The 71,336-nt window shown below is 35.8% G+C and overlaps 7 protein-coding genes across 7 annotated transcripts; 4 read left to right on the plus strand and 3 right to left on the minus strand.

Annotated features, from left to right (window-relative positions):
* Window positions 1-711: 711 nt before the first annotated feature.
* Window positions 712-9,178, minus strand: ASG2 (transducin family protein / WD-40 repeat family protein). Its single transcript, XM_086652243.1, has 20 exons — window positions 8,555-9,178; window positions 7,417-7,485; window positions 6,720-6,797; window positions 6,104-6,238; window positions 5,896-6,003; window positions 5,350-5,478; window positions 4,822-4,937; window positions 4,624-4,741; window positions 4,394-4,499; window positions 3,902-4,047; window positions 3,646-3,813; window positions 3,449-3,559; window positions 3,171-3,282; window positions 2,634-2,977; window positions 2,067-2,157; window positions 1,839-1,934; window positions 1,675-1,745; window positions 1,466-1,590; window positions 1,184-1,266; window positions 712-1,046 (listed from the first exon to the last, which is right to left on the minus strand). The coding sequence occupies exons 1-19, from the start codon at window positions 8,642-8,644 to the stop codon at window positions 1,185-1,187; spliced, it is 2,295 nt and encodes a 764-aa protein (XP_086508369.1). The 5' UTR covers window positions 8,645-9,178; the 3' UTR covers window positions 712-1,046; window position 1,184.
* A 7,696-nt stretch (window positions 9,179-16,874) lies between these two features.
* On the plus strand, window positions 16,875-20,564 carry LOC147565743 (root phototropism protein 3-like). The gene is made up of 4 exons (XM_086652244.1): window positions 16,875-17,384; window positions 17,554-17,623; window positions 17,803-19,026; window positions 19,711-20,564. Exons 1-4 carry the CDS (start codon window positions 17,272-17,274, stop codon window positions 20,254-20,256), a joined length of 1,953 nt encoding a protein of 650 aa, XP_086508370.1. The 5' UTR covers window positions 16,875-17,271; the 3' UTR covers window positions 20,257-20,564.
* A 1,181-nt stretch (window positions 20,565-21,745) lies between these two features.
* On the minus strand, window positions 21,746-25,575 carry LOC147565744 (transcription factor bHLH145-like). The gene is made up of 4 exons (XM_086652245.1): window positions 25,218-25,575; window positions 24,385-24,977; window positions 24,023-24,188; window positions 21,746-23,926 (listed from the first exon to the last, which is right to left on the minus strand). Exon 4 carries the CDS (start codon window positions 23,906-23,908, stop codon window positions 22,844-22,846), a length of 1,065 nt encoding a protein of 354 aa, XP_086508371.1. The 5' UTR covers window positions 23,909-23,926; window positions 24,023-24,188; window positions 24,385-24,977; window positions 25,218-25,575; the 3' UTR covers window positions 21,746-22,843.
* Window positions 25,576-41,883: 16,308 nt separating this feature from the next.
* Window positions 41,884-45,609, plus strand: LOC147565745 (uncharacterized). The gene is made up of 2 exons (XM_086652485.1): window positions 41,884-43,507; window positions 44,039-45,609. The coding sequence occupies exons 1-2, from the start codon at window positions 41,884-41,886 to the stop codon at window positions 45,607-45,609; spliced, it is 3,195 nt and encodes a 1,064-aa protein (XP_086508611.1).
* A 2,020-nt stretch (window positions 45,610-47,629) lies between these two features.
* LOC147565746 (cytochrome b561 and DOMON domain-containing protein At5g47530-like) lies at window positions 47,630-49,710 on the plus strand. The gene is made up of 3 exons (XM_086667997.1): window positions 47,630-48,471; window positions 48,948-49,202; window positions 49,280-49,710. The coding sequence occupies exons 1-3, from the start codon at window positions 47,842-47,844 to the stop codon at window positions 49,598-49,600; spliced, it is 1,206 nt and encodes a 401-aa protein (XP_086524123.1). The 5' UTR covers window positions 47,630-47,841; the 3' UTR covers window positions 49,601-49,710.
* Window positions 49,711-50,669: 959 nt separating this feature from the next.
* On the minus strand, window positions 50,670-51,788 carry LOC147565747 (uncharacterized). Its single transcript, XM_086652497.1, has 2 exons — window positions 51,344-51,788; window positions 50,670-51,169 (listed from the first exon to the last, which is right to left on the minus strand). The coding sequence occupies exons 1-2, from the start codon at window positions 51,786-51,788 to the stop codon at window positions 50,670-50,672; spliced, it is 945 nt and encodes a 314-aa protein (XP_086508623.1).
* Window positions 51,789-55,751: 3,963 nt separating this feature from the next.
* Window positions 55,752-60,329, plus strand: PFK5 (phosphofructokinase 5). Its single transcript, XM_086652226.1, has 12 exons — window positions 55,752-56,314; window positions 56,412-56,502; window positions 56,686-56,759; window positions 56,876-56,987; window positions 57,105-57,200; window positions 57,602-57,703; window positions 57,818-57,892; window positions 58,202-58,342; window positions 58,476-58,697; window positions 58,812-58,892; window positions 59,664-59,792; window positions 59,905-60,329. Exons 1-12 carry the CDS (start codon window positions 55,998-56,000, stop codon window positions 60,070-60,072), a joined length of 1,608 nt encoding a protein of 535 aa, XP_086508352.1. The 5' UTR covers window positions 55,752-55,997; the 3' UTR covers window positions 60,073-60,329.
* Window positions 60,330-71,336: the final 11,007 nt, after the last annotated feature.

Raw genomic sequence — 71,336 nt, forward strand, 5'->3', positions numbered from 1 at the left:
GGAATCCATTAGTTGTGGTAGAGTGTTCCACGGGTTGAGTCCGATCTTGGAATCCATTAATTGTGGTAGAGTGTTCCACGGGTTGGATCCGACTAAAACCGTTCCCGACACAGATTCATTTTTGGTCCTCTGGTCCCAAACGACTATGCCAACCTGTTCAGTGAGTGTTTGGTTGTGGTCGAACCCTTGGGATCTAATCATGACACAAACGGTTTATTAAGTAATTGGTATAATTCAATGAGCTTTAAGTGCCTGGTTACTGTATGCACTAATATCGGTCGCCTATAGAAGTACTCTTTAGTTAGGGAGAGGACAGAGAACCCCATTACTTGTGGAGTGTGGCCAAATATCTGAGGGCCTGGTCGTGCCAAGTGGATCCATGGTATGGATTTTGCACGCCAAGTGGGTCCATGGCACGGCGTAAACTTTTCATCCACACCGCGAGTGGTTCTTGAAAGTTTGTGGCGGGAACCTGTATACTAGTCCTAGGGGCACGACCTATTGAAGAGATTAGGAGGTTTTTCTGAGATGTAGTTCGCCTATATTATGGAGATCAGACACAGTATTTTTTCACATAATGTAAGCAAGAGACTGGTTTCAATAACATACATCCTCCAAGAGTTTCCAACATGATTTTTAACCACCCAAGTCCATGGACCAAAATCAAGAGGGCTAGGGTTTATGATTTGCAAGAGTACATTTCCCTTCTAATTTCATTCAAGGGGTTTCAAACTAAATGGTATTAAGCTTCAAGATACTCACCCTTATATAACAGTAATTTAACAACCCCCATGGTAGCAATGAACAGTCTCATCAACTCCACAAGATAATTTTCAGAAAACCAACTCTCCACTATACAGTCTTCCCTCTTATCCAATCTCAAGACTTGTTGCAATCATTCAAAAGAACCCCGTCATCTAACATTGTTTACCTCACCCTAAACTTAATTTATAGAGCCCTAATCCATCGGCCACGCCAAATTTCATCACCACCTCTAAACACCAATGTTCCTCTTTCCTTCGCAATCTTGGATCGTAGGTTTTTAACTTTGACGAGAAAGAAAAGGAGATGATCAATATACCGTTAAAGTTAAACACACTTAAACCAAGTTTAGGAATGAATATGTTATATGACAAGATAGCTAACTTCTCAACGGAGAGAGATTTCAAGAGTAGTGTGGTACCTTAGGTTTGAGCACACTCGAACGGGTGCATGTTTCCTTCATTAGCAAATTCATGTCTAAAACGCTCTAGAAGCTCGAACGGCCTGTAGACGAGCAATAGAGAGGTGAAAAGTTACTACAGTACCAAAAGTAATACAGCTTGGGCAAAGGCGAACAAACAAACTTCATAATGATAAATGAGAGTTTGAGTAGTCCTGCTTACTGCAGATATTTTTAGGGTTTTTAGAAGTTAGTTTGGAATGGATGTACACAGTTCATAACAAGGATGGAAAGGAATCTTACAGGACAGCAGGGTTTCGAGACAACTTGTGTTGATTGTTCTCCATGACACTCAACACGTCTGCACTTTCTGGTCCCAGTGCTCCTCCAGCTACAAGTGATGGAACTTTAGCCTCTGGAGTCCATATCTAAAACCAAATATAATTTTTAGAAATGAAACATGTCAATGTTTACCACAAACAATCATGTCGAGAACTATTCGATATACCCACCTTGATCGTGTTATCGATCCCGCTGGTTGCAACGGTGCAATCGGATGGATGGCATTGGACACAGTTCACAACTAGGATGGAAAGGAAAAAAAGTAAAACCACATGTCTAAATGTGTAATAGATAATAATAAACTGAAAGTAGGTTAATGGACTCCGGAGTTCACCTGCTTCATCCCCTGCAAGCACTTTTATTAGTCTTCCAGTTCGTTTCTCCCAAATGAACCATCTTCCGTCATCACTTCCACTAGCAACATATTCTCCTGTAAGAGGGATCAATCAAGTACCAAATGAGAAATGTGAAGTTCCAACAGCCTATTTAATGGAAACTAATTACTTGTTCCATGTATCACGATAAACATAAAGCAACAGAACAAAATTCGGATTCCATGTACCTCTTTGACCAAGGAAGCTGGCCTGCTTTATGTCAGTCCCTACATTGCAGTGCCCAACATACCTTCGTTTCATATCGACAGCTGCTTCAGACTGAGATATATAAAAACATCCCATAATTGTTAAATAGGAAATAGATGACGAAAAGGAAACAAACACTAAAGGTCTGGTCAAAAATCAAAACCGAAGAACCGTAAGCAAGACCAGGCATATATCTACAAAAGTAACATTAGAATTCAAGCAATTTTTTCAACAGAAATCGTCATGGTTCATGTTGTTGCGAAAATGGAAAAACTAAAACACTAGAAATTTTAAAATACGCAACTACTTAGTGAAGCAAATAATAGGTTATGATTTTATTATGTATTAAATATTAATATGTAAACTTCATTCAGCCAATACCGTAAACAAATGTAGGTTGAGTCAGGTAAATCAAGTTCAAAAGGCTTTCTGACACGTTGGTAAAAGTAAAAATGAATCATTATAAGAAGGAATTTCAGGAGTATTACTCCGCAAAGAGTTGAAGTTCTTAAGGCTGGGAAGAAGAACAATTAATATAGAAAACTAACCTGACAAGCTGTGCTATCATTTAGCGACGAGGAAGATGAGGTAGACCCACATGAGCCATTTGTACAACTAGTTACTCTAGCTGAATCACCTCTCCGGTGAAATCTTAAATTTATACGAGGACCTGAGTCAACTGAATGACCTTCATCACCTGAAATTGACTCATCGAATTCTAGTTCCATTTCACCTTCATAGTCAGAGTCATCTCTTTCAGATCTCGGAGCATCTAATGATGCAGCACTGTTCACATCAGACCGGTATAGTATGTCACTCAATGATCGTACTCTTCCAGGTCGTCCTTCAGACTGTGATTGTCCATCATTACCCTTGTTGCTCTTTTCAGCTTCTGCTATCAAGCAAAACAAGAAGGTGTTGCAACTAAACCAGTATAAATGATAAAACTAAAAGTAAAGTTAGAATGATACTGATTCAAACAAGACTTTCCAAGAAAGAAACATAGTGAGCTAGGATAATAAGAATATATCGTTGGTTTTAAATATTGAGGAAGTTCAGGAAATTATAATAGTCCTGCCATGTACCTTCAGCAAGAAACTCTTTTATAAGTTCAACCTTCCCTGCTATGCTAGAGTTTGATGGCGCCAAAATCTGTGCCGCCATAGCATACTCCAGGGCATCTTTATGCTTTCCTAACTGCAGAATAAATTGACAATTGGGGTTTATGACAAGAGAATAAGGAAAGAACATTATTAACTTTTTAAAAGATAGTGAACACATTGTCAAAAAGAACACCAGCAATTTCTTGGGATCCTGAAGATAGTGAACACATTGTCAAAAAGATAGTTAATTTGCAAATTACCTGCGAGAGAGCGTCTGACATGTAGAAATGTGCCTTAAATGACGATGAATAAATATTTCGAGCCTTATTGCAATCTCTTATAGCCATGTGAACGTCATTTTTCCATTTCCTCTGAAAAAATGAAGTAAACTCAGATTAGGGTTACTAAAAGGTGCACGTAAATGAGGTTCACAAAGTAATCACAACAGTCAAGGGACCTTAAGAAACAAAGCTGCACGAATACATAATCCTTCATGCCTCAAATGAGGGTCTATATCAAGAACATTTCCGTCCAGCGCTTCATTACATGCTTCAATTCCATAATAGTAATTTGTCCCCTCTAAGGATATTTCTGCAGCTTGAATCAACTCCTTGCACTTGCTAATCTGCAATAACTAATTTGTATGAGTGAAAATGTTCTTGAGAAATCTTTCAAGCAAAACATGTATAACCCATCATAGCAAAAGTACCAACCGTGGCAGCAGCATGCCTACACCTTCCTCTATCATTCGATACGACCTCTTCTGTTGGTGGTTCCCTCTCTTCTCTATTGACAATAGGAACCAAACTTAGTTGTTTTTTAACATCTTCTGCTGTATACTTTGTAATACTATCACCACCTGAAAGATGAAGCAATAAGATTCATTTATATTTAACTAGTCACTTCCATTTTCAAGCAACTACACTGTATTCAGGTATCAAACATCGCCTCTGTCAAATTGCTGACAATATTCTCATCAATGAACCGTATCACCGCAATTTCACAGGGACAAAATTGATTAGCAAGAGCCTAGATATCTGATAACAATTTGCTTTCTTTTGAATATAACACGTAAAAAGGTAAAGTTAATTATCCCTGGTTTTGCATGTATGATACAGGGCAGCTTCAACTACAATAAAGACGGAGACACAAATAAAATTGATAGTCAAGTGCATAACATTTGTAGTTCCAAGGGCAGAAAGTACCATGATTTACATCCATAAGATAGACATGCTCTCCGCTATAACTAAGGAGAACCTCTTCACCGTTTGGACTAAAGGTTACATGAGTCAGGTGTAAACCTGGAGTTTCCTGCAAAACAGAAAGAAACAGCTAGTGCTTGAGCGATGACTACTAATGACTTAACATTCGGAACCCTAAAAGGCTGTAACAATTTTTTTTTCTGTGACAACATAATTCAGTAGTTTATACTAACATGATCAGAGAGATGCATCGGACAGAAATAATTGACACAAGGTGGTGGCTTCGTCTTCCTCTGACAAGAACTCCGCGGTGGAAGCATCCTTCTATCATATAAACGTGCAAAAGCATCACTGCATAAATTCAAATAACATGTAATCAGTTGACAAGGTAAGTAGTTGATTGGCATTTTATCATGTAACAGGAGGCGTACCTGCCGCCAACAAGAAGTAAATGAGGGCGTGTAGTACTGATATCAAAAGATTTCAAGGGAAGACATTGTCTAGGAGGCTCAGTTAGTGACTTTTTTGCTCCACACCGCAAATCAAGCTGTCATAGCAAAAATGCAAATTAAATGTAAAGATCCATAAACTTAGGGAAGAACCCGAACAACACATACAAGCACTGAAAAGTTGTCAATGTAATCATTATTAATCATTTGCACAGCAAAGAATCTAGGATGAGACATAGGAAATATATGAATGAGTCTTCTAGTTAATAGACCGATGATAGATGACCGCCTACAACCACAAAGTACAAGATAAGCCTCTATGTATTTACAACAATCCATGAACCAGCAATCAGATAAATTTGAAATACATACCCATCACCCAGTATATCACATCATATATCCATTTAATAGGTAAGTAGCAGATACAACCCAATATCAACTAAAAAGATTGTATAAATTGATAACATTCCAGCACGTCAAAATAAAGATGAGTTCAAGATCGCCACTCACTAGAACGTTACGACATTCTTGGTGAGAAGATCCAACTGGAGGACAAGAAGCACCCTCTCTGAAGTCATGTTGTCGCAAAGTTCCATCTTCACTCGCACTCCACACTACATTAGGATTCCCAACTTCCACCTGCATCATGAAACAATAATTACTGAAAATGTGAAAATTGTACAATGTATGTAGATATTAGAGAATTACATTTTCTTTCTAATGTTTTATGTGACAGAGCTACAAGTCCCAACTCCCACGTTGCTTAGGAATAAACTACGCTATATAAGGAAGCATCACGTTTTACAGCTTTCTAAGTGATTGAGGCCTAAATAGGCCCGCTGGAAGACAAAGGTAACCTAGGATCGGCGTACAACAAAATCAAACCTTATACCATGTCAAACTAGTTTGAGTGGGTCTTGATAATGCCTAAGTCAGGGACAATATGGGTGACATTAGGACGGGTATTACATAAAAAACACGCATGTCACAAAAAGAAAATACATTGGGTGCTCATATTTTCACCAGGAATGGACATTTACTAAAATGAGATCTTACTGCTAATTTTTTCACCCTCCTTGAGTGACACTGAAATACTGCTGAAGGTTCAATTGCACTTTGTTCATGTCTGCTCGTACTTGATCGAGATAAATTGAATAGGCGAACCTGCAAGAAATTGGTAAGTGTATTCAACTACAGTTCTCCAAGTAAATAGAAGAAGGCCTGTTGGACACAGTAATAAAAAGCAATCTAATGAAATACTAACTTCCGCGTCTCCAGCTCCGGACACAACGAGTTCATCAGAAGTCTCAGGAACAAACTTTGTACAAAATATGTTTGCCGTATGTCCAGTATCTATACTATGCAAAAGCTTCCTACTTGAGTAACTCCATATGTTAATCTGCAAAACCATTCGACAAGTTGAAATAAAACTTGTGCGTAGGTACTCATCAGCATGGAGAGGATTGTTTCACCCAGACATTATAAGGTCAATAAGAAAAGACAAATCAAGCACTCCGGGTTTGATCAAAGGAAGCAAAAGGGAATTAGATACATATCTCTACGAATAATATAACGACAAGAAACGACAGATCATCAAGAAACATTAAGGTTGAGTAGCAAGCATTATGACAGAGCTAAGCCTAATAATCACTTATCAAGTTAAAGCTATGAGTGGGTTACCATGCTTTTTCAAATATTCTTGGTGACATTTCTTTGATAAAATGTTTTCAAGAATATACTTCTAGTTCAAAAACTGACAACCATTCAAGGACAAGTTGAATCTCATCCATGATCCATCATTATAGTCGGGTTTGAAATTTAAGAAGAGAAAAAGGTAGGACTGGATGAAAAGGAGAAATAAAGAGATAAAGAAGCTTTACATGAGTATCATCAGATCCTGATACCAGGAGCGAGCCATTTGCGTTCCACGCCACGGCATTCACACATCCTTGATGACCCTATAGAAAACATCACACCTTAGATATCGTATTAATTAACGAACATTTCCACTCGAATGATGGTCGCTATGCATCCAACATGAGAAAATTTACAAGGTGCATAAAATACAGCTTGAGAGCGCTCCTATAAGTGGAATGGCAGTTAGACCAAGACATAAAAGAACCATGGACATTAGATATTGAAGGAATCTAATATATCAATAAGAAAGGCTCGGTTTATTCTAAACTCACAGATCTGCTTGTCATGAAAATTCTGACAGTGACGAAAGCTAAAGGTTTGGTGTTCAAGTGGTTTCTCTTTTCCCTTTTTCTTCATTAAGAAGCTCTTTCAGGAGTTATCCTCACTTACTATCATAAATTCGTATATATGGGATCCCAGATTAGTTTTATCATTGATACAGAGTAATAACAGGTTATTTGTCACTTCAACTAGCTTTCATGAAGAAAATAAAAAATGAGTAAGACTGGTTGAAGAGTTGCGCTAGGTGATAAACTACCTCCTGCACAGCACAATCCCTAACCAATGCATCGCTTCGATTTCTTAGTCTTTTATGCAAAAAAAGGACAATAGGTACTAGAACATTAGGAATGCAGTATTAGGTTTTAGAATCACATAAACCTCCAATTGTTGTTCCAAGGAGAGCCGTCGTATCAAAGAGGAGTGCATTTGCAATCTTTGATTAATATCCTAATAAAAAAGAAAACAAAATACCCTTAGTTCTCGTTATTACACTTGAGAAAAACATTAAATATAGTAAAACATTGATCGATAAAAGCAATGTAATAAGGTTGAATATTAGCAAGCACGGTATAAATAAGACATCATGAGCTTGATGTCTCATAGAACTGATGCGAACAGTTTGGCACCTATTCCACCTTTAAAAACAATTGAGAATATGGATGAAGCAGATACGTAATTAGTAAAAGAAACTAAGAAACCAATTCTCCATGGCAATATGTTTAAAAATATAATGTTGTCTCTATCCTAGTTGTTTCTAATAAATATATCATGGGAAAGTTGGATAAAACCCCTTCTGCCAATTCTTTTGTTACTTCATCTCCCTATATCAGGTTCGCACCAGTTCACTAATATTGCGTAAGATATGGACATGGTTTGAAAGGGAGGGCAAGCCTACAAACGTGTACACATGTCTTTTTAACCAAGACCAACAATTTCTTTTTTGAAAAGGCAATATATGTATCTGCGTCTCGAACCCGAGACCTAGAGGGTAAAAACCAACTTGGTAACCACTCCAGCCAAGGGTTGTTGTTGACTATCAAGACATTGCATACAAGATGTTGTAAGATTCTAATTTCTATCCATCCTTCCTTCATCCTTGCAAGAAAATCAAGCAAGCATGCAGTAATTTGACAAAGTACTTGACAAAATGGCACACATAATTTCAACAATGTGAATTTTAAATCTTCAAATAACACCAAGACTTAATATTTATCTATCTAAGATTTTTTTTCATCTTTAATGTTTAGCTCAACTAATACCCATGCTTAATCACTCCATACTAATTATGAAATTTCAAACATACTGAAAAATCCTGATTACTTCCACTCTAGAAGAAACAAAAAAAAAAAAAAAAAAAATTCATATATCTAAGTACAAGACAATACAAGTGATTACACAAATAAGATCAACAAGTAAAAAACTCAATTTGTTATGAGAAGAAAACCTAGAATTGAATTGAACTTGAATATTAAAATTGAAATTATGGGTTTTGATATGGGAAAAAAATAGAATTTACATGATGAATGTCGATGTTTCTGCCGTCCAGTAAATTTGTGATGTTTCCATCGGAAAAATTCGTCATCAGCGTAGAAGGAGCTTGAGACATGTAGAGGAGACGATGAAATAAACCCTAATTTTGTTTCCGTATGATGATTTAACTGTAATAAGTAAGTTTTCGAGAGAGAGAGAGAGAAAGAGAGAGGATTTCTTTCTCTTTGTGTTTTCTGGAATAAACGGAGACGGTGGTATTTTTGGAATTAAAAGACACGATTCGTGTTATCTCAACGTTTCTACACCTTCACATAGATGCATACGAAATTACGAATTTCTATTTCCGTGGAATTGTGTTTTCCCTCGTGGAAATCAATTTCTTCCCACGACATTTTGTTGCCCAATTACTTGATGTTGTTGACATAAACTTGAAAACTGTTGAGATTCTATTAGAGGTGGAATCCACAATTATTGAATTTGGGTTATCAAATGTATAAATAATAAGCTGAGTTTAGGCTCTTTAACATATTTTTGGGTTGTAGGCCTCTTTAATTAGTAGTTTAACTTAGGTGGTTTATCGTGAGTATCACATCCTGGTTATGTATCAATGTAATGACAAATGTAGATCGTGGTTATTTCAGAAAAAAAATTCTTCCCACACTTTCAATTTAATTTGTTTATAAAGTAGAATTTGGTCGTGGTCGTGATGAAACACCACAATTTTCCAGATTAGAAAATTTTCATAAATATTTTATGTTTTATCTAATTTTTCAGGATAATAATCAAACACATCTTTTTCTTTTTCTTCATCTCCTCCCACCACCAAGGAGCGTGGGTGAGGGGTGCATCTGGTGCAGACGCACCAGAACCCCTTTACCGAATCCATGCTTCAAGTATTGCGAATGAAAGAATTTCTACAGTATATGTTGTTCTAACAATGACATGGTATACAACTTTCTTGGTTCAACATTTTTCTTAGGCATAAGAAGTCCCTATTTTGAATCCCATCACAACCTAAATGTGTCTGTTAATTAAGTTATTGAGCAGTGGCCTTGATAGGCCCCCGTGCTATTTAAAGTTCTATTCGTTTCAACTTCTACAAGCCTCACTTTCGACAAAAAAAAATAAAAAATCTTCTACAAGCCTCCCATAAACAACACAAAAAGCCTGCTTAAAAAAAATAAAATAAAAGACCTACTTATAGATTTTCTAATGACAAATGTGACGACAAATGACTTCAAGGCCTTTATAGACATTCTAAAGGCCACTTTAGTCTTCAATTTCTAATTTTTTATAGTCTTCTCTCTCTCATGGAGTACGTAATAAGCTTTCATGTCTTCTCTCCCATATATATATATATATGTATTATTTTATGTTTTTCTGATAAATTTCTATTTGATGCATCAGATTTTTTATGTCACATGATTGTATAAGAATATTTGTTTTAATTTACATAATTGCAATTTTCAGGTGGTGAGTTAATTTGCGTTCTTAAACTTATATAATTACATTCAGCATAGGTTAAGTATTTTTAACAGAGTTAGTTATGTAATCACTGTAGACATTAGTACTTTGTCGTTTACATAAACATATATCAATGATATTTGATAAAAAAAATGATTTGTTAGACAAATTATTTAAATATTCAATTCTTAGATCATATGAACTATTTTTTAGAACTCACATCATCATAAGAAGGCGCGCAGATGAAATTTTACACCCTCCCAAAATTTCGGCGAAGCCACCGCAACCACCACCTTCACTATTATTTAACTCTGTCTCACTCCTTTCTCTACTAAATCTCTTTTTCTTCTTCTTTTTCCCCTTCAATGAAAGGAAGGATTCTCAACGAAACAATGAGGATAGAGAGAGGAAATGAAAGATAGATTAAGATTTAGTAAAGAGGTGGGAGAGATTTAGCATAAAGAAGAAAGAAAGGGGAAAGACATTTAAGAAAGATAGTGAAACGAGAGAAAAATATTTGGAAAAAAATAGCGGATGGAGAAGAAATTGTAGCTGCAGGCATGATGAAAACAAAAGAGAAACAAAACAATTTCACTCCAAATTTTATACTCGAAATTTTTTTCTTCTTATGCAGCTGCCTATAAAATATGGCCAAATGTAAAAGAGTTAATTCCTATTTGGCCCCCTACTTTGTGCTTCTTTTATGGTCTCTTATTTTTCATAAATTCAAATATGGTCCCCCTTTTTTGTTGTAAATGTCATAAGTACCCTTCCTGCATATATTTTTTCAAAATAAAATTGTTTCCAAAAAAGAAATTTCACCTCACTTACACCCCACATCTCTCTCCAACTCACCACTCTCTCTCTCTCTAACTCACTCCTCTCTCTTTCTCCAACTCACCTTTATTTTCTCCGACGAAGGTCGGCGACCGGGAAATTTTCCAGCCGGCAACCTAAACATTAAAAAAAACTTTGTTCTCTCTCTTTCTAAACACTCCGGCGAAGGAAAACCCTTCGCTGGAGTGAGTTTTTTGATAATTCGAGTTTTGAGCTCTAAAGTGTCAATTCTAGTAAAATGCCGAGAAGATGGCATTTTGAAATTCTAAGTTCTAATACCTCAAAATCATCAAAACCAGACTTCTTTTCAAATCCAATCAGAACCCACTTAGAGCAAACCAACACAATTTCAACCTGAACCACAAAACCCTAGTTTCAGAAAATTGATCTCGATACGGGTCTTGCCTAAAAAAATCAGCCAAATCAATAACTTAAATCTTCATTTTCTTAGCTAAATATCTGAAACAAATTAACAAAATCAAGATAAAATTTCAGCTGAAATGAACTAATTCAACCAACAAATAAGAGAAAATTAAAACAAACTGGAAATAAAAGAAGATTAACAGACATCATTAGCTACAAAAAAAGTTTCATCTAAACATTGATTGAACAAATTAGAAGTAAGATATGAATAATTTAGAGTAAATTCCTATATGGCCCCCTACTTTGTGACCAGCTTCCTTTATGGCCCCTTTTTTTTCGTAAATTCAAATATGGCCCCCTATTTTCAGGTAAATGTCATTACTACCCTTCTTAATTCTAAATTTAAAACATTAAAAAAAAATTATTTCCACCTCACCCCTCTTTCTCTCCACCTCATCTCTCCCTACACCTCACCCCTCTCTCTCTCCAATTCACCTCTCTCTCTCTCCAACTCACCTCTCTCTATCTCCAACTCACCTCTCTTTCTCTCCAACTCACCCTTCTCTCTCTCCAACTCACCCCTTTCTTCTCCGACAAGGTGGCCGGCCGAAAAATTTTCCGGACGGCCACCTTCAAACCTAAAAAAAAAAATTCTCTTTCCTCTCTCTCTAAATTTTTTTTTTTAAAATCTCTCCACTCTCTCTCTCTCTAAAACGCGAAGGGTTTCCCATCTAATACTACAAGTAAACTAGATGAGGAGAGATTTCTCCCAAATCGAAATTTTATAAGTCAAATTACATATTTTATTTCTCCCAAATCGAAGAACAATGTTGAAATTGAGAGCTTTCCGTCCAACCAACGACAAGATCGTGAAGATTCAGCTTCATCCAACGCATCCATGGCTTGTCACAGCTGATGCATCAGATCACGTCTCTGTTTGGAATTGGGAGCATCGCCAGGTTCATTCATTATTTTCTCTTTATCTCTCTCTCTCTCTCTCTCTCTCTCTCTAGATCTATGAACATCACAACACTTCTTTTTTAGGTTTAATCATCGATTTGTATTTTAGGTTATCTATGAGCTAAAAGCAGGTTGAGTTGATGAGAGGCGTTTGGTTGGAGCGAAATTGGAGAAGCTTGCAGAGGGAGAATCAGGTTTAATTTCCTCAGATTATTGTTTTCCTTCTTTTTGTTTATCTGAAACCCTAAATGGCTCGATTTGTTCATATTAAAGTTTAGTTTCTTAAGTTCTGTACAGTAGTGGTCGAATTTGTCATTCTGATAGTGATTGAGCCATTGAGGAGGAAGCACAATTCTAGTAGATAAATTGATGAATGAAGGCAATATTGCCCTCAATGGAGATTATGACCTAGTTTACTTGTAGTATTCGTGAACAAATCCTCCGGCGAAGGGAAACCCTTTGCCGGAGTTTTAGAGAGAGAGAGAGAGAGTGGAGAGATTTAAAAAAAAAAAAAATTTAGAGAGAGAGAGGAGAGAGAATTTTTTTTTTTTTTAGGTTTGAAGGTGGCCGGCCGGAAAATTTTCCGGCCAGCCACCTTGCCGGAGAAGAAAGGGGTGAGTTGGAGAGAGAGAAGTGAGTTGGAGAGAAAGAGAGGTGAGTTGGAGAGAGAGAGAGGTGAATTGGAGAGAGAGAGAGAGGGGTGAGGTGTAGGGAAAGATGAGGTGGAGAGAAAGAGGGGTGAGGTGGAAATAATTTTTTTTTATTGTTTTAAATTTAGAATTAAGAAGGGTAGTAATGACATTTACTTGAAAATAGGGGGCCATATTTGAATTTACGAAAAAAAGGGGGTCATAAAGGAAGCTGGTCACAAAGTAGGGGGCCATATAGGAATTAACTCAATAATTTACAGAAAATCTAGACCATTAAATTTTGATTCTAAAAAAAACTCGAAATCGTGCGACTAAACCAAATAAAACCCAAGTCAAACAGTATATATAAATCAAATAACTGAATTGAGAAAAGAAATAGAAAAGAGTCTGACCTAATTTGATCGAGAAGTATACTATTTGATCTTCTTCGTCGTCTCTGATCGATTTGGTTTTTTTTAGAGAGAGAAAGTGGATTGGGCTTCTTTTCTTATGTCGTTGGAACCTTCTTCTGGTTTTTCTATTTCGGGTTAAAACGTGCCTTCTTCGTCTTGATCATCATCTTTCTTTATGAGAGGTTGAGCCATTGTTGTTATTAGTTGCAGAGATCTGAGTTTGAGTTGGGTAGGAAGAGTTTTTCTCTCTATAAATTTCTCTCTTTTCTTGGGAGTTAAAAGAAGTAGAAATAGTGGCACTGTCCACGGATGGGGTTTGAGACTTTGAGCTTAACTTGAAAAATTTCTTCACAAACAGATCGACTCCGGCGAAGGGAAACCCCTTTGCCGGAGTGTTTAGAGAGAGAGAGATGAGAGTTTTTTTATGTTTAGGTCGCCGGCTGGAAAATTTTCCGGGCGACGACCTTCGTCGGAGAAGATAAAGGTGAGTTTGAGAGAGATAGAGAGAGAGAGAGAGAGAGAGGTGAGTTGGAGAGATATGTGAGGTGGAGAGAGATGTGAGGTGTAAGTGAGGTGGAATTTCTTTTTTGGAGATAATTTTATTTTGAAAAAATATAGTATATAGGATGGGTACTTATGACATTTACACCAAAAAAAGGGATCATATTTGAATTTATAAAAAAATAGGGGCCCATAAAGGAAGTTGGTCACAAAATAGGGGCCAAATAGGAATTAACTCAATGTAAAAGTATTATAAACTTAACAAACATGGTAGATCTAATATGATTACAAAATAACTATTTAGGTCAAAAATATAATTAAAAAAAACTAGTGGCAAGAATGAGAGATGAGGTCTTCCGATGAGAAACTCCAACCAAAATTTGAGAAGAAAATAAGGTATGTGCGTGTTTGTGAATATCAAGTGTGTATGAATAGTCTAAGATGTATCGTAATAATGTTTTACGTTATTAATGTTAGTATGCTCCTTTCAAACAAAAAAAATGTGTATGAATAGTAAAAAATGTGTTTTGGTCTTGTGTGGATAGAACCTGTGTAAAAATTTCCCTTAGTATTATCCACAAGAAATTGGGTTCTAGACAGGGGCTGCCTTTAAATTTAAACAACCTTCTTGAGTGTTTTTTGATTGGACTGGATCACCCAAATGTCATGGGTTTTTATGTTTTAGGAAGTTATATAGGCATGGCTAATTTTACAATCCCAACCTTTACAGGCCGAAGGGGATGTCGTCAGCTGTGAGGTCACTCTCTTTATAGTTTGACTAATTAGAGCATCTCTAATGCAACACTCAACAAAAACTCAATTAATCTGATGTGTCAAGTATGAGTTGAGTTTCTCTTTCCTAGGTTGCACTATTGAGATACTCAATTCAAAATTCATCTCCAATGCAATACTAAAAAGAACTCAACAATTGAGTTTTCTTTTGAGTATCTCAATATTTATTGTTGCCACATCATATTGAGACTCTAGTTGAGTGTTGCATTGGAGAGTGTTTTTTGTCAAAAACTCGAGTAGTCCTATGTGTCAAATTGAATTTTGTAAGTTGAGTGTTGCATTGGAGATGCTCTTAGAACTGGGCACATCACTCTTCAATTAGTGATTGGCCCAAATTTTCTAAGTCGTTTAATATTTTTTTTCATATTAATTGTTAGTGGCCACCATTATTGCCACAGTGGCGCACAAACCACAATCGACACCATCTCATCAAGAACTCTGTCTTAAATATCTCTCCGACAACCACCATTTCTTCTGATCGCCTCTCTATAATCAAATTATAGAGGGTTTCAATCGAGCCATCTCTCTTAGAAAAGAATAAAGTTTTGGGGACAATTTATTGGATTGGATGTGATGATATAATAAACAACTAATAGCAATTAATTATACTGATAGAAGTCTCCAAGATTGCATTTGGAATGGGAGTGGGTATTATATATAGTAACTTGTGATGCTCCCCTTCCACATATGGAACAATCAAACAAATCGTATGCCGGCCGAAAAGGAGCAATCAATCTCATAAATTCCTCATTGATTACTTTTTTATCTTGTGGTTCATATAAGATAGCCAACGTCGTCCCACTCTCTGCCACCCATTCACCAACTATAGGTATTACTCAGATAAACTATAGGTATTACTCAAATAAACTTAAGTCCCGCCTAGAATAAAATAAATTACAAAAAGTTGTGTATATCGTATTAAGTAGAACATTCATACTCTGCAAATATTCTTGAGGACCCGGACTATATTTATATATATTGTCTAGAATGAACTTTAGATTCCTTCAACCACAACGTACAGATCACCAATTATAAATAGATAGGAAATCATTGAAATGAAATATCGTTCGGTAGATTCTAGGATATTTCTATATCATACGAATAGTCTCTCTACAGTTTGTCCCATTTGAACATACAGTGGCCCAATTGTTTCTTATGCTCACCGATCATTGCACCGTGTATTTTCACACTTTCGCCCGTTGGACAAATTATCATGAACATATAGGCCCTCTATTTGGTGGAAGCATTGGGGGATGGTGACAACTCTAGAACTGTTTGATTTTAATCACTATCTCTGTCAAGGGGGCGCAGGCCAATATATGTGGGTGTGCCACTCATATAAAACGTCCTTTCATAAAAAATCAATTTTAATTGGGTGATAACGTGTGTCTCTCTATCGTGAAAATTATCATTCAAAATTCACTAACTCTAAAGTTCAAAGCCTCTCAATTCAATTCAAAACTAAATTAGAATTATATGATAGTTTTTACTTTGTAAATATAGAAAGTTGTATTATTTTCAAATCATTTTTGCTTCAAGTGGAGATCATGATAAAAATGAGAAATGAACCTGGATGTGACTTCCTATATGAGAGAGTCATGTCCAAATCAAATTTAAGTCGAACAGGAAGACTATGTAACAGTAGGCCCACATGAACTAATATGAACCAAATACAATGTAAAAGCCTATAAGATTAAAAGCAAGGTTGTCACAGTCCATTAGTTGGAAGTAAATTTAACATCAATTTTTTCATATCACTTGTCAAAAAAAAATGTAAACAAATTACACATGGGTCGTCCCTTATTAATGTTAGTAGTGATATTCTATCATAGATTTTTCATATTTAAATTCTGATCACGTAAACCTGGTCAGAGTTCTCTCGACTTTCATTTTGGAAAAACATCATTTTTATATTTATATTATATTTCATTATTTCTTCACTATCGTTGCACTATGTTTACAGTCCGTTTATAATCAGTAAGTAAAAATCCACTTCATCCATTATGTGAACTAAGAAAGGTACCAAAATGGTTGGCTTTCTTGGAAAACAAGAAAAAATTTCAGAGCACGAAATTTTAAAAGAAAATTGTGTTTTTGGCAAACTTCTTCCATGTCAACAAAAGCTTATTCTTCTCTCTCGTCTCCTCCCATCTCCGACCAATGTGGGATTATCGCAACAATCTTTGCCTCACAAGTTATTATGCCAAGACTTGTTACACCTGACCTCAAGAGGTAAAATTTCTCCCACACTTATAAATTCATCCCACACCCCTTCCAAAACCAATGTGGATTATCCCAACAAAGAAGAGTGGAAGATTTTGGAAACAAAATTAAACGTTTGCCGGCAACGACAGTTTGTCAACGACCATTACCTGCGCAGAGAATAATGGTGGTGAGAGTTTGGGAAAGAAAAAAGAAACAAAATAAAATTCCACTTTAAATTTTATACCTGGAAATTTTTCTTAACTCTCCAAGAGGGTGGCTCCAAACTAATTATCTATTTTAAGTGGATTAATACCAAATTTAGGACAATTATGAAAAGGAAAAAAAAAACAGTAAAGAACATATGAAGTAATCTATAAGAACAGTAGTACCAAGCCCATCACTGACCAGCCTGTGAATTCTTTCTGTTAAGTGACTTACTGCCAAGAAAAGCCCGACAAGCTTAAGATAAAATCCCAACAATCTCACATGGGTTTTTAATTCCCACTTCTTCTTCTTCTCCATCATCATCACTTCTGTTCATTTTGCTGTTCTTCTTCTTTTTTTCTGTGGTTTCAAGAATGTGGGAATCAGAAAGTGAGTCAGTTCCTGGAAGAGATTATGATAATGAAATCATCAATTCTAACAAACATGGAGTTAAGAATGATGGGTTTGAAAGAAAAGATCATTCATGGTAACAATTTTTTTTCCTTTTCATCTTTTACTTTCTTCGAAAACTAATTTTTTTTAGTAGTTCATGAATCAATTGTAGAATTGGGTAATTTTGATACTAAAGTAATCAAATACAAGTTAATTATTATATTTGGGGTGTTTCTAATTTCTATCTTTTGCACATAAATTAGGTTTGTTGCTTGTGATATTCCTAGTGATTTTCTTGTTCAAGTTGAGGGTTTTAGTTTCCATCTCCATAAGGTACTCTCTCTCTCCCCACTTGAATCAATTTTAGAATTGTTTATCTTACACACCCACACACTAGATTTTCATTTCTTGAGCTTTGATGTAGTTAATGGAGTAAAGTTGAGATTATACTAGTAATTGTTTGATGAGTTTACTGAAATAAGTTTTGTGTTATATATGGGAATTTCTTAAAGTACCCATTGCTTTCAAGGAGTGCAAAGATGAACAGAATCATATATGAATCAAGAGAAGGAGAGATAAACAAGATAGAATTGAATGATATTCCAGGTGGGTCTGATGCATTTGAGCTTGCCGCAAAATTTTGTTACGGGATACCCGTCGATTTAAAAGCTACAAATGTATCTAGTTTGAGATGTGCAGCAGAGTATCTTGAGATGACAGAGGATTTAGAAGAAGGAAATCTCATATTCAAAACCGAAGCTTTTCTTAGTTATGTAGTTTTATCATCATGGAGAGACTCAATTCTAGTATTAAAAAGTTGTGAAAATCTCTCCCCATGGGCCGAAAATCTTCAAATTGTTCGTAGATGTAGCGAGTCAATAGCTTGGAAAGCTTGCGCAAATCCAAAAGGGATTAAATGGGCTTATACCGGAAAAACAAGTAAAGTTTCGAGTCCAAAATGGAATGAAATTAAGGAGTTATCAAGCCCGAGTAGATACCCACAAGTTCCTTCGGATTGGTGGTTTGAAGATGTAATAATCTTAAGGATTGATCACTTTGTTAGAGTCATTACGGCAATCAAAGTAAAGGGTATGAGATTTGAACTTCTTGGAGCTGCAATTATGCAATATGCAGCTAAATGGCTTCCAGGTTTGATGAAAGAGGTACCCGAAGAAGATACTAGTCATACTAGAGATGGTAATTCGAGTTGGAGAAGTGGACTTCATATGGTAATTTCAGGAACCAAAGATGAACTTCAAACTATCGAAATCAAAGAACAAAGAATGATTATTGAAAGTCTTATAAGTATACTTCCTCCACAAAGAGACAGTGTTTCCTGCAGTTTTCTTTTAAAGCTTCTAAGAATGGCAACCATGTTGAAAGTTGCATCCGCATTGATCACAGAACTCGAAAAACGAGTCGGAATGCAACTTGAACAAGCTAATTTGGTTGATTTACTTATCCCTTCTTATAATAAAAGTGAAACTTTATATGATGTTGATCTTGTTCAGAGACTTTTAGAACATTTTCTTGTTCAAGAACTTACTGAACTTTCAAGTCCATCGGCAACTAATGCTAAAACCAGAGTGGCGAGACTTGTCGATAGTTATCTTACCGAAGTTTCAAGAGATAGAAATCTCTCACTTACTAAGTTTCAAGTAATTGCCGAGGCCTTGCCTGAATCTGCGAGAACTTGTGACGATGGACTCTATCGAGCAGTGGATTCGTATCTTAAGGTAATTCTAAACATACAAATATCTCTCATATGTCATATTTTAAAGTTTGTTTGTTTATGATTATATAAGAAGATAAGTTTAGTGCACGGATGCTGATTGATTGTCATAATGGTGTTTAATGTAGAGTCATTGTCATATAAGTCACGAAAAAATGAATCAAATTGGCTCAAAATCAATTGAAAAATCTGATAATGGAATTGAAATCTCTATGAGTTTCTATATTTCACCAAAAACTTGTTCACATTGACAGATACATGTCATTGGGTGGTCTACAATCAAATACTGTGAACATCTTTTCGACACAGAAAGAAAGATGCATGTATTTGAATGTCGTAAATTCTGATTCTAGTTAAAGGGCTATAGGTTGGTTTCGTGCTGAAACTCTTTCGTCTCTGACTCTGTGATAAACTCTATATGCCTGTTGGTTGTGTTTATCAAAGAAAATTTACTTGTAGATCATAAACATAACTTGCTTCCTTTAAATTTGCTTAACTTGATAAAATGTGGTCTAGAAAAGCCGACACTGTCCAAATACCCGACGTGGCAATACCTATTAGCTGACGTAGTATCTACAGAGAATCTTTGAGATCAAGTGGTTGACGAAAGTAGTCCTTATAGACTAGTCTACACTTGTTCTTTGTTTGTAAGATAATCCTCTTATTTTTGTTTTTGTTACAAAATTAGGCTCATCCGACGTTATCAGAGCATGAAAGAAAACGAATTTGCAGAGTGATGGATTGTCAAAAACTCTCGATTGATGCCTGTATGCATGCTGCTCAAAACGAACGGCTTCCACTGAGAATAGTAGTACAAGTTCTCTTCTCAGAACAGATCAAAATAAGCAATGCCATAGCCCATAATGCATTAAAAGAAACGAATGAGTCGACATATCAACCAATGGTATCATCTCGAAAAGCTTTACTTGAAGGAACTCCACAATCTTTTCAAGAAGGATGGTCAACGGCGAAAAAGGACATTAATGCCCTTAAGTTTGAACTAGAAAGTGTAAAAGCTAAGTATCTTGAACTCCAAAATGACATGGAGAGTTTGCAGAGACAATTCGAGAAGATGACAAAACAAAAGCAACCATCTTCAGGATGGACTAGTGGGTGGAAGAAATTAGGTAGCAAACTCTCTAAGATGACAACAGAAAACCATGAAATCTCTAATGCTACCAATGTAGATGAACCCATGAGAAAGCCTAGAAGGTGGAGAAACTCGATTTCTTGAAGAAATTTGATCATCTTTTTGGAGTATTTGGAAATTGAAATCTCATCAATTTTTATCTCTCAGGGTTACTAATAATAGTTTGAATTGGTTTTTCATTTAAAAATGTATTAACCGATTCTGCCTTCTTTCCTGTTTGACACTATAATGTGTGTCCGTTGTTGTTCTTTGTTGTGTTTGTTTTCTTGATTTAGAGAGGGATTCAACTATAGAGAACATTTTATAGATTATTTTTTGTTATCTAGACGATATCTTAGTGGATAGCTCTTGTTCGTAAAATAAGAGCAACATTGTGATTTTTTATCGGTAAACTAGGATGATTATAGGGTTTAAACGTGCTTTATAGGTACACTATCAAGACTTCATCATTGCAGCATGTCCAGAAGCACCAAAGTACTTAATCATCCGAGCCTGCACTGAAGTACAGAAGTAGTAAATTTATTTATCAGATTTCAGACTGTTTGTTTTTTCTTTAAAATGATTATCAGAGTGAACGAATGTTATTCGATGTGATATATGCAATAAATTTACATCGACAAGTAATGACATAGATACATCGTCATAACAAAGCAATATAAACGAGATAATGGCAGATAAAGCGTCGGTGACAGGCAAAAGTAGTCCACGGTTTAAATGAACTTCTAAGGAGTAATGGCTGTTGCTGCTGAATTCAAACTTGTCTATTAGAACTCATGATAAAAGAGAAAATCAATAATGGCTGCTCACAAGACTCAACTTTCACAAGACTCAACTTTGTTGAAAACCTAAAAAGGGGATTCACAGTACTTTATGGTCCCACCTCCCCTTCAAGTAAAAGTCTGGTTTTGGAACAAAGAATTCTTCTTTTGATATATACTGGGTCCATGTGAAACTCTTCTCGTACAATTCATGGTGGCGTTTTCTTATCATTGTCTTTTTGTTGATTGACATAGAACACGTGGGCATGTTAATAGGATTGAAGGAAAAAAGTTTACGACCTCGAGTCCACCCAAAGGGTCTGGGACTGATTAGGCAAGCGCCTCATCTTCTGTCGAGCTCGCCCGGAATCAGATTGGTGATGTTATTCATATTTTGTAAAGAACATGTCTGACTACTATTGTGTAAACATCCCAGCAGACTACCAAAATAGTGAGCCTTAGGTACTTGAACATGCGAGAGCACGAAAGTGTCCGGAATCAGACTGGTAATGTTATTCATACATTGTAAAGACCATGTCCGACTACTATTTTGTAAAGACCTACCTAAACATGCAAGGGCACGAAATTCTCACCCCTATCGTTGGGCCTCCATCATATGTTAATATCAAACTCAAAACTAATTGACAGTGACTAAAAACACTGCAGATATCGTGTTCTTGGTCATATTTGATTCAGCATATATCCTCCAATCGTCACCTATTTTTTGTTCTAGGACCGTTTTCCTTCATTTTTGTATGTTTCTTATATTTATCATCTTTCTATAGCATTTTCTTATAGAAAAAAAAGACATGATAGATAGAAAGGACATGATCATAATAACTACTAAGAGAGACTAATTGGATTACAAACATAAGAGTTTATCATACAAGCCACAAAAAGGAGAAAACAAAAGCAAATTAACCCCATTCCACACACATGCTTACAAAAGTTGAACTTAGCTTTATACCATGAGGTAATTGATTCCATCTCAATCTAATTTCAGAAGAGTCTCCATCATATATAATATATAGAGAGAGAGAAAGAGGAGCATCTAGCTCATTTTCTCTCTCTACTCCTGATAATTCCATGTGTCATCTTCCAATAATGCACTAAAGAAAACAAAGTTGGTAGGTCCACTCTTCTCTTGTGAAGTTCATTTCAACCCAAAGTGTGGAAGATGAGACCAAGAAGGAAACAACAAACAACTACAAGATGAGACAATAGAACATGAGTTGGGTAGTGGGGCCCAACAAATTGGCCCACCCAAAAAAAGAAAAACTGTATTAAAATCACGCGTGCAGTTATAATTGGGCCTTATAGTTGGATTAAGGCCCACCAATCTTATAGATGGAGACTTGACTGGTGGGATCTTAAATTCAGAGACAGACATCACCCACGCCTTCTTTTACTCTCAAGTAAATGGTGACTTTCTCTCTCTCTAAAAAGCAACAAAAAGATGAGATCTTTTGGTCAACAAACATCACCACCACCACCACCATTACCACTACCCATTTCTATTTTTTTTTTTTCATCTCTCTCTCTCTCTTCTTGTAGCAGTAGTTTCTCAATTTCTTTTCTTCTACCCAATCATTCCATCACTCTCTAACCCTCTTCCACTTTATTTTACTACTATTTGTTGAAGAGAGAGAAAGAGAAGACTCCAAATGAAAGCTACACATATCTAACTCAAAATTATTGAGACCCAACAAAAGGCTTACTTTTTCTCTCCTATTTCCTTCTTCGCTTTTTTATGAAAGCAATTCCCAACCAAACTTATCCACAGTTGTTTACAGAAAAACAACCTCCAAATTCACAACCCAATTTGATTTACTTTAACTACTGAATTACAGTTACCATACTACTAGCTTCCAAAGATCCCTTTTTTTTACTGGTTAAGAAGCATAAAAAAGCTTCTAGTTTTGAGCTTTCATGGATCTTAGATAATGGATAGCTTCATCAAGAACAAATATTGCATCCTTACCTTTCCCACCCCCTGGGATTATACTTTGAAGTATTCTCACTGCTAATCTTATTTTCTCTTTCTTTAATCTTTTGTTGGATTGCAATGAATCAGATTCTTCTTCTACTGTTCTGCCTTTTACACAGCTTGATTCTGCATCATCTTCGAGTTTTCGAGCAGAATTGAGTTTCATAGAACTTGCAGTGTCCTTTAGAGAGTTCTTTTCATCTTCCTCTAACAATCTCTTTCTCTTAGATCTGCCTATAGAACTAGCAACTTCTTCTGCAATTCCTTCAGTTTGTTGTTGTTGTTTTGTGTGGTGTACTGTGAATTCACATGGTGAGTGGCCAGTGCTAATTTCGTCATCGTCTTCATCATCATCGTCATCGAACTCACTATCACCTTCAGAGTATAATAACGCATCAAGTTCTTCGGTGTCTTCGTGCATTTCACTTTCAGTCTCACCAGTTTCTTGATTCTCATCTAACCCACTAGAGATAACATTCTCAGATCCATAAATCATGTCTCTTTTACTTGCTTGATCTTCTACACATGAACCATTCATTGTGTCAAATGGTTTTTGGTTCTCAGAGATCAATCTTTGAATCGAGTAGTCATTCATCGAACCCAATATCATGTTCGATTGGTTCTTAATCTGATCATATGCAAACAACCCATTCTGAACTGGACCAGATACTGAATTGAGTAGGCTATCACCAGAGAGTTTCTTCTCGTTATGAACGAGATCCCGATTAGTAGCTAATGCTTGCCGATTTCTGGATAAGCTACAACTCCATCCATTCAGTTCATTTTCTAGGCCTGTCTTCAGATAAGGTGACTCAGACACCACAAGCCTCGGCAGTGAACCACTCGCAGAAACCATACAAGCATAAGGGTTCGTATAACCCGCTAAAATACTTGGCTGCCTAAGATAAGGCATTGGGTTTGGCCTGTCTAAGTTGGGTTTTCGCCAAGGTGGCTCCTGCTGGTGAAACCAAGACTCACAATCTTTTCCCATAGAATCAAGAGGAATCACCTAAAATACAAAGACCATATGAGAAAAGAGTTCAAACTAAACCCTAATGGGAAAAAAATCAGTAATATAATAAAAAAAGATCTCATAAAAACATACCAGAATGATGGTTGATCAATGTATCAGATACAGTTGATTACTTGTTGCTTCTCTCACAAACAAAGAAAAAAGAAATACTAACTCCAGCTTAATTTGAACAAACTAAGAAAACGAGCAATCTACGATTCTACGTTACGGGTTTAAGCAAATGTCGAAAATACTCCGCCTGAAAACAAGAAAATGGAAAAACATTCTAAGCTTCACCTCATTATCAATCAGTAGTATCAAGTTAGACGAATATCGAATAAATTCTCCATTAGACTAAACATATAAGAACTTTAAGTAAACTAGTATATCAATTCTAGCTAAATTGCAAATATATACAAATTGATGAAAGAAATGAAATAGAGAGTTAAACAAACCTGGCAATCTTGCAAAGGTTGAAAGCATGCTATAACTCTAACTATAATGGTAGCATTTCCTGCAATTCCGTTCTCATGTTTTAATGCCCGGAATTTTGTTTGACTAGCTGCTTGGCTTACCATAACTTCCCTAAATCTTACCCCCAAATACCAACCAAGATAAACCCTAAAACCAAAAACGAAGATATAGACTAGAAGAGATTGATCTTAAACAAACCCAAAAGAACAAAGGTTGATAAAAGGTAAAAGGAGATTAAAATAGGTAGTGGGTTGTTCTAGTTTTCAGATTCTTAATAAGATCTAAGATTCAGCTAATTCTACGGATGATGAAAGGAATAAAAACAAAGAGTATGGATCCCATGGGAATACTTTGAATAAGAAGAAGAAAGGGAAAGATTAGGGCTTTTTAGAAACAAATTTGATTAGTGAATCAGATAGGAAGAATGAGAGATTTACAGAATAACTCTACAATATAAGTTCAAGGAGACAACTTTACGGAAAACCTCAATAGAAAGACTAAACCACCGCATACTGTTCTTCTTCTTCTTCTTCTTTGTAAAGTAATAAGCTTTTTTCCCCCCAAATTCAAGTTCCTGCAACAAATTTCCCAAATCATTTTCTCGTTAGTTTCAGTTATGAATGCAATTGATCTACTTAAATAAAGAGAAAAAAAATCGTTTTTTGTTTCAATGCAAAATCAAACCCTAATGCACAAGCAAAAAATCTGAGAAGAATAAGAAAAATAATGAAAGAAATCTAATTCTGAACAAATAAGAACTCAAAATTGAAGCAAAAAAAAAAAACGAGAAGAATTGAGAGATCTGATGACTTACGGTGAGAAGTTAATTGGGTAAAAGGTTTCCGGTTAAGAGTTCTGAGATTTTCTTATAGTTTCAGTCGAGAGAAATGAGAAATCGAATAAACAGAGATCAGAGCTAGAGAGAGAAAGTAGAGAGAGAGAGATTGAACGGGAGTAAAGTGTGAACAACAGAGAGCGGAAAGAGAGTATATAAAGACTTGAATGACGCAATTACCCTTCTCTGATGGAGTATTTACGGAAGGGGGCTGCTACTTGCTCAAAGGATTTCGTTCGGGATACACGCAGGACAGGAGAATTACTTGTGTGAGACAAATGGTCCATGGAAAATTTGACCTAGGAAATGCCTGATTTCAAGTCTCACCTTAATAGACAACCTTGAGATCTGATCGACCGTTTGACTTTACTTTTTTTTTTTTTTTTTTTGTTAAACTATATCATATAACTTAAACCAAAATGTTATTACAGTATCTATTAGCTAAGATACGTGGGACATTACTCCACACTTTATTCTTTCCTTTTTTCCTGGCCCATCTAGCCAGTAGGTCTGCAAGAGAATTTAACTCTCGTCTGGTGTGCGTGAATCTGATCATCTGGAATTCCTTCTTTAATTCTCTGATTTTCTTTAAATGGGTTTGAGATTGCCATTGAACCACTTGATTTTTGTCTATCAGATGCTGGATCAGGTTTTTGTTGTCGCTTTCTATTATGATGGAAGTAAGTTTTGCTTCTTTTGCCCATTCGATGCCAAGTAAGATAGCCATAGCTTCAACTTCTTCACTATTTCTTGATCTGTGAGATTTAACCTGTGCTCCAATGAATTTAGATTTATCGTTGTGTGCAATTAAGCTAATTCCCATATTGGATATTATGTTAGTAAAAGATGCATCAACATTGATCTTAATAAAATTCTGTTGAGGCGGTTTCCATTTATCATCATTTGTTGGAATCTGTTTACTTTTAATATTTCTTCCCAATTTAATCTCGGGTTTCGGATAGTTTACTATCATTTTAATTATACTATTCAGGTCAGTTATTTCATGTTGAAAACAGTGATCACATCTGACTTTCCATAACACCCAAAGAACAGTGGTGAAATGGATATTATCTGGAGTATAACAAAGCAGTTTATTCGCTTCCCACGAGAAAATCCAGTCCGAGATGGATAAGATGTTCTCCGAGATTATGTTAAAATATAACCAAATGTTTTTGGCAAGGGTACAATGTAATAGAGCATGCTCAATAGATTCCGTGAGATTACAAGTAGGGCAGGAAATATTATTATCAATGTATTTGCCGATTCTGCTTTCCACCGGTAAAGCATTATTGCAAACCTTCCAGATAAAATTCTTGATTCTAGGGATCGTTGGAAGATTCCATATGAATTTCCAGTTGTGTGTGCTAGGATTAACATTAATGGAGCTTCTATTTAAGTGCTGATACATAGAGGCTACAGTGAATCTGCCCGTCCTGGTAAGCTTCCACTTAAGTGTGTCTCTATCCTCACTATTGATCGGAATAGTCTTTATAAGTTCTTGCGTATGTGAATCAAAATTCTCCCTGAGCCTATCCTCGTTCCAATTGTTATTGGTAATCAGTTGAGCCACTTTGGTGAGGGTGGAGTTAGGAACATTATCAACTGTTGTATCCAAATCTGGAATCCATTTGTCCGACCAAATGTTCACCTCTTTACCTGAATTAACCTCCCATATAGTAAGATCGTTAATGATATTGTATTGCTTCCTTATAGTCTTCCAGTTCCATGAGTGGTGATTCTTTGCCGGACCCGGAACATCAGTATTGGGAAAGTATTTCGCTTTGATCAGCTTGGCCCAAGCAGCTTCCGGTTCCGTCTTAAGACGCCACGCCATTTTAGTGATAAGGGTTGCATTATCCAGCTCCGGGAGATGGATACCTAAGCCTCCCTGACTCTTAGGAAGGCAAATATAAGACCATGCTTTTGTGCATATGCCTTTAGACTTACCCCACCAGAAATTCTGTTGGACGGACTTTATGCTTTTAATAATTCCTTTCGGAATTGCAAAGCATTGCATCTGATATCGGGGTACGGCTGCGGTATGGCCGAAATGACCACAGTGCGACCAGCTTGAGAGAGAAAAGAGTGACTCCACTTGTTCAGTTTGCTCTTAATTTGTTCAAGAATGTCATTGAACACTTTAGTCTTCTGGGCCCCTAAGTATTTCTCAGAAGTAGAAGCTTGTCTGACCTTAAGTGTCCTCATAATGATTCTCTTGAACTTTGGGTGAGAGTTCTTTGAGTAAAAGATGTTAGATTTAGCATAGTTAATCATCTGACCGGAAGTATCACTGAAATCTTTCAGAATATCCTTAAGATTGTGAATGTTTTCTATGGAATTCTGACCGAAGATGATACAGTCGTCGGCGAAGAGAAGGTGAGAAATCTCCATATCCAAATGAGCGGTGGGGAAACCTTTGAAGCTATGATGGCCGTTATGCGTCGTTAATCTCCTACTAAGGCCCTCCATGGCTATAGTGAAAAGGAACGGCGATAGCGGATCTCCTTGTCTAATTCCTCTAGTGGGATAGAAAGTCTGCCCTGGCCTCCCATTGATGAGGACAGACATCGAGGAGGTGGAGATGCATGTGTGAATAAGCTTGATCCAATGCTCATCATAACCTAAGCTTTTCATGATGTCCACCAAGAATTTCCATTCCACCCTGTCAAAGGCTTTAGACATGTCGAGCTTAAGCCCAAAGTAGCCCTGCCCACCTTTCATCTTCTTAAAAGAGTGAATAATCTCTTGGCCCATAATGATGTTATCCGCAATCTGCCTACCAGGCACAAAAGCCGCTTGAAACGGGGAAATGATAGGGTTTAGGGTGGCTTTAAGTCTCTCTGCCAGCAACTTGGTGATAACTTTATAAGTGGTATTAAGAAGACTAATTGGCCGATAATCTGCGGGGGTTTGCGGGGTCGAAGTTTTCGGAATAAGGCAGATGTTGGTGTGGTTGATCCCAGGAGGAAGATAGCCTGACAGAAAGAAATTATGGACCAGATCGTAGATATCCTCTCTAATGGTATCCCAGTTCGACTGAAAGAAGAAAGGGGGGTACCCATCTGGGCCAGGGGCAGCCTCCTTCTTCAGACTATTAACAGCCCAATCTATCTCTTCTAGACTAGGAGTGCTGATTAGATCCTGGTTCTGGTCCGGATTAATGGTATGCTGAAACATGACTTGGGTAGAGGGATTTTCCTTAGGATTGATAGTGGTGTTAATGTTAAGGAGATGGGTAGTGAAAATATCTTGAATTTCCTTTATGTCCTCTATCCACTCTCCATTATTATCTTTGATAGCATTGATCTTATTATTTCTGTTGCGTTGAATAGCTTGAGAGTGGAAGAATTTCGTGTTTTTATCCCCTAAGTTAAGAAAGTTGTTTCTCGATTTTTCCTTCCAGAGACTCTCTTGTTGATTATAAAGATCTTCCAGCTCTGCATTAAGCTTGTTGTAGATATCTCTACTCTTAGTGTTCTGCAGATCTTTGATGATCCGATTAATGTTGTTCTCTATGTTGCCAAAAACATTCCTGTTCCGTTTGACTTTACTTAAATATAAAAGTTGAGATTTCATTGTAATGTTAGACATTTTGGTGAATTATTATGCCAAGATATGTAACACCACTTATTATCGTTGCCCATCGCCACCTACTGCTAACATCTTTTTGATTTATTTGACTTCATTAAGTTTTAAGGGAAGCTTAAGTTTTTAGATGTAAAAGTACGGACTATGTATGTTTAGTTTTTATTTTCTACTGTCTCCTTCTGTACCACCACCTATTATCGCTGCATGTCGTCGCCACCTACCGCTAACATATATATATATATCTCTTTTCCATCACTCTCTCTTTTCCATTCGAGAGGCTTCACACCCTCGACGGTGGGGTTGTTGTGGCTCCTCGGTTGCCAATATACATTAGACAAATAGAGAGGAGTGTGCAGAGAATTATATATGAGTTGGAGATGGAGAGAGAAAGAAACTGCAATTGTCGAAGGTGATAGTAGTGACCAGAAGCTATGATAGTGGACAGTTTTGTGTCGTAGAATAATATAAACATGACGTAGCAACATGGGAATTGGCTATTGCAGTCAAGATATGAGACAAAATAAGCATAAAATTCGGTAACCTCTTGAAAAAGTGTCATGTTTATTTTATTTTGTGTAGTTGTGACTTTTTTTTTCGTGGAAAGTTATTTTATTTTGTGTAGTTGTGACTTATATGTTAAATAATCTATAATTATCAATCAAGTCATTACAAATACTTCTCATTCCAATAGTACTCATAATTAGGGGTGGGAATCGGGCGGGTTTGGGCTCACGATTTTCGGGCACGTGCGGGTTCAGGCGGGTTCGGGCTCACGATTTTCGGGCACGGGTGGGATAGCAAGCAACCTGATCGGGATATCGGGCGGGTTCGGACGGGTAAATATGAGCATGTGGGAGCCCGCGGCCCGATTATGCCCCAGTGCCCGTTCGGGCTCTAACGGGTTCGGGCGGGTCGGGTTTCGGGTTCCTTTTATATTAAACTAAATTAAAAATAATATACATAAAAAAACATAATTAAAAATATCAAAAATTAAACTAAATTTCATCTATTATATTTGGTGGTTATGGAGTGGTGGTGTTACTGTTATAGGTGTAGTGGTGGTGGTATATGGTGGATCGGTTGTTCGGGAGTGGTGGTCGTCGGCGGTGAGTGACTGTCAGTGTGAGTGAGGCGGTTTTAGTTTAGGTTTAGGGAGAGTGGTATTTTGAGAGGGTATATATAGGTTAGATATTTTGATCCAGCGGTTGATGATTCTCAGCCGTTGGATCATAAAGGGATTAAAGAAATGTGTCTCGGGTAGCGGTCGCGGGTATCTGGCGCGGGTATTGGTTGCGGCGATCGGTCGCGGGTTTAAGTCGCGGGTGGGTAAGAGTTTCAGGCGGTCGGGCTTGAATTTCGGTCGGGGGGATCGAGCTTGAATTTCGGGCGGTGTGTATGGGCCGGACCTCGGGTAAGACCCCCGACCCGATGTCCGCCCACGCCTGCCCGAAATTTCGGACCGGGTAAACCCGCGTCGGATCTCCTTCGGTCTCCGGGTCGCTTTGGATCGGGCGGTTAGGGCCGGATTTCGGATTCTCGGGTCGTTTTCCCGACGCTACTCCTAACGAAGACCAATAAAACTCATTTTCTCTCAAAAACAATTAAATATTCCAGGGTTCAGTTCTTGTTCTTCTCCTTCTTCTTTCATATTTTGAATCAATTTAAATTTGATTTGATTTAGAGAGAGAAATATATTTGATGTTTATGCAGGAAGCTTCTTCTATGTGATTTCATATTAATGGACCAAACTGAAACCAACAAACTTAATGAACAAAGCTTCGAAATACTCAAGCTCATCTCATCTTCAATTCTTCATCATCTACCAGTGCAACACGACTACACGAGAGAAAATCGCTGCAACTCCAATGTATCATTTCACCAACAAAAAGACAAGTGATTCAATAAACTAAAAGATATGTGTAAGTTAATGATTCTATAAATCGAATTTGTGAAATTTTGCAAAACTTACTTGCATTTAGAAACTTTGTAAAGTCAGTTTGCAAGATGTACATGCAAATGTGTATTGACGATCTTGTTACAAAGCTAATGAAAATCTTTTGATAACTATACAAATTTTAATGAAATTCGATATCTAATAAAATTTTAAAATATATTATATAAATATATAAAATTTAAATAGGAAACAAAAAAAAAATTGTTAAACAAAAATTTATTTTGTTGATCTTTAAAAATTATTTTATTAATTTTTATTCTGGGTGACTTGGTGGACATGAGAACGAACAAATCTTCTTCTGAGGACATCAATCATGCGAGTATCTTCCTTCTAACAAATGCCCATGTATCTACTCTAAATTACGCATATGCTCTTCTTCACATCTTCTATCATCCCCTAGATCGACTCGTTTATTGAGCTGCTTCCTGAATAAGCTATTCGAGTTAACATTTCATAGTAACATGTATAAAGGCTAAACTACCCAACTGAATAAAACTAGTTTCCTAATTTTCTTCACAAATTTTTAAAATATATAAAAAAATTTATTAGATATCAAATTTTGATAAGATTTGTAGATTAAAAAAATATATTTCATTATTTTCCTAACAAGATCTATTTTAGTCTCAAACAATTCAGGAAAACGTTATTTTTTTTTCTTCAAAAATCTTCAAAATTGAGGTTGCAAAATTTTCAAGTTGAGTTTACAAATGACCAAACTCAACTTATCGATCTTACAAGCTCGATTTGCGTTGCATGATGGTCTTATAAAACCGCCCCGTAAATCTGAAGCAAAAATAAAACAATTGATAGTTTTTCTTTTAATAATACGATGAACTTGCTTCTTTTCCTTCTTTTTCATGACCTTACGTAAACGACAGTAAAAACAAATCGAAGTCTTCATCCATAATAAAACAAACAAAGTCATCATCCATAGTCAAACATTGAAAACAAATCAAAGTAAAAAAATTTAAATCCTAGTATCTTTTCATCCATATTTAAAATTTGTTCAGATTTACAAACTTCAATACGATAATCAAGTTAGAGAGAGTCGAGGAGATAAGAGAAGCTTCATTCTCCTACATGTTGATGAAGCTTTGTCTTCTTCTTCGCTTCTAAAATAGATTTGATCTAAGTTCGTCGTCTTGTGAGTACGAGGAGAAGAAGATCATTATTTGGAGAGAGGATAAGGCCTCATTTGGGTACACACATAGCTTATATTATGAACTTTTCTATAAGCCCATAAATAAAAGCGCTTTTTAAAAATCTGTCTGAGTCGTTTGGTACGCTACATAAAAAGTGTTTTTATATCTTAAAAAGCTAGGTATGACATTTGGTTAAAAAAAAAATTTAATCTACGTATTGTAGTTATCAAACAATATGCTTATATCATTATATTAATAAAAAATTTATAAACATTAAATACTAAAATAAAATAATAGATTTTTTTTTAATTTTCATAAACACATAAAAATCAAAATTTGAACCTAATGCAGTGGTGATAGTGCTCAATGGTGGTGGACGTGTTATGGTGGTGTTCAATGGTGGCGGAGTTATGGTAGTGATGGTGGTTGTAGAATGGAGGGGGTGTTGGTGGTTGGGGGGTAAAGTTGCAACAACAGTAGTGAAATGGGGTTGGTGGAGGTGGTATAGTGTGGTGGTGGAGTGGTCGATTTGTGGTGATGGTGGTGAAGTGGTTGTGGTAGTGGTGGAGTTACACCGAAGGTGAAGCTATGTCGGAGGTTGTGGAGTTGCGGGGGAGATGGTGAAGCGTTCGGTGATAGTGGTAGAGTGGTGACGAAGGTGGTGGAGTGGTTGTAAAAAAAAATTGATGGTTGTAGAATAGTTGTGATGGTGGTGGAGTTGCGGCGAAAGTGGTGGAGTGGTAGTGATGGAGTTGCGCCGGAGGTGGTATGAAAGTGGTGGAATGGTGGCATAGGTGGTGGGGTGATGGTCAGAGGTGGTGGAGTGATTGTGGTGGTAGAGGTGGTGGGGTGGTTGTGATGGTGGTGGATGTTTATTGATGGTGACAAAAAAAAATATTTTATTTTATTTTCATAGCTAGCTTTTAATAAGCAACTATAAAAAAGCCACAAAATTGTGGCTTCTGCTTTTTAGAGAAAATGGGCTTTTCTAGCTTAAAATAAGCTACAGCTTTTTTGAACCAAACGCGTAAAGTTTTCAATAAGCGCTTAAAATATGCTAAAAGCTGGCTTTTAACTTTTTTTAAGCGGAACCAAACGAGGCCTAAGAAGATTTTCGACCTCATATTGTCTATTTCTCTCAATTCTAGAAAGTCGAGAGGGGAATAGAAGATGAAGAAGAGAGGAATCCTGGATTTCTTGATAGGGAAAATTAATTTTAATGGCTAAAGGTATTTCTGACATGAAAATAGTACAAAATGACATGAATGGTAAGTGGAAATATTATTCCACACAAGTCAGAATCGCGCGTAATAACACGCAACACATTTAGTTATTTCACAAAGCCACAAGCTTGTTTGCTTATTAAGTCAATATTTGACCCACATAATCTATATAATAAAACAATAGAGGAAAACGCTGACTGGGACAAACATCTTGTTTTAATAAAGAACTAGGTTTCCGCCGCGTCCTACGGACGCGACATATTCCTCTTGGCTTCGCCGGTAAATCACATTTTTTGTGAAGGAAGAACATATAAAAAATCACTAACATGAATGATTTGATAAAAAAAATTGGGAGATTTCTTTTCTTGAAATTCTTTTTTTTTTTTAATAAAATTTCTTGGTTGTCGAAAGAGAGAAGGCATGGTGTAGAGAAAGAATTTGGAGAGGAAATGAGGGAATTTCAATTTTCGATCAGCTTCCTTTATGGCCCCCTATTTTTCATAAATTCAAATATGGCCCCATTTTTTGGTGTAAATGTCGTAAGTACCCTTCCTATATATATTTTTTTAAAATAAAGTTAATTATAACCCATAAAAGTCCACCCAACTTCTCTCTCCACCTCACATCTCTCTCCACCTCACATCTCTCTCCACCTCACATCTCTCTCCACCTCACATCTCTTTCTCTCTCCAACTCACCTCTCTCTCTCTCCCCAACTCACCCTTGTCTTCTCCAGCGAAGGTCGCCGGCCATAAAATTTTCCGACCGGCGACCAAAACAATAAAGAAAAAACTTTCATCTTTATCTCTCTCTAAACACTCCGGCTAAGGGATTTCTCTTCGCCGGAGTCAGTCTGTTCAAGAATTGGGAAACACAATTCTTTTCCTCAGAATTCTCTCAAGTAGAAATAGAGAACGAAATAACTAGAAGTATTTGTTAGAAATCCCCTCTTCTAGAGGAATCATCTATAAAGCGAGTATAAATGATTTACTACGTTTTTTTTACAATCTAAATGTAAAATTATACCTAGTTATGTATAGAAATAGGCATCATATAATTATAGTAGAGATAGTTAAATTTGAGGTTCATAATTACACTTCCAATCTGAACAATATTGCCCTATTTTGAATCATTATTAACTAATTAAACATCTTTATATAATTAAATGTAGACAAAATCATTTAACTTAAAACGAGGAATTATAAATGTATTTATCACGTGGTTAAGGGAAGCTAATTCTATCTATAATCATATCGTCTGCTCAAGATTATATTTTGACAAATACAATATAAATAGTTTACTGTAAGTGCAAATGTGTGTAATATTATATAATAATTAATATAAAGAGAAGTAACTTTGTTGGCACTAATCTATTTTTAATAGTAAATTCTAATAAGGAGACAGACTAATTAAATATATGAAATTAAAGATAAATAATTAATTTTGATATAATGGGTATTATGTTAATAAAATAAATCGTGACACCATAACCTGTGAGAGATCTTGTGATCAGAAAGAAAATCCAATATCCTAATAGTTTATTCATTATATATATATATATATATATATATATTGCCCAAAAAAAAATACTTATAATAAAAGCTTAATTAATATAGTGTAAGATCACCCCTTCTTGTTTAGGGTAAAGGGGGGCAAAGAAAGTAGTGATAAATCAAGTTAGTCTCTCCAGTCTTGTCTACTTCATGGGTAGCATTTAGACCTCTAAATCAACTATGAGATGTAAAGAAAAGCACTCTTATACCTTTATTAACCTTATTATAAACCTATAACTCCTACAATAATTTCATCATGTATATTTTTCTAGAATAAAAATCAGCATACTTGATGAGCTGAAACTCTTTATTATACTTTATTCATCATCTACGGTAACCAGGGACGGATCCAGGATTTTCACCTAGGGGGTGCGGATCTATATACTTAAATAATTTTTTTTTTTTTTGCAAACAGACTAATTAACAAAATATTTATATTCATTAATTATATTAATACTTCAACGATTACAAATGCAATTGACATCAGAGAGTTCATATTTTGAAGTTTTCATAATCGACTCATTGCCAATTTCATCTCATTCCAAGTTCCCTCTCTCGTTCTCTCTCTCTGTATTGTTTCTATTTTAGGGTCATATGAATTAGGGATTCTTCCAATTCTAACAGATTTAGATAAAGGTTTTAACAGATTAGGCAAATACAGAGAGAGAGAGAGAGAGAGAGAGAGTTCAATTTGCTTTTTGGTTTCATCAATCTTCAAGCAATTTCGTAAATTTTCAAGCGATTTCATCGAAATCTTCAAGCAATTTCATTGATATTCAATCGATTTCGTCAATCTTCAAGCAATTCCATCGATTCTAAGCGATTTTAGCAAGCTTCAATTTAAGTTTTCCAAGATTTGTGTTTTCAATTTACCATCTAAAAGGTGGCAAAAAAATTGGACTATTTCACACCTTTTCTTCTCGTACGAACTCGATTTTTACATACAAATAGCCAATCAAACGAAAATTCATTTTTTTTACTAGATTTTCCCTCAAACTCGATTTTTACATATAAATGGCCAATCAAACGAAAATCCATTTTTTTATTAGATTGTCCTTCTAACGGACCCTTATAGGAATTTAGGATAAAGCCTTCACCATTGAACCAATTACTACTTTTTTTTTGATGAAGGAACCAATTACTACTTGATGACATCTATAAACACAATTGGATATATATAGGTTTAGACACATAAATGTGAAAAAAAAATATACTTTAAATGCTTGCTAAAAGATTTGAACCCACATCCTCACAATCCCCCCGCCAACTTAACCACACTTTAACCACTAAGCCAAGAATTTCTTTGTGTCACCTTATTGCATCAGAAATTAAATATACTTACATATATATTAAAAAAAAGTCTACTACTACTAAACTTCTTTTTCGGGAGGATCCACGGGGTGCGGCCGCACCCCCTCGCACCCCCATGGATCCGCCCCTGACGATAACTGGTACATTTAAAAGTTATATTTTCAGTTGTTGTGTTAGTTAGAAGTGTTCATCGTGTAATTTCAATGTTTATCTTGATATTTACTTTAACAATATTTGGTTTATGTGAATTTGGGTAAACATTTGGAAGTAAAAGAAAAATCTCAAAAATATATTTGCTTTATGTGAATTTGGCTAAACATATTTAGTTCATATGCATTTGGGTTACATTCATAGTTTGAGATGTTTCCATTGGTATTTACTCTAGCTAGGCACTAGGCATTCTCTATTGGTTGACAATGGCTTTTGAGTTTTACGACCACAAACTTAATGTAGTTATGAGCTAGGTCTACATGTATTTCACGTCATTTGAAAAGGAAAAACACTCGTTAGACTCAAAGAACTCAACATCTGAGTGTGGAAATAATTTCACATGAAAAAAAGATAATTTCTCAACTAGAAATATAATGTTTATTTCCTCTCAATTCGTTGTCAATTGGATTTGAGTGGATGACACAAACTTAACATTTTCATGTTCTTTGTATCTATCAAGTATTATAGAAGAATTTTGAATGTATGTATGAAACAAGAATATATCAAAAATAAATGGGTTTTTTGGGCTTACCCCCTCGTCAGTAATTGGTAATTGAGTTTACCCCCCTCAATAATGGGTAATTGAGCTTACCCCCTTGAACTTACTATTAGTGACAAAAACACAAAGGCTATGTTTGGCGTACGTGAAATAATTGCCACTACCAAGAATAACTATTTTTCAATATGATTCATATTAGGGATTCTACCTCATTTTATTGTTTGATTTGGTCAGGAATATGATTAGTAAAGATTGATTTTGTTTATATAGTATTTACTTTCTGATTTTATTATCACATACCAAACATATCCTTAGTAGTTTTGACAAAAAATCTAAATTCAAGGGGGTAAGCTCAATTACCAATTACTGAAGGGGGTAAACTCAATTACCTATTAATTTTGAGGGGGTAAGCTCAAAAAACCCAAAATAAATTCCCTAGATTGAAATTATACTTTTACTTCAACTATTCTTACCCTTCACTTACACCAATATATATATGTTTCCAAGTGACTGGCCATTAACATATTCTTTAAGCTTTAGGTGCATGGGACCTTAAAACATGGAGCCAAATTGGATGTGGATTCTCAAACCAAAAAGCATTCACGCTTCTAAAGCCAAAACACTATGCATGCACCCACCACATTATATTGGACTAGAAATGCTTAACCATTAAAAACCTAAAGAAACCCCTAAAAAGGTTGAGAGGACACCATCCACTCACTCATGTTTACTTCCAAACAATATCCCCACTATTATTTATGAAAATTGTATTCATTCCCTTTGATCATAAATAGTGGATCCTTATCTCCCAGTCCAGTTTGTAGATTATTCTCGAGATTCACATACGTAAAAAGATGAGTGTCTACTCTCATTTCTTTTTTTTCACTTTTATATGGAGCATGAAGATATATAGTATTCTTAACTTTAGGTTCTATGATATATATAGTACACGTGCAAAAGACATGCTCGTGAGTTGTGATGATGGAAGAAAACGATGGATTAGTATTTGAGGTTTGATTGAAGATGAGAAATGAAAAGAGAGAGAGGGTTCTAATTTCTTTATCCAAAGCGTGTATATAATTGGGTTTATTGGGGGGTTTTAATTATGAAGTTTCTTTTATATAGTCATGCCACCACAATTTTGGAGTAGTGATTGATGAAAATCATTTCAGGAGTAGTAGTTGCACGTTTTATTGTTTCCCTTTGATGGCAAGAAATAAAGAGTTAGGCCACATAGAAGTGAATTTGAAGGGAAGTTCTTCCTTCCATTCTTAATGTTTTTTTTAGCACTATCTTACTTTTTGTTTTCGTCTTAAGATGTGACAATCTTGTTCATTTGTTGTTGTTTTTTTTGGGAATTTGACTTGGAGGAATCCATTTGTCTGAGTCCTAATCAACTTTTATTTCAACAAGTTTTGTTTTGAAAAAAAATTGTCTTTAGTATTTCTTTTTGTCATTTTATGATAATTTTTCTCTGTAAAAATTATCTTTCCTTCATCTCTCCCATTTTCATTTTTATTTTGTTAAGTGAATTGATGTCTTAGAGAACTCAAAAGACACTGTGATCAAATTGGAAATATTTTTTGTTTTTAAAAGTAAAAAAGATTAATGTTGTATTTTTCAGTAAGGCAGAGCTAAAATCCGACTACAGGTTTAGATATACTCGAGTCAAATTACTGATTGTTATTTCTTTTTTTTCGGAAAATTTAGATGTTTGACTTGTCTACTTAATAATTTCCTATTAATTCCTAAACTCAATAAGAAAAAAAAAGAAAATACCACCTCACAAAAGGCACTCTTTTACCCACTGATGAGATAAATGCTAAAATAAATACAATCACGATGCCATGTCAAAGAGAAGTGAAAACAGATCGACCGAAATTAGACGTTATCTCGATCAGATTTTGTCCAAATAATCATGCGAAATTCGTCCATTTGTGTGAGATAGATTCTAAATAGATTTTAACATGTTTTCGGAATAAATCTAATATCTTTCATCAAAATGTGAAAAAAATGTACTCCGTAGTAGTTAATTAGAAGTTTTTACAACAAAAATAAAAAAGATTAGAAGTTTGAAAATAGAGCAAGTTTGACATTGGAAATATAATAAATGTGTTGCAGCATGCGTAGGAGGAAGAAGTAGCACGGGGGGATCAGTAATAGGTTTTGGGGGTCAAAGTAGATTTCATTGAAAACGGAGTTTTCATTTGACAGACACACGCATAAATTTGAAAATCTAGTACGGACCTAGTACGACGGATTAGACTCAATTTTTAAGATAGAAGAAGAAGCGTGTCTTCTTTTTCTTACTCCTCCTACGTAGTATCTTGTTCATATCAGCGATTTCTGCGGAGATAAAGCCGCCAAAGCGTGCTCTCATGGTCAACGGGCCTAAGACCAACATCAATACAACATTTTTTTTTTGTCCATTCAAGATCAAGAAGTGAAAATGGTTTTTGAGGAGAGAGAGACTCTGTGATGACGTCAGCCACATTGAAGTCTTCCCTCTCCTTTCTCCCTCACTGTAAACCCTAATCTGCACGTTAAGCATAAGCAGAAGCTCAATCGAGACAAGCAGTCATATTCATCTTGGTTTAAGGGTCATATTCATCTTAGATTAGGGGTCATAAAGTTCACTTGCCCAGTAATTAAAGCCATTAAATATACCAGTCGAACAGAGAAGGAAGACCTAGAGCCTCGGTTTGTCTCGGGAAGAAGCAGCGCAAGGATATCCAGGCACTTCTAGGTAAGATTCAACTTCCTATAACTTATTTACATCTGGCTTAAATTTTTTGAATTAATAACATGAGTAACTAAAGAGATTCAACCGGGTAAACTCTTCGAATCCCCCTTGCATGCGCCGAACCTGGATGATTGTTGGGGTCATCATCAGGCTAAGGGTATTAACACTCCACTTACAAGTGGTGAAGATCTCTAGAAGATCTTCCCTTTCTCTAGACTAGTGTAACACTTAGGAGAACACGTGGTCTGAGGATAGCGAGAGATGTCAAAGTGGAGAAGAAAGAAGAGACCCATCATATTCTTTAAAGTTCTCTTCTGTCTTCTACTCAACTGCATGTCCTATTTAGTACAAAGACATACATTCTTCACCTTCGTCTTCTTCCTCCTGTCCACCCCCTTCATGTCGACTCACCCTGCTGATTTGAACCTCGAAGATTTAACTAGGAAAATGGCTGTTCAACTTAGTCTTTCAGAAGGAGGAAACCTAACTATCTGCTATCCTAAACCTTCTGAAAATAAGGATCTTATGGAGATTTCCTCTGGTTTTCTAGCACGCTTATGTTGTAGGTATGATTATGGAATAGGGTTAATTAGAAAACACCTTTCAGGCCAATCCAGGTTCTTTAGGGAATGTAGAATAACCCCCTCTGCTACTGGTCCAAACCATTTCCTCATCAAGCCAAGAAACCTCATTGTGTTGAACGAGATCCATCAAGGTAGACCATGGATTATTAGAGGGTATTTGGTAGTGATGCAGGAGGTGGAATTTCCTCTTAAAGAGATCATCCCCGCACTCATGCTAGAGCCCATGTGGTGTAGTTTCTCGGGATTGCCCTCCTCTATCCAAAATAGGCAAGACCTGGAACTCATCTTCTCTTGCATGGGGTACATCATTCAGATTCAGCCGAGAAACTTTAGTTCAAGTTCCAACTCCACTATCAGAATTCAATTCATGTATGACGTGAGGACTCCTCTCCTAGCAACTCTCAACTCCATCTTCACAGACAGAGGTAAGCCAGTGAATTTTAGCTATTACAAATTTCCTAAAGCCATTTGTCACAAATGTCGTATAGTGGAGCATCCTATAACTCCCTGTGTGTTACCTCAACCTCAAGCTTTTGGTAATTTCAGTAAGACTCAACCCTCTGTTTCCCTCTCCAATGAAACATGGGCCCTCTCAGTGGTCACGTCTTCTGTTACTAATGATATGCTGATTAATCCCTTACCTCCTCATGAAATATTTCAAGGAAGAGGTAAGAGGAAAGACTTAGACATGATCATGGAGGTTAAAATCGAAGAGGATGTCAGGAGGAAGTCTAATCTTAGGAAAGCTTTGGAGTTTGAGAAGATGAATGATGTTTATTTGAAGGAGAATCACGTGGGGTGGTATTCGGGTCAGTCTTCATCATCCTCTATCCACTCTTCTTCCATTCCTCCCAGCTGGTTTTCTCCTTCAATGGAGTCCATTGATAGCACAGAAGAAAGACGCAGACATCTCTTTGCTGATACTCTCATGGCTACTCCTGGTTCTACTAATGAGAACAGAGAGGAGGGGGATAAAGATTAGTTTACTCGGTTGAAGATTAATCCTTGGTGTTTTTGTATTAGCTTGATCAGTTTTAGTTTTAGTTTCTGTTTTGCTATGTTTAATGTCGTGTTATTATAATTTGAACTTTGTTTCTTGCATCTAGTATAAGATAGATGCACTGTTTTGGATATAGACTCTTTGGTTTGCTCAGTTGATTAGAGTAGTTTGATTATACTTGGTATTACTTTAACTTGTTTTGTTACATTAGTTGTAGCCATATCTTTAACTCTTTTCTGTTATTCTTGGGATACCTAGATTACTTACACCGTAATTAAACTTACTTCTGTTTATGTATACATACTTATATTACTTCTGGTTCTTATTAGACTAGTATAGAAATTATATAGTTTTTTAGTCTTGGTAGTTCATTTGGCTAGTTATTAGATTGAACTTAGGCTTCATATCTGATCTGGGTTTTGTCTCAGACCTTATTATTAGGGTTCGGTTAAGAGGGAAGGGAGGATCTCTTTTAGATCGGTAGTTTCTTGCATTCGGGCCAAAGAGGGCCTAGGGAGGGGTAGCCGTTAGTATTCTTTTACATCCTGGGCCATTATGCAAAGCCCACCAACCCAATGCCCTACCATACTTAGTTGGAATGTAAGGGGTTTAGCCCAACTACTCACTAAAAAGCACCTCTTGAACCTCATCAATAAAAACAATCCGGATATTAATTTTCCTAGCGGAAACTAAAAATAGATCCAATATTATTAATAAACACCTTAGGATCCATAAATATTATAGTAGTCACTTTATCGAGCCTAGTAATAAAGCTGGAGGACTGGCTTTGTTCTGGAAACATGATTTAAAGATCACTATCTTATACTCGGATCAGAATATGATACATGCCAGTTTCACCGATACGACTAATAATTTAAAAACGTTCGTTACGGGATTTTACGGCTGCCCGTACCATAAAAATAAACTGAAACCGTGGAAAACCCTCAGCAAACTCCAGGTTGATAGGAATATGCCTTGGATGGTCATAGGAGATTTTAACAGTGTATTAGATAAAGCTGAGAAAATAGGTGGCTCCCCAGCCACAGCCTCCCACTTATCTAGTATCCTATCCATTATTAGTCAGCTAGAACTTACAGACATGGGATATAAGGGGAACCCATACACCTGGAGTAATAAACAATTTGGTGACAAATTGATTCAAGAAAGACTGGATAGAGCTCTCTCGAACTTTCACTGGCTCCAGACTTACTCCTTAGCTAGTATTACTCATCTAGAGTCAGTGGGTTCGGATTACCTGCCCATTATTTTAGCTGATAATAATAATAGATTCAATAAGACCAAGCCTTTCAAATTCATGCGAACTTGGATGAATCACCCAGAATGCCATGATTTCATAGCCAAGAAATGGAGTGTTAATCATGATATACAAGGGAAGCTCAAAAAGTTAAGTAAGCACTTAACTATTTGGAATAAAACAGTCTTCGGTAACATAGAAAGTAATATTAAAAGCATGACAGATAGAATAAACAATTGTAGTAACAAAGAGGAACTAGCTAGGTTGAACGAGCAACTCGAACAATTGTTCCTCCACCAAGAAAATATCTGGAAAGAAAAATCCAGAAATAACTTTGTTACGGTGGGTGATAAGAATACTAAATTTTTTCATTCCCAAGCCATTCAGCGTAATAGACAAAATAGAATTAGGGCGATAAAAGATCGAAATGGTGAATGGCAGGAGAATACTGAACAGATTCAAGAGATATTTACTGCTCATCTTTCAGAGATCAATATATCTGATAATACTACTACTGATCCTAACATTCTCAATCTTTTTCACCCTAGTATTTCAAGCTTTCAAAACAACAAACTTACAGCCATTCCAGACGAACATGAGATTAATAATGCGATCAAGGGTCTAAAGAGAGAAGCGGCTCCTGGGCCCGACGGCTACCCGCCTTTCTTCTTTCAATCTAACTGGGACACGGTCAGCCCTGATATTCATGATCTGGTCCACACTTTCTTTCTGTCTGCCTCGCTGCCGGTTGAAGCCAACCATACCCACATCTGTCTTATCCCAAAAATCGCTACGCCTCAAACCCCGGCGGATTTTAGGCCCATTAGTCTCCTGAATACCACCTACAAGATCATAACTAGAATTCTTGCGGATCAGTTTAAAGATACTCTTAATGACATTATTACTCCGGTCCAGGCGGCGTATCTTCCGGGTAGGCAAATTTCTGACAATATTATACTAGGACAGGAAATTATACATTCCATGAAAAAGATGAAAGGAACAGCGGGATACTTTGGGCTAAAGCTTGATATGTCCAAGGCTTTTGATAGACTTGAATGGAACTTCTTAACAGAAATTATGAGGAAATTAGGATATTCTGATCATTGGATTAGGTTGATTACCACTTGCATCTCTACCTCCTCAATGGCGGTACTTATTAATGGTCATCCCGGACGAACCTTTTACCCAACCAGAGGTATTCGTCAAGGTGATCCCCTGTCCCCCTTCCTCTTTATCTTAGCTATGGAGGGGCTGAGTAGACTACTAGTTTCTAATCAGGAACAAGGGACTTTTAAGGGTTTCCCTACCAACAATATGGCACTGACCATTTCTCACCTCCTATTTGCTGATGATTGTATAATCTTCGGTCAGAACTCTTTAGATAACATCTATATTCTCATGAGTATCCTTAAGACTTTTTGCGAGTCTTCAGGTCAAATGATAAATTATAAGAAGTCTAACATTTTCTTCTCTAAAAACTCCCATCCGAAGTTCAAGCGTATGATAATGCGCTCTCTGAAGGTCAAATACGCGTCTCCTTCGGATAAATATCTGGGGGCGCATTTGTTTATCGGAGCTAATAAGAGGATTGCTTTCCAGGATCTCCTTCAGCAAATTAAGAATAAACTCGAGAAATGGAATTTCTCATTCCTATCTCAAGCTGGGCGCACTATTGTTATTTCAACAATAGCAGCCGCCGTACCCCGATACCAAATGCAATGCTTTGCCATTCCTAAAGGCATTAGCAAAAGCATTATGGCTATTCAGAAGTCGTTTTGGTGGGGTAAGTCTAGAGGTATATGTACGAAATCTTGGTCGTCCATATGCCTCCCCAAAGCCTTGGGAGGCTTGGGCATACATCGTACAGAGCTAGATAACACTGCTATGCTTAGTAAACTAGCCTGGAGACTTAAGACGGAGCCTAATGCTTTGTGGGTTAGGTTTCTGAAAGACAAATACTACCCTTTCACGGAGTCACCGGGACCTGTTAAAGTTCATCACTCTTGGCTTTGGAAAACTATAAATAAACATATATTTCAGATTGATGAGCTAACGACTTGGGAAGTCCATGATGGTTCCCAAATTAATATATGGACTGATAACTGGATCCCAGGTAATAATCCTATGCATAATACTTCTAGCAATACACAAATCATAAAAGTGGCACAGTTAATTAATAATAACATCTGGGATGACATGATGCTCAATAATACCTTTGATCAACACACACATAATCTTATAAAAGCCATTCCGATCTGCCCGGATGGAGCAGATCAGAGGATATGGAGTCTTACTAAATCGGGTAAATTCACTGTTAAATCTATGTATAACTACCTCTGCACGAGTATAAATTCGCCCACTAATTGTATTCCCAATTGGAAGTTCATTTGGAACATTCCTAATGTACCTAGAATTCAAATCTTTATTTGGAAGATTTGTACTAAGGCACTACCAGTGAGGGAGAGAATTGGAAAATATATCAATAACAATCTTATTTGTCCTAATTGTGAAGCGATTGAATCTATTGAACATGCACTGCTACACTGTCCACTGGCTAAAAACATCTGGTTCCATTTTAACATTATATCGGAGAAAATAGAAAACTTGACAGAATGGATTTTTTCTTGGGAACACACCCCTCAATTAAACGATGCATCTTATCAGAATCTTCTATCTACGATTTTGTGGATTATATGGAAAACTAGATGTGATCATTGCTTTCAACACGAAATTACTGAACTATCACAAATCATCAAAATGATCTACAAATTCCCTAAACATTCACTACCACAAAATAAAAACATCAAACCCATGAACACTAAATGGAATCCCCCAGAAACTTCGTGGCTGAAAATAAATGTAGACGCATCTTTTATTAACGTGAATGAAATGACAGGTATTAGTTTAATTATACATGATGCTGGAGCTAATTTCGTAGAAGCACATACTTCAACAACCAGGAGCAGGAATAGTGAAGAAGGGGAGGCAATTGCTATCCTTAACGGCCTTATATGGGCGGATGACCATAAATACAAAGATATCATCTTAGAAAGTGATAATATAAATATCATTAAACATATCCAGAATCCCAAGCATGAAATTCAGTGGCAATCACGAGTACACATCAAGAAAATCCAGGAAATCAAAAATAAATTCAATAGAGTGAATTTCAACTATATTAATCGGAAATTTAACATGCCAGCAGATAGACTTGCGAAACGTGCGAGGAAGAAGAATAAATCTGAATCTTGGAGTAGAATCCCCTTCTTTTTAATTCCTTTGTACTGTAATAACACTTTGGTCTTTTAATTTAATATAATCCACTTAACAAAAAAAAAGATCAAGAAGTGATGGGCCTAGGGCGAAATGGCAGGCGTGTGGGTCACACTGTTACAACATTGGATTCATAGGAATTATAAAGTTTTTTTTTTTTTTTTTCGTCACTAGATATATTTTTTTTTAAATATTTTTTAGATGAAGATTAAGTAGGTGTTTTAGCGTGTTTTGATTATGATTTCTCACTATCTAGAAAATCGCAATTTAAAAAATTATGGTTTTAACTTTCTAGCTTTTCTGGTTTCGGTTTATAATATAAGGATCTAGAACCGGAATATATAAAAAAAAAAAAAAAAGAATTATTTGTGCGGTATAATTTACTTATTAGTTCTTTTTGAATATTGACTTAACTTTATTACTAATTAGGCAAACTAACCTTAACTCAAAATTTACAACGAAACTTGTATTATGATAAAACGAGTATGAAAAGGAAGACTCGTAACCAACAAAAACAGTTCTAGTTCGGTTATGACAAAAGGAGTACCCATTGCCAACCCTAGGACGAGGGGATAAACTTTTGTTTAGTAGAGCTCAAAGAAGGAGCCTTTAGAAAAAGAGCTTAAAGAAGGAGCCTTTAGAGTAATGGTGCCCCCTTTGGAACTTCCTAAGTTAATCAAGGCCCAATAAGGTAGCCGAACCCCTGAACGTAACAATTTGGTTACAGTAACAGAATAGATATAGGCGCTCCCCCACATCTTCCAATTTTATACACTTGCAAGTTGCACAATGTGAGTCCACTTTGTTTTTTTTTTTTCAATGAAAGAGCCCACTTTGTTGAAACTGAATTTTCTTGCAAAAAAATTATTATTTCCATGATTTTGATTGTTTAATATTTAGTTAGAATCCCCAATAGTCAATTGTATGTACTAGACAAGCCCGACATAGTCATGGACGACAAACTCTCACCCTTTCGCTAACAGTGTACATGATTTTTTTTTTCTTCAATTAATTCTAGTTTTCCCCGCAAAGACGAGCATTTTCACTTATTATTTTACCGATGGTAATACCACATGTAAGATATGAATCGAGCAACAAAGTTGTATTTGTGGTCTTACTCCTTAATTGGAGCTGCAATTTTGGTTTCCCCAAGAAATGCATAAATTATTAGTATGTTATAAAAATTACTCATTTTGTTCTATATACTAAGAGAAGAAAATCAAATGAAACTTTCAATATAGTATATTATAATGCATTGTCAATAAATAAATTTTATATTGACTATGTACTAGAGTCAAACATGCTAAGAAGACTTGTTTATAATTTACTTATGCATTTGAATAATCCAAATGATAGTTGGATTCTTGAAGACAAAAGAAAGAGTAAACCAACTCCATTAAAGAAACATCAAAACAAGGGAGTAAGTAGGATTAGCTTGAAAACCTATGGGATTCTTTTTTTTGGCACCAAAGCCAACACCCTCCATTATTTGAGGGTGGTTCCCCAATTATTGTCAAAATTCACCATCTATGGTTAACCTTAACCCCACATACCACATTCTTTTTCGTCCCCTTTTGAGGTGGGTGAGTCAAAACAACCCATTTCTAGTCCTTAAGTCAACTAGGTCAAACCCATTCGGCTGAAGTAAGCGTAGCCATGTAAGTCGTGATCAGGTTCAAGGTTGTGACGAGCAGCTTATCAGATCCAAACAAACAAAAGACTAAGATTGATTAACAAAATTGCACGCACAAGATTTTGGATAGAGTAATGTTGCTCGAAGAGGCAGCCAAAGCCTACTCCAGACTTACACGAAATCAACGATCTCCAACTTTGAGTTAACTTTCTTTTTCTCTTACTGGTAATGGGAGAACTTAAATCCTTGAACAGGTTGGAACACAAAGTGGGAGTTGTTAAGATGAAGAATCAAAAACCTAAAAAATAATGCAAAGAAAAAAAAGAAGTTCCAAAATAAGCAAGTAAAAGAAATATTTCTCTCTCTTGATTCTCTTTCAACTCCAGCAAATAACAGAATTTCCTCTTCAATCCTTGACTAACCAACCAACCAACCCCAACTTCTCTCTCTCTATTAATCTTACTTTCTCTCAATACCCAACTACTCTACTTCAAACTTTCATTATAAATCTTCCATACCCATATAGGAAAAAACTCAAAAAACTTGATTTCAACTCCATTACTCAAATACCCAAACCTTGAAAACCTAAAATCAGATTTTAATCTTAGTTGATAACCTAAAAATTTCATCTTTTCATGGCTACATTATTCACACCATTACTATTTCTCTCACTACTTTTCTCACTAGTTTTCTCATGTTGTGCTCAAACTTGTTCAAATTATGCTTTTACTAGTAACAAAATCTTCAATTCTTGTAATGATTTACCAGTTTTGAATTCATTTCTTCACTGGAATTATAATTCATCATCAAGAACAGTTGATATAGCTTTTAGACATACAAATGTATCTTCATCAAGATGGGTTTCTTGGGCAATTAATCCTACATCAAAAGGAATGATTGGATCACAAGCTTTAATTGCTTTTCAAGATTCTAATGGAACAATGAGAGCTTATACTTCTTCTATAACTAATTATACTACTCAATTACAACAAGGAAATCTGTCTTTTTTAGTTCCAACAATTTCAGCTGAATTTGTTAACAATGAAATCACCATTTTTGCTAGTTTGGAGCTTCCAAACAACACTAGTAGTATTGTAACTCATTTATGGCAAGAAGGTCCTGTTAATGGTGATTTTCCAAATGGTCATTTAACTAGTGGAGATAATGTTATGTCTATTGGGACTTTGGATTTTCTTTCAACAGGAGGAGTCACAGGACAAACTGCAGTAAGCAATGTAGGGAACTCGAGGCTTCGACGTAGGAATGTAAGTACTATCCAAGTTTATTGTCTCTGAAATCTGACTCCAGGTCCGACTTGACCACACGCAAATTTCACAAAGGATTACTGGTTTTTTGTTCTAAGCTTTTGAACCATAATCTTGGTTAGTCTAAATGACTATTTCAGACTGGCTTTAGGTCATTTAAATCAGCATAAATACCTTTGAATTAAGGTTGACATGATGATGTCGGAAGTGTCTTTTTAGATATCCGAGAAGTCAATTTTCCGACATCATCAAAACCCATATGTGATAGCTTTAACACCCACACATGTTCTACGTCACCAGGAATAAATGCGCGTTAGGTTAAAAAAAACGCCACACTGAAAGTGTGCGCACAATAATCCCACATGAAAAAAGAGTGACTGTCTAGATTCTCTTCACTCATTATAAATTAGTTTTCAGTTGGACGACCCAAACCTAACAACCAGAAAGAAACTAATCTCTAATACTAAAATTTTCAGGTGCACGGGGTGTTAAATGCACTAAGTTGGGGAACTCTTATACCGCTTGGAGCCATTTTAGCAAGGTATTTGAAGTTGGTTAACTCAGCAGGCTCTGCTTGGTTTTACCTTCACATGGGTATCCAACATTCTGCTTATATTGTCGGGGTCGTCGGATGGGCTACTGGTTTGAAACTCGGTTCTGAGTCTGTTGGCATTCAATATACTGCACATAGATACATCGGCATTGTTTTATTTTGTCTAGGCACACTGCAGGTAATTTTCATCGACTTGCGTTTCTCATCTTTACGTGCCTTGTCTAGATTTACATATTAAATTATATAAATGTGCAGGTGTTTGCTCTATTATTGAGGCCAAGTCCAGACCATAAGTACAGATTTTACTGGAAGCTTTACCATCAATTGACTGGTTACACAGTTATCATCCTTAGTGTTATCAATGTCTTTAAAGGTCTTGAAATTCTAGATCCTGAAAAGAAATGGAAACAAATCTACATCCTTATTATTTCAACGATCGGTATTGTAGCTGTATTACTTGAACTCCTTACATGGATCAGAATACTGAAAACAAAGAAGAATAAGAAGGATGAACGAAAATTGAACCAGAGGGATGGAGCTAATGATGAATATGGGTTTAAACCACAACTAGTATAGTTCTTTTAAGAGGGTTTTGATCTAAAAGTGCGACATATGTTGTGATTTTGTTTCGAGTGATGTTTATTATTGTTGTTTTCGTAGTAGAAGTGGTACATGCTTTTCATCCACTCTGATCACAACTTTGATGTTTTTTTTTTATTTTTTTCTGACGCCTCTTTTTCCAACGACCCTTTCGCGGGACCAAATCTACATGTTAAGAGAGTGCCCGGGTGAGTGAACATTTTAGGTAAGTCAAACTAACCACCTGCACGCTAACAACATCCGGTGCCTATGGCAGCGCAGACACTCGATCATTTTGATGTTTGTTTACATCATTCGTCAAGAGGTAACCATCAATGTTGTTCGCAGGGGCGTGTTTGAGGGGGTGCGACCGGTGCCGTCGCACCGGGCCCCCCTCAAACCACATAATTTTCTTATAGAGATAGGGGCCCCTAAATTCCGATTAGTTATATTAATTTAGCAGTACACAATGAAACAAGATGGTGATGTAGCTGAATTGGTAAACCTCTTGAGTGTTAACAAAGAGGTCTCAAGTTCAATCCACCCAACAGTCACTTTTTTGTTTATTTTATGAACTCGTTATTATCTCCAACTGTTTCTAACAACAACTATTTTCTTCACAAAAAAATAACAACTATTAGTTATGGTATTTTTTTTTTGAACCCATATAACATTAAATAACATAAAAGTTACAAAGTCAGGACCAAAACAGAAGGAAAATTACAATACAGGATGCTAACTTGTAACGTCATCTATCATCTGGGGGTTATAAAGCAAACTATCAATTTTGGGAGGGTAAAACCGAGATAGCCAGGTCGTGCGCGTCCTTATTGTACATACGTGGACAGTATGCAAGGGCCAGCTGTCTCCCGTTAACTTGCTCCCGAAGACCGTCTATCAACGCCGTTAATCTCCACGGAGGAACAGCATCAACGGACTGGATTAAATCAATGAGCACCTTCGCATCTCCCTCGACTATATAAGAGGAGAATGAAAGCTCATCTGCTAGGGTTAGGGCTTCTTGGAGAGCGGCGATTTCGCTATTAATCGGAGAGATAGGGTCCAATCACCGTTTTCTTATACCTACTATTTCTCCATTCGAATTTCTTGCTATTGCAGCACAAGATGCCTCATTATCCTTGAAAGATCCATCGAAGTTGATCTTGATAACTCCTTCTTCCGGAGGACTCCAGTTCATCTGAAAATTTTGGTTAGTAGACGATTGAATATGAGGAATAGTGATATACCTGAGTGTATCTTTCGTCTTCCACCAACATCGAGCAAGATCAGGAACCTTGTTCTGGAAATGAAGATCGTTTCTAGATTTCCACCACTCCCAGTACAGATAAGTTACTTGGTACCATTTCTCATCCGTTATACTTTTATTTTTGAGAATAGTGGCTAGGGTTTTAATTGGATCCTCCTTAATATATTGCTGCTCGTCTAACTTAGCTATATGAACCAAATCTTGAAACACTCGACAACTTCCAAACAGGTGTTTAGTCGTTTCTGGTTCACCCATGGAGCAGATCTGACAATCTTGATCAATGTAAGGGACTCTATCTCCTATATGTTTGAGAAGGGGTAAGCCTTCATGCACTTATTTCCATATGAAATTCTGAATTTTAGGTAACATCTAGTTTTTCTTCCAAAATAATTTCCATGGAAATTCATGAGCTTGATCTGTCAGAACAGGACTTTGTTTGATTTCTTGATAAAATGACTTAGTGGAGAAATTACCATGTTCTGTAGGACACCATATTAGTACGTCCGATGACCTATTATGATAAATAGGGATATTTACAATAGCCTCTGCATCTTCATGATTAAAGTAGGTATAGATGAGTTGATGATTCCAGTTACCTATTTCCTGTACGAGTAAATCACTTACCTTCTCATAATGTTCAGGTAGTGTGTTAGAATATGTAAGGAAATGATTCGTATAATTGGGTATCCATGGATCTGTTCTAATATCAATCATAGAACCATTACTAATTTGCCAGAGAATATTCTCCTTCATGATTGGTTTAATTTTATTGATTGCTATCCAAATGTGAGAGTTTCCATTGGTATGATTATAATTCCAAAAATTAGAATCTTTGAGATATTTAGCTTTCAATAACTTAACCCACATATTATCTGGCTTAGTAAGAAAATTCCAAACGAGTTTAGCTATTAGAGACATGTTAACTTCTCTTATAGATCTAATCCCCAAACCTCCTTTATTTTTTGGGGTACAGATAATATCCCAGTTAATGAAATGGAGTTTCTTGTCCTCCAAATTATGACCCCACCAAAAGCATCTTTCAATTTTTTCTAGCATGTTAATAGTACCAATAGGCAATAATTGAAAGCTGCTAGTATAAGTACAAAAAGATGATAATATAGATTTAATCAAAATGGTTCTACCTGCCTGAGTTGTGAATTTTTGTTTCCAATTGGAAAGAGATTGATGAAATTTGTCTACTAATCAGTTATAACTATCAATCCTGTTTTCCTTTTTGAGAATGAGAGCACCAAGATATTTCTCTCTATCAGTCATCAAGGGGGCATTCAATCTGAGAGTAAATTCCTGAATAATCTGGTTGGGAACACCCTTGCTAAAGTAAAAAGAAGATTTGGAATAGTTCACCTGCTGGCCCGAGAAACTACTATAGTGCTCCATAAGTTCTATCACTGTATTAAGGTTGTCTTGATTTGCTTTACCAAAAATAATAAGATCATCAGCGAATAGTAAATGTGTAATGCTAGGAGCCGCTGGATTGATCTTATAACCTGTAAATGTACCTTGATTCTCATAATGATTAAAAAGGAGAGAGAGATTGAGAGGTTAGGATAAAAAGATAGGGCGATAGCGGACAACCCTGTCTAAGGCCTCTAGAGGCCTTAAAGTCTCCGACCGTCACTCCATTAATCTGAATGTTGAATCTAGGAGTAGTAATACAAGACAAAATCAAATGAAGAATGGTCCCATTAAGTCCAGTCGCTTTGAGGACCGATTCAAGGAACTTCCAGTTAACCCTATCATAGGCCTTAGCCATGTCCATCTTAAGAGAGAAGTTACCTTTCTTTGCTTTTGATTTATGCATGGAATGTAATAGTTCCTTAGTGATGATGATATTATCAATTATTTGGCGAGACGGCACGAAAGCATTTTGGGTCCACATAATGCCTTCTTCGAGATAAGGTCTAATCCTATTTGCAACCAGTTTAGTGATGAATTTATAAACCGAATTACATACGGAAATCGGTCTGTACTCCGAGGCTGTACTCGGATTCCTTACCTTAGGAATAAGGGCTATAGTAGTATGATTTAAGAGAGGGTCGATTTTACCTGTGGCAAAGGCTTGTTGGATATACAAAGTAAGCTCGTTACCTATAGTGTCCCAATTGTGTTGGAAGAAAAAACATGGTAAACCATCTGGCCCAGGACTTTTAATCGAACCCATTTCCATGACTACAGCCTTAATTTCCTCCGACGAAGGAATCCTAGAGATATCGGTCAGTTGTTCAGCCGTAAAAACCTTATAGTTATTCAAAACTTCGGTGGGAGCATCGCATACCGGTTCATCCCTAAATAAATTCTGAAAATGGTTTATAAACTCTTCTGAAATAATTTTTGGATCCTTGGTTGACTCTCCATTTATTTTTGTTATTTGATGGATTCTGTTCTTTTGTCTTCTCGTTGACATTGCTAAATGAAAAGCTTTCGTATTTCGGTCCCCATTTTGGACCCACTTTGATCTCGCCCTTTGTTCTGCCTTTGTTCGCATGATGTCCTCCAAAAACAAAAGTTCTTCTTGTATTCTGCTTTCTATGATAAGATTGTCTTCAGAAGGAGTCAAAGATTGAATATCATGAAGTCTCTTTTGAAGAATAGATAAACGATTTTGCAAAACTCCAAAAGCCCTTTTACTCCATTTTTCAAAGATTCTTTAACTTGGCCAATTTTCTCTAAAAAATCACCCGTTGATCGTTCCCATTTATCAGTAAAGGTGTTCCGATAATCATCATGACGAGTCCAAAATATTTCAAATTTAGCTATCGTTTTAACCGGTTGACCGTCGACTTTGAGTTTGAGTAAGATTGGGGCGTGGTCGCTGTTGTACCGAGGGAGATGAAACACACCCGATTCTGGGAATTTCATCAGCCAATCTGGATCGCATAAGACTCTGTCCAGTCTCTCCTTCGTCAGATGATGGATAGACTTGTTGTTCGTCCAGGTAAACGCTGGTCCGTTGAATCCCAAGTCTATTAGACCAGCATTTTGAATAAATTTCTGAAAATGGGACATAAACGGAATATTAGGAGTGCCACCCAATTTTTCATTATTATTACTCAAAGCATTTAAATCACCTATACAGCAGTAAGGGTTGGTGATATTTCTAATTCTTTGCAAAAGGTTAGTCCAAAAAATTAATCTATATTGAACACTCAGAGGACCATAAATACAGAAAATATCATATGGTTCTTCATGAGGTGTTCTGACAGTAGCATGAATAACATTATGAGAGTAATGAAGAATATCCATATCTATTTCATTAGACCAATGGAGGATCAGGCCCCCACTCCTACCAATAGAGGGAACATACATATAGTTTAGTAAATTATTATTATTAAAACAAGGAAGAGGAATGTAATTAATAATCTTAGTTTCAGATAAGAAAACTATCGACGGTTTAATAGAACCAAGGAACTGTTTAAGTGTTTCCTTTGTCGGGGTGTTCCCGAGACCCCGACAATTCCACGCAAGGATCTTCATTGATTATGCGGCATTTGGGCTGCCGTTGCCCTTTCACTGTCCAAAACTAACTGATGAGGAGTTCGTTTGTAGTATTTTAACGATCGTTCTTCTGATTGTGGCATTTCTTCGTCTATTTGATCTTCCGATTGATGAGGACTGCTAGTGTGTCCAGAACCAGAATTGTCTCCTTGATAGAGCACATTAGAGTACATCCCTGTGACAGCATAAGAAGTTTCTATTCCTCTTTTCCTGGATTTGCACAAGTTAGACAACAAATCTCCAAAGTTAGTGGAAATAGAGTAGTTAGTTTCCGATCCAGGCTCTTTTTCATCCAATTTTTCTTGACTAAACGAGTCTGCCTCCCTAACTTTATTTTTAGCATTATAAGGGACCTTAAAATCATCAGTATAATTTGGAGTCATTGCCTTGAGAACTTTGACTCTCTGTTCATCCGTTAAATTCTGTTCAAGGAGATCATTAAAGGCCAACATGGTAGGACAAAATTTTATAGTGTGTCCCAAATACCCACAAGAGGTACAAAATCGGGGAAATTTTATAGTTATGGATAAAGTGATAAACTATTAGTTTAGTTTGTATGTTTATAGTTTGTATGTTTATGAAGTCAAATACTTATTGTTCTATCTTTTCGTGGAAGGAGTGTTGTCAAATGTGTATGGTTTTTGCATAGAAGTATTTGGGATGAAAAAATACACAACTTAGAATAAGTATTCAACTTCACGGAAGGAGTTAAACTTTTTTTCTTATCGAACTTAGTTTCTTAAGAGATAATTACTAAACGTATAATTTGTGAAAAGAGTTTACGTTTTGATATCAGTGGAGAAAGGGCCCCAAATATTTTTTTCGCACCGGGCCCCCAAATTCTCGACCACGCCACTGGTTGTTCGGTAATTTGTTGTAGGTCCGTTTCGGCGGTACATGTAAAGTCAACAAAGATGATAGGACGTACATTCTTTGGTCTATGCGAAAAGACATATTATATTTCATTTTTGAGAAATCGACTACGATATGCGTAATCCTTACAGAACATTGATACATCGTGAAGATGTGATAAGGACGATAAACGCCTAAGTTAAACCATTAATGAAAGAGGTCTAAAAACCCAATAACATAAAAGAGGTCTAAAGTCCGACAAATTTACTACATTATTATACTCTTAATAACCGAAGTTTAATGCGCCTAACTTAAACCATTAATGAAAGAAGCCTAAAGTCCGACAAATTTATTAAATTATTATACCTTTAATAACTCAAGTTCAATAAACGATGGATTCATTATCTGATAATAGAACAGAAGACTTTTAAGATTTTGGAATTTACGTCAACACTTTCAACCACGAAGTCAATCAAATGTCTCGTACCTCTTGTCTTATTAGCTACTATACTACCTTTTGTCATTTTTGTTAAGTCAACTTCCGTCTCGACGGACAACTAAAAACAAACGGAGTTCTTTCTTCTATTTTTGGAATCAAACGAAACTCTCACTAACTTCACTCCCCAATTTTCATCCCTCAAGGAATATCTCTCTCTCTGCCTTATTTTCTCTCTCTATAATCTTTCTACAAATTAACAGATACACAGAGAAAGAGAGAAGAAAGAGTTTAGATATATATATAGAGAGAGAGAGAATTTGATGGAAGCAATTTCACCGGCGGCGTACTCAGGTGTGAAGTTAGGAACTGTAGTTATTAACAAGAAGAAGTGTTTTTCTTGTCATGGAATTTCTGGTTCAATTATTCTTCCAACTTTGAGATCTAAAACTAGTATTTCCAATAAGACGAATCATCGTGTTTACACAGAAACTAGAAATCCATCAATTGATTTCAGTGATCCTGGATGGAAGATCAAATTTCAAGATGATTTCGAAAAAAGATTCAACATACCTCATCTATCTGATGATTTGGTCGATGATATTGTTCCGATTCCATCTACTTTTTGTCTAAAAAGCAGGTGATCACTTTTCATTCTCTTTTAATTTTGTCAACTTTGATCTCTATCAAACTAAATAAATTAGAGAAGTTTCTTTTTTCCCTTTAATTCCTTGTAGGCGCCCTGTAAGTGAGAATTTTGCAGATGGTTATCCATCAGATGAGAAGTGGAATGGTTACATAAACAACAATGACAGAGTACTTCTTAAGGTATTGCCCTAGAAATGCCAAAACTTCAATACTAAATCATCTCTTCTATGCTTATTACCTTATGTTTTCTTGTTATTGATTGAACTTGTCAGTTCATAATTTCATAGTGACTCGGAGTAGTTGTCTTTGTCAAATGATTCATGTTTATTATGTAATTTTTGTTTCTCTAATTCAACGTCTTAGGTTATACACTACTCTTCACCTACATCTGCTGGCGCTGAGTGCATTGATCCCGATTGTTCTTGGGTGGAGCAATGGTAAAATTTAACTCACTTTAGACATACCACATTTGTTGCAACTATATTGGATCGATCCATTTTTTTTACTTGGTTATCTCTGATGGATTGATTTTAAACATTTAAACTCATTCTAGGGCTCATCGTGCTGGACCACGGGAGAAAATCTACTTCAAACCAGAAGAAGTTAATGCAGCAATTGTAACTTGTGGAGGGTTGTGTCCTGGTCTTAATGATGTTATTCGACAGGTTACTTTCCATGACGCGCTACATATATGTAGGCCGATAAGGCTTTTCTAAGAATGTACTAAAACTATATCTTTTGATATTTTGTTTGTTTATCGATTGTGTACCTCTTTGCTGCAGATTGTGGTTACACTCGAAATATATGGTGTGAAAAACATCGTAGGAATCCGTTTTGGCTACCATGGCTTTTCTGAACAAGGGGTACCTAATATGCCGGTATATGCCTATGCTACAATGTTACATAACTCCTAGTAGTGCTAGAGAACAGGAAATTCAAGACAGACTCTAGGCAGAAATCCAATGTGGCTTCCCATTATTGGAGCTTCCAATGGTTCGTATCCACTTATGCTCCAATCATGGGAAGCCGTCTAACCATCCCCGAAATCTAGGGAGGTCTTTTCTTAATATCCGTATTCCCCCTTCATCCGGAACTGCCGTAACTTGGGCTCATCATGCTATACTCGCGGGGAAGGAAAAACGAGCAGTTTACATCTGCCTAGAGTCTGCCTGAAAGTTCCCTAGCTTTATTTTCAAGCATCCCTTGTTTCGTAGCTCTCAGTGAATTGATCCAGTGTTGACGTCTTTTTTGTATTGTTTTGTTTTTGAATCTGGCTTAGCTATCCAGAGAGGTGGTCGAAAACATTCACCTTGGAGGGGGAAGTTTGTTAGGTGTTTCACGGGCATTTCCCAACACTAGTGAAATAGTAGACAGTTTACAGGTTTTTATTGACTCCACTTTTTGACAGATTTGTTATTGAAATCAATTCTTATAGACTTGCATTATAAATCCATGACTTGAGACAGATTATATTCTGATTGAAAAGTAATGGCAGGAAAGAGGAATCAACATGCTTTTTGTGTTAGGTGGAAATGGTCCTCATGCCGGAGCTGATGCAATACACAATGAGGTTGAACAATCTGCATTTTGTCACTTTTTTGAGTACTGCATCTAGTATGCTAGTGTCAAGCTGGACACTTTAATATGTTCACTACAAGTTACTTAATTCGTCGACGCTGTTAGTCTGTGACTATATCCTTTATACACAAAAAAGTTAGAATCGACTCATGTTCCTTGTTTTATTGCTCAACTATCATATTTATCTACCTCCTATTCCTCTTCGTCTAGTTCAATCTATCACAAGTGGTTGCTCATTTCTTTTGTTGACACCAGACTCTTGGTGAAGGCTCATTTAATATTGTGATTTTTGATGTGTTAGTGTTGTAATAGACGGATGAGAGTGGCAGTGGTTGGCGTGCCGAAAACTATCGACAATGACATCCGGCTCATGGATAAAACTTTTGGATTCGATACTGCGGTCGAGGAGGCACAACGAGCAATAAATTCTGCTTACATTGAGGTACACGTTACTTTTGATTACTCTCAGCGACTTGCTCGCTAAAGTATTCTACAAAGAACTCTTCTACAAGTTTATCCGATCAAACTATTGCTGACCCTTATATTCTCATATTATTTCTTCCTGGTTTTAACAGGCACATAGTGCTTATCATGGTATTGGTGTTGTAAAATTGATGGGACGAGACAGTGGATTTATAGCAATGCATGCTTCATTAGCTAGCGGACAAGTTGACATATGCTTGATACCAGAGGTGCCGTTTGAGTTACATGGTCCACATGGTGTATTAACACATCTAAAGCATCTTATTGAGACCAAAGGATCAGCTGTAGTATGTGTAGCTGAAGGAGCTGGTCAAGTAAGTTACCATATAATGCACTGTATTTAAAGCATTTTGCTATGATTCTTCTGCATTTTTATGTATGTTTCTTGTGATTCATTAGATATTAGTCGTTAATCATTATTTATGTAGAATTTGCTGGAGACGACTAATGTGACAGATGCATCTGGAAATATTATGTCGAGAGATATCGGTGTGCATATTCAGCAAGAGGTTAGTAGTTGCATTTCCTTTCAAGTATGTATTTGGTTTGGACTTGGATATTTCATTCTAGAATATGTCCGACTAGAGATGTTATTAGCCTAGGTTATTCTTGTATAAATTGCTTAAATGAAAGCGAATAATATAGGTAAGAAATTTAACTTGAGCTTACAAGACATCATTCCAAAACGAAAAAAGAACAACTTCAGACATAGCAGTTGGGCTCTGGTTTAGTCGAGCCAATCATGAGTCTATTCACCAGACTCGAGCTAATTTTGTATGCGGGAAAGAGTAAAATGTAAAGTTTTTCTCTAAGCTATACTTTCATACTCCCATACGTAATATAAAAGAAAATGATGAAAGAAACAAAGAGAAAAATGGCGTGGGGTGAAGGACGGGCTCAATCAAGTTCACCAAACTCGGGTTGAGCGCAGGCTACCTTTGAGCCCGGGCGGACTTGTGAGGCCAAATACATCGCTATTTGCTATGTACAAGTATACAACATTCTGAAACATTCATGCGTTAAAATCGTTCTGTAAATATGTGACTTTGGATGTGCGAATATATTCAGAAGTTTGAGATACATAATATATTCTGCCGTGAACAGAATGCAGTTTTTAGTTCCTCTAGCCTTATAAAGAGCACTCTATTTTCAAGATATGATTTTAACGGGGACAATCCCATCAAATAACATATTCTGTTCGGTAACTTTTAGACATAAGTGTTGCATTTCAAGTGTTCAAATGCTACTTGAGTTTATTCATATTCATCCTGTTATAACAGATAAAAAGATATTTTAAAGAGGTAGAAGTTCCTGCCGATGTGAAGTATATTGATCCTACCTATATGATACGTGCATGTCGTGCTAATGCTTCGGATGGTGTTCTCTGCACTGTTCTTGGTCAAAATGCCGTGAGTCTCTCTCGCTCTATATATATATATATATATATATATATATATATATATATATATTTACATATACATGTTACTGAAGATGTTAAACGAGGAAAAATGGTTGAATTAGGTGCACGGAGCATTTGCAGGATACAGTGGGATAACAGTGGGTATATGTAATACTCATTATGTATACCTACCAATTCCTGAAGTAATTTCTTACCCGAAACAAGTAGATCCTAACAGCCGAATGTGGCATCGTTGCTTGACTTCAACGGGCCAACCGGACTTCATTTGATCTTATCTAACTTAATAGAAAACTTTCCGTAATTCGGAGAAAGAAAGTAAGACATTATTAGATTCTCATTGCAATATTCCTAAAACTGCGTATGGTCGTTTTCAATATCAGTTCTTACTCCGGAAGAAATTCCAAAAAGTGGAAATAAATGCTATGTTTGATTATAGAGGTATGGTTTTACTACTCCCCTATTAGGTAAAGATGGAATTACTTCTTAAGGTCTCAATAAAGAATATACCCTATTTGAATTGTCTTTCTTTTTGGAGTGATACTGTGAAGTTCTTTTCTTTCTAAGTAGATCTACTCGATGTCAGTATTGTTTCGAGTAATTTAAAATGTTTGTTTTTGTCTAAATCGTTTGGATGATTGATTAGGTTAATCACATATTTATAGACAATACAACAGGGGCGTGGTTGAGGGGGTGCCGGAGGTGCGACCGCACCTGGCCCCCTCACCTCTAGGGCCCCCTTTTCAATAACTACTAGAAAGAAACTCTCTCTCTCTATATATATATATATATATAGAAAAGAGTATCTATATAACAAAACACAATGTTTTGTGCTGACTGGGACAAAATAAATGCAGAGTGACTAGGACAAAATTAGTGCATTCTATTCAAATCTCAACCTATAAGTTTCAAACCTTGAATCTGAACCATTTGATCCTCTTGAATTTTTTTTTTTTTTAATTTTTGCATTGCTAACCCTTAGCATCAAAACTCTTCCCCTTCCTCCTCTTGCATTCTCCCTTGGTTTTACTTCATCAGTGGTTTATTGCTCATAAAATCTCTCATCAAATCTTTAAATAGTGGTCTATAACTATGGTTCTCCATTGTCCCCTCATTCAATTTCATCTTCTTCCATAAATTTTATCAATTTGTTTTTTCATATTCTTAGTGGAATCTAATTGTTCTCTATCTTCCTACATAAATATCATTTCTTTTTTATTACAAACATCACTTTCTCCCTCTTATTCTTTAGATTTTTAGTCCTCAACAAAAATTAGTTTTGTGTTTCTAATCCGTCACCCATTCTTACAAAACATTCAAATTTTCATTGATAAGAGATTAATAAACTTCGATGGCAGCAAGAAACCTAAACATCTCAGTATCAATATTTTGTTAACCTGAATACCGTTTTTGATGAAGAAAATGGTGGAGTTTACTCGATTGATTATCGTATCCTATTTCAACAGCTTATTTAATTTTTATGAACAAGTTGTAACAATTTTTTTTGTTACTTTCACTCTCTTTTAGCCTCTACTTTGTTTTTAATTTTCTAGAGTTATTTAGGGAATAAAACGAGTGGGAGAGACGGTAGACCAATATTTTTTTTTTTTTGAGGGAAGAAAGATCCATAAATAATAAAAAGTTACAACACTCCAAATAGTGTATTGTAAGAATTAACCGTAAAGGACTAAATAACAAAAAGGACAATATTAGGGCTTATTCCCCAATTGCCATAGAATGCGCCAACTGGTTTCCATTACGCGGGGTGAAGGTGATGTTCACGTGTCGGGTCTGCAGCCTTCCTCTTAACTCCTCGATTTCGTCCGTTAAGATCCAAGGTGTTTCCAGATCGACGGAGGAGAGCAGGTCGACTAAAACCCTACAATCCCCTTCCAGTATATAATCTTGAAGACCTAATTCTTCTGCTAAATCCACTCCCAGCCGAAACCCTACTAACTCGCTATGAAGAGGCGATTTTGGTCTGAAAATCATCTTCTTAGAACCTACTATTTCTCCACTTGAGTTTCTCGCTATCGAAGCTGCTGATGCCCTATCCTCCTTAAACGAGCCGTCACAATTGATTTTAATTCTCCCCATTGAAGGGGGGATCCAATAATCTGTTTCAGAGGTTAGAGTAAATGATGATGAGTGCTTCTTTGGTGTTCCACCAGCAACGATGGAGATCTACCTCTTGGTGACGAAAATGTTTATTATTTCTCATCTTCCACCATTCCCAAATGAGATAAGTGTATACAAACCAATTTTTCCTGTTATCTTTATCTAGCAGAAGATGAGTTAGATTTGTATTAACTTCTTCTCCCAACTGTTGCAGATCCATGACCCCCGTAAGAAGTAATAGTTGTTTGAAAATCGGACAAGCCCCAAAAAGATGGTTTATAGTTTCTGGAACTCCTGAGTTACATAACAGACAATCTTGAGGTAAATTTTGAATTCTTTTACCTATATTGCTGAGGGTGGCTATACCATTATGTATGATTTTCCATATGAATTGATGTATGTTTGGATTCATCTCTTTAACTTGCCAGAACTTTTTCCATGGGAACATATAGGCCTCTTGATTCAGAATAGGATAAGTATTGATCTCTGTATAATAGGATTTAGTATTAAACTTACCACTGTCTGTTGGACACCAGATGAGTTTATCCCTTCTATCATTATTTGGGATAATAATATCCTGAATTGCCTGCACGCTTTCTTGATCAAAATATCTATTTAGAAGATCATTATTCCAACTATTTGTATTATTATTTATCAAATCTGCAACCCAAAAAATATTACTAGGTAGCTCCGTGGTGATAGTAGGGATTTTGTTCAATATATTGGGAATCCAAGGGTCTGTTTTAATTTTAACACTAGTACCATCACCAATCTGCCACATTATATTTTGTCTCATGGTTGCTTTAGTATGTAAAACCGAGTGCCAGAAAGGGGAACAAGATGATGGACTATCTGTAGTCCAAAAATCATCATTCTTAAAGTATTTCGACTTAAGCAGTTTGACCCAAATGGAATTAGTATTAGTTAATAATCTCCAAGTCATTTTAGCCACCAATGACTCATTAACTAATTGGAGATTACGAATCCCGAGACCCCCTTTATGTTTGGGTGAACAAATAATCTCCCACTTAATAAAATGCATTTTGGAAATATCTTGAGGATGACCCCACCAAAAGCTCCTCTCTGCCATATTTAGTTTGTTTATGATATTCTTAGGGATGATTTGATAGCTAAATGGGTAAGTGCAATATGCAGATAACACTGATTTAATTAGAACAGTTTTACCTGTTTGAGTGATATATTTCTGCTTCCATCCAGCAAGACTTTTTTCAAATTTCTCCACTAACCATTGATGACTCTTTATACGATTACCTGGCTTGAGAATCAATGCACCTAGGTACTTTGCCTCATCTGTCATAAGTGGAGCGTGTAGTTGGGAGATGAATGAAGATTTTATATTCTCCTGAACTCCTTTGCTAAAGAAAAGAGAGGATTTGGTGAAATTGACCTTCTGTCCTGAGAATTCTGCATATCTGTGCATCATGTTTAAAATTGAATCTAGATTATGTAATGTAGCTCTCCCAAAGATAATCAGGTCGTCAGCAAAAAAGCAAATGTGTAATGCTAGGGCTGGACCGATTGATCTTATAACCTGTAAACTGATTATTTATTTCATAATGAGAAATAAGGAGAGAGAGAGAGACTGAGAGGATAGGATGAATAGGTAAGGGGACAAGGGGCAACCCTGCCTCAGGCCTCTAGTGGCCTGGAAATCCCCTACTAATTTCTCATTCAATTTAATATTAAATCTAGTGGTAGTGACACAAGACAAAATCAGATTCAAAAGACGGCCGGAAAACCCAGTAGCAGTAAGGACCATTTTCAAAAAATCCCAATTTACTCTATCATACGCTTTAGCCATATCCATTTTAAGAGCAAAAGCTCCATTTTTGGCTGTAGAGTTACTCATGGAATGTAGCAATTCTTGAGTATTTATAATATTATCCATGATCTGACGGTTGGGAACAAAAGCATTTTGGGTCCACATTATAGATTCCTCAAGGCAAGGTAGAATTCTGTTGGCTATTAATTTAATGATGAATTTATAGACCGAGTTGCAAAGAGAAATCGGTCTATAATCTGAGGCCAAACTCGGGTGACGACACTTAGGAATTAAAGCCAGTGTAGTGAGATTGAGAGAAGGATCAATAGAACCTGTATGGAAAGCCGATTGGATGTACTGAGTAATTTCGTCGCCTATAATGTCCCAATGTCGTTGAAAAATAAAGCATGGTAAACCATCTGGCCCCGGGCTTTTTATCGATCCCATTTCCATCACTACGTCTTTAATTTCCTCTTTTGTAGGAACCCTTGAGAAGTGGTCCTGATTATAGTCCGAAATTACCTTATAAGCATTTAAAATCTCGATCGGGGGCGGTCTCACCGGCTCAACCTGAAATAAATTCTGAAAATGCCCAATTATCTCTGTTGCAATGTCTTCCTCATTTGTCACTGTTTGCCCCGATAAAGTCTTTATCTGATGGATATGATTCTTTTGTTTTCTAATCGATGCTGCCAGGTGGAATGCTTTTGTATTTTTATCACCATTCTTCACCCAATTTGAACGGGCTCTTTGTTCAGCCTTGGTACGTTGTACTTCCTCTAAATAAATTATTTGCTCCTGAATATTACTTTCAGAAGAAAGTGAAGATTCTGAGGGAATAAGAGCTTGGATATCAGATAATCTCTTCCTAAGAATAGCCAATCTATTTTTAATCAAACCAAAAGCTCTCTTACTCCAAAATTGGATAGAATTTTTAATTAATTGCAGTTTTTCCAAGAGATTTGCCTCTTTATTCTCCCATTCAGAACTGAATTTTGAATCGTAGTCAACATGTTTAGTCCAAAAAAGTTCGTACTTTGAGATAGTATTCATGATTTGACCCCTGACTTTTAATTTCAAAAGGATAGGGGAGTGATCACTGTTGTATCTTGGGAGATGAAAAACACCCGATTCTGGAAATTCAAGTAACCAATTGGCGTCACAGAGTACTCTGTCAAGACGTTCTCTAGTTAAATGATGAAGCGATTTACTATTTGTCCAAGTAAATCCGGGTCCATTGTAGCCCAAGTCAACCAGATTTGCATCCGATATGAACTTCTGAAATTGTGACATGAATGGAATATTTGACGAACCCCCACTCTTTTCGGTTCTGGTAGCAATAGCATTGAGATCCCCTATACAACAAAAAGGATTAATAATTGTACTGATTTTATTTATAATACTAGACCAAAAACATGCTCTATCCTGAACCCTTGGAGGACCATATATACATAACATATCCCAAGGGTTAGGATTATTCGAACTAATAATAGTAATATGAATATAATTCCTGGAGTGTGAAAGTACTGTTACATCCAGATCCGAAGACCAGTGTAATAGTAATCCACCACTACGACCTATAGACGGCACAATAAAATATTTAGAAAGATTGAATTTATTAAAACAAGGTAAAGGACTATAATTAGTAATTCTAGTCTCGAAGAGGAAAACCAAAGATGGCCGGATTGCTCCTAGGAACTGAGATAAAGTGTCTCTTGTCGGGGTGTTCCCTAGTCCCCGACAATTCCATGCAAGAGTATTCATAATTCCTTCGGCATTTGGGTTGCCGTGGCCCTTTCTTCCACATCTGACTGAGTTGATGGCCGATTTGTTTTTTTGAATTGTTTTCGCACTCGCACATCAGCCAAAGGCATGTCATCATCTATGAGATCTCTGTCGGTTGTACTCCTCTGCTTTTCCGAGACATATGGTTCTTGTGGATCAGCAAATAAGGTATTCGAATAAACCGCTGTGATCCCTTTAGATGTCTGGATTTTGCTTCTTTTAACCTGGCATAGACTAGAAATCAAGTTACCATAATTAGCACGAATATTTGGATTCTTAGCACAGACCTTTTCCACTAAATTATCTTTATCATTATCAATATTCATGTCATTAAATTTAGGAATAAGTTCCTGACCAAAGGAACCTAATTCTTTGAGAGTGTTCCTGGTTGTAAAGGGAACTTTGAAGGTCTCAGGATATTTAGGAAGCATCTCCTTAAGAACTCGATTTCTAACTGTCTCAGATAAATTTTGTTTTAGGAGGTCTCCAAAAGCCAAAATAGTAGAGCAAAATTTTATATTATGGCCTATAAAACCACAATATATGCAGAATCTAGGGAGCTTTTCCACCCTAATTTCTATAGAGACCAATTTCGTGTTAGAGAGTTTAAGATTAACTCTCTGGCTTAGGGCTTTGGTGATACAAAAATCAATCCTAACACGTCCAAAGAGACTCCATTTTATGGCGTCTTCTGGTGTAGTAGGAACAAAATCTCCTAGGAATCCTGCCAAACGGTTAACAATAGTGCTATTCAGATGACTAGGCGGAATTCCGTGTAATTGCACCCAAAACCACACGAAATCAAAAGTATGATCTGTTGGAGACTTTTCCGGTTCACACGGTTGAAGAACAATAAGTTCGTCTTGAACTATCCATGGAGAACTGTCCAAAGCAATATCCAATTCTGTTGCCGTTTGGAATTTGATGAGAAATAAGTTGTCTTTCACTTCGGATATTGTGTATTTATTCGGACCATGAATGATTCTGGAGAGTCTGTACATAGCCTGGCCAATGTCCACCTTTTTTGGACTCTGAAACCAGATAACTCCTTGCTTAATAAGTTCTAACACACCCGGTTGATTATCACCTCCTTCAACAGTGATAGGAGTGATTTCCTCTGTGGTTAAAGCTTCAAACTGTTGAATGATTTGATTCTCAGTTGTATCCATAATACAAATAACGCAAACACTGAAATTTGATACGAAAATAGAGACTAAATCTCGACTATTAAGGCCCCTTAAGAGCAACGAATGAGAAGATTTAGGATTTCTAATGGAAATCCAAATCGAGCAATTGAATTTAGAGGCGGAGAACCGCCAGTAACTGAATAGAAAAGTAGATAACTGTTAAAAAAGAGAAAATTAACTGCCTACAAAAATGGAGGAACAACCAGATTTGGTGGTGCCGATTATAACTGCCTATCTAAAAGAGAAATCTCCGCCCGAGAGCATCTATAATCATTTAATCCATTTGAAATTTTCCTTTTGCTATGATAGTAGACCAATATTAAATGGATTGAATCTCAAAAAAAAAAAAGGATTGTAAAGGTAGATGTGCTCATTGTTTGAAGTAAGTTAGTAAAAAAAAGTGTACCTTTTTTTTTTTAATGTTTTACCCTTTGCATTTTCAAAACAAAATTAAGCTAATTATAAAAATAAATAAATAAGTGACATGCCGATTCAAGTACAATTTGTAGAGTTTCGGCACAAGTTTCAGCGAATGAAAATAATGTAATTTGCAGTTTAAAGAAAATAAAAATATAAAACCTATTACAAAATGTATAGGGATTTGACCCGTGTATAATGACTAAATTGTAAATCAGTAGGTTATTGTCATTAGTTATTATCCTCACTTTGATAAACTAAAATTAAAATGGTGGATAATATGTCTGAAGGGCAATTCCATATAAGAATGACTTCAAATTTTGCATAAAGAAGTTTGGAATATACGAATAACAAAAACTAAAAAGAATCGAGTGTTGTTCAGAAAACAGGTTAAATAGTATATTTCCACCTATATACATTAAAATTTATTTCTATTTAGTTTTTAGGGAAGCAATTGTATGTGGTCATTTCACATTTAGACCTTTATGTGCTCCGTTCCGAATTATTTTTTCTCCATCTTCTTACACGTATGATTCGAAGAAAAGGATCATACTCATAATATTAAGCGGGCAATGAAGCGTGTGTGAACTGTAAATGTTCGGCTAGAGAGAGGGAGAGATAAAGATCATTATAGAAAGAAATATTGCTTGAAATGTTTAGTGTACTTTATTTGATTATATTGATGCATCTCTACCAACACTCCCCAACAAAACCTCAACACCCATCCCTGCTTATGAATGACACATTTGCCCCCGCTGCCATAGAAATAGTTCGGATTTTGGAACAGTAAGAGGTGTTAGCATGTCGTATGTAAAGGTTGATTGCACCGTACAACCGAAAATTCACTATCATCGGTGTCAACGTCAAAATCAAAAAACTTAATCATCGATCGAACCCCCGTTATGCTACAAATACATCAAAACGACATCGTGGATAACACATTCAAACCTTATTTTGTATTTTTTTGTTAATTTGTTTTTTACTTCTAATTTCATATGTCTCTTCTATTTGTGTTTCATTAAAATAATTAATAAATTTTGTTTTTCTTTAATTTTGTTTGTGTTGGAAGGTAATATTGATTACAATGAGCTAATGTTCTTGTGGTATGAAAATTTTATTTTTCTATCACCCAATACTAATTTAAGTAGCTCACCGAATTGTGGTTAGAGTTTAAACTACCCAACTATAAATTTTCATAAGATATCTTCGATCTACGACCTAATTTTACAAACAAAATTTGACCAGATGTTTTACTATATTTTGATAACAAGTTCAGGGCACCAAACACTGGAAAAAGCGTATCTGACATTATTATTCCAGTTACTAAATTTGTGTTCTTTCATGTTCATTTGTAAAGTTTGTCACCATGCTAACATTTGTAAAACATAAAAAAAAAAAATCATCAATTAAATAAGGAAAATTTCCTTATCTTTTTGTTCCACTTTACCTTTCATTCATAGGTTCAGAACTAACATTTTTTTTTTCAATTTTTGGTAAAAAGAAGTGAATATTACTATCATACTTAAAATGTATTAAGATATGTAGTGTAAGTATAATTACTGTTGGTTCTTTCGGTCGAGTTGTTTGATCGATAAACAATACACTGTACGGTAACATCGAAGTTCCAATAATCTTGTAGTTTCATGCACTATGCTTCGGGCGCCATCATAACTAACGGTGTTTTTTCAATATCAGTATACCAGTGATATTTGTACTCTACAATCCTAATCCAAATTTGCAGGTTGCACGTCCTTATGGGCTTCCTCCCATATCAGCTAGCTCTGTACAATGTATAACAAACTGCAATTATTGTGAATAAAAATCCTTACCTTTCTTCTAGAGATATATTTATTCCTCTTAAATCATTTCATAAATGTTCTCAAATAACTTATGAAAATCACATCACGCAGCTTAGAAAATTTGCAAGTATGACATTTGTTCTACAATTATTAGTGTTCTTTGAGGCCGATTTTTCCATTTTTTTTTATTCCAACCTCTTCTTTTATTCATTATGATATGGTGTTTTCGCAATGTTCTACACATGCAAAATAATTCTTATAGATTACCTCCCGCCACAACTGAAGGATCGAAATTATGGGGCGATGGTGTTTTCTCAATCTCATAATACTATTATTTTATACTAATTTTGTACTCTCAAATTGCAGTAGTTTAAAAGTAAGTTAAATGGTTTGTCATATAAAGTTATATAAATATGGTCGCCACATAGACACATAAATAATAATAACTGACATCGTAAAATGTAGTAACTTATTTAATATTTTTACGATTTTGTGACACATACGAATTTGTTCGTGCCGAAGGCACGAATCATGCCTAGTACAACATAAAAGACATTTCATCATATTGAACTATGCAAGATTACTATGCGGAAATTTAATTAGCTGAGATATGAGAATTCAATAACGAAAAAGGCGCGACGGATAGAAATAGGTAAATAAACGATGGAAATGATACCATAAAAATGTTAAATCACATAAACTAGCTTTGTCATGAAGAGTAAATCGTGCATAGGAGTGCAAGATGCCGCAGCGATCCGCAAAAAAGGATAGACCAAGAGGATGTCAAACAATCTTGTACTATATACTATCTGTAGACTATGATTTTCTTCTCTAAATGATGGCAAGACCATGGAAATAGGAAGAGTGACAATCTATTCAATAATCATCTGCTCAAATTAATTCTCTCTCTCTCTCTTTCATCCTCATTGTCGTCCTCAACGCCATCATCGTCATCACCCTCATCACCGTCTGCATCATCTTTGTCGTTGTTTTTTTCTATATATCTTGACCTTCGTATGTCCCTCTCTCTCTCTCTCTCTCTCTTTATTGATGATTATGTTTATAATCATCTAATATTATTAAATTTTTATTATATTGATTTTGATTTAAATAAGTTTAATATAGTGATAATGTAGTTTATATATATAATTATTAAATTATTAGAGGAATTTAATTAAAAAAACAGGATTTTAAAGATAAACTTTTTTATTTTAAGTAAAAATGCATATCGATTATTTAATATCTAATTAGTTTATTAAAAACTTCGAAAATAAATGTTCTCTTTATAGATTATGCCAATCTCTTTAATAAGATCAATTTAAACGATAGGCTGTAATAAATATATAATATTTTTATTTAATAAAATTTATCAATTTTAAAATTAAATATAATAAGAAAAACAAATTTATTTAAAATAAAAAGTAAATAATTTTTACTAGTATGAATTTATAAAATCTTATTTAGTTAAACTGGCAGATCTTAATGAAACTGTAATTCCATGACCATCTCAACAAAAAAAAAAAATTCCTTGACCCATCTCTTACCCTCTTTTCTTGTTTTTTGTTGTTTGTTCTTCAATTTATAATTTTGTTTTGCCTTCTTTAGTTGGTTAAAGAAAATCCATACTTATTTTGACATAAGTTACGACACTATCATAACAGACGGTTGACACTAATGCCATTTTCAGGTCATATGCCTTTGAATAATTCATGACAAAATCTGACACACCGCCTCACCATAACTCTTATTTTCCCTTTTTTGGCACACTCCAAAACCATCTTCACTTAATAAAAATATATATTTTAAAACTACATATAACAAGAAAAACATATTTACTTTAAATAAAAGCAAAAAAGTTTCTTAATATGAATTTATAAAGTCGAAAATACTTGTAAAAACTTATTTAGTTAAAATTATAAATATCGTAATTTTATATTTATAAATTTCTAATATCATTAAGTTTATATTAAAATAGTTTTGATCATGACTTATGTAGGTTTAATATAACATTGAAGTATTGTATATATATACATAATTGTTGAATGATTTTGTATTTAAAAATATTTTACTTAGAAATACTATTTATTAATGAGAGTACAGTAGAGAAATTGGTTTAGGGTAGTGTGAAGACAAAAATTTGTATTGTGTTTCTTCATACAATAAATCATAATCTTAATGAAATAAAAAAATAATAATTATAAGTTATACTTACAGTTAAGATATGTTATGTTTAAAAGTAAAATGATCAAAGTGGCAAAAATTTACCATCGCCCACATAAAGCAAGCGCTCAAGTTGTCCAAAGCCAAACATGTTTTATGTAGTTCATTTGAAAACTTATTTTGATGATTATATTTATAATCTTCTAATATTATTAATTTCATCATTGGATTCTCAATCACCACCTCTTCTTGATAATCAATTTAATTCTAATTTAACTAGGGTATCA

The sequence above is a fragment of the Eschscholzia californica genome, unplaced genomic scaffold (assembly GCF_041429995.1).
Source record: "Eschscholzia californica isolate CP2 unplaced genomic scaffold, dmEscCali1.0.p SCAF_1, whole genome shotgun sequence".
NCBI classification, from domain to species: domain Eukaryota; kingdom Viridiplantae; phylum Streptophyta; class Magnoliopsida; order Ranunculales; family Papaveraceae; genus Eschscholzia; species Eschscholzia californica.

Coding starts and splice junctions, on each gene's coding strand:
- LOC147565743 (XM_086652244.1), top strand. CDS start 17,272: ATGTGGGAATCAGAAAGTGAGTCAGTTCCTGGAAGAGATTATGATAAT. Junction 17,624..17,802: donor TTAGTTTCCATCTCCATAAG/GTACTCTCTCTC, acceptor AATTTCTTAAAG/TACCCATTGCTTTCAAGGAG. Junction 19,027..19,710: donor CAGTGGATTCGTATCTTAAG/GTAATTCTAAAC, acceptor TTACAAAATTAG/GCTCATCCGACGTTATCAGA.
- ASG2 (XM_086652243.1), bottom strand. CDS start 8,644: ATGTCTCAAGCTCCTTCTACGCTGATGACGAATTTTTCCGATGGAAAC. Junction 4,500..4,623: donor CGATGCATCTCTCTGATCAT/GTTAGTATAAAC, acceptor TCTGTTTTGCAG/GAAACTCCAGGTTTACACCT. Junction 4,048..4,393: donor TCTTATGGATGTAAATCATG/GTACTTTCTGCC, acceptor TTCATCTTTCAG/GTGGTGATAGTATTACAAAG.
- PFK5 (XM_086652226.1), top strand. CDS start 55,998: ATGGAAGCAATTTCACCGGCGGCGTACTCAGGTGTGAAGTTAGGAACT. Junction 56,503..56,685: donor ATGACAGAGTACTTCTTAAG/GTATTGCCCTAG, acceptor TCAACGTCTTAG/GTTATACACTACTCTTCACC. Junction 58,343..58,475: donor TAAATTCTGCTTACATTGAG/GTACACGTTACT, acceptor TGGTTTTAACAG/GCACATAGTGCTTATCATGG.
- LOC147565745 (XM_086652485.1), top strand. CDS start 41,884: ATGATACATGCCAGTTTCACCGATACGACTAATAATTTAAAAACGTTC. Junction 43,508..44,038: donor AACCAGAGGTATTCGTCAAG/GTGATCCCCTGT, acceptor CCATTCCTAAAG/GCATTAGCAAAAGCATTATG.
- LOC147565746 (XM_086667997.1), top strand. CDS start 47,842: ATGGCTACATTATTCACACCATTACTATTTCTCTCACTACTTTTCTCA. Junction 48,472..48,947: donor CGAGGCTTCGACGTAGGAAT/GTAAGTACTATC, acceptor TAAAATTTTCAG/GTGCACGGGGTGTTAAATGC. Junction 49,203..49,279: donor TTTGTCTAGGCACACTGCAG/GTAATTTTCATC, acceptor ATAAATGTGCAG/GTGTTTGCTCTATTATTGAG.
- LOC147565747 (XM_086652497.1), bottom strand. CDS start 51,788: ATGTCTCTAATAGCTAAACTCGTTTGGAATTTTCTTACTAAGCCAGAT. Junction 51,170..51,343: donor ATGGTGTCCTACAGAACATG/GTAATTTCTCCA, acceptor TCAAACATATAG/GAGATAGAGTCCCTTACATT.
- LOC147565744 (XM_086652245.1), bottom strand. CDS start 23,908: ATGGGAAAAGATTGTGAGTCTTGGTTTCACCAGCAGGAGCCACCTTGG.